Source organism: Xiphophorus maculatus, chromosome 20, assembly GCF_002775205.1.
Source record: "Xiphophorus maculatus strain JP 163 A chromosome 20, X_maculatus-5.0-male, whole genome shotgun sequence".
Lineage (NCBI taxonomy): Eukaryota > Metazoa > Chordata > Actinopteri > Cyprinodontiformes > Poeciliidae > Xiphophorus > Xiphophorus maculatus.
Genome location: NC_036462.1, coordinates 28,549,195 through 28,621,283, shown reverse-complemented (window position 1 = coordinate 28,621,283; position 72,089 = coordinate 28,549,195). Strand labels below are relative to the sequence as shown.

The 72,089-nt window shown below is 42.0% G+C and overlaps 2 protein-coding genes across 2 annotated transcripts; both read left to right on the top strand.

Annotated features, from left to right (window-relative positions):
* Positions 1–32,989: 32,989 nt before the first annotated feature.
* kbtbd8 (kelch repeat and BTB domain containing 8) lies at positions 32,990–41,513 on the top strand. The gene is made up of 5 exons (XM_005814421.2): positions 32,990–33,005; positions 35,329–35,536; positions 35,638–35,944; positions 36,678–37,497; positions 37,572–41,513. Exons 1-5 carry the CDS (start codon positions 32,990–32,992, stop codon positions 38,033–38,035), a joined length of 1,815 nt encoding a protein of 604 aa, XP_005814478.2. The 3' UTR covers positions 38,036–41,513.
* Positions 41,514–41,608: 95 nt separating this feature from the next.
* On the top strand, positions 41,609–59,470 carry LOC102225318 (monocarboxylate transporter 2-like). The gene is made up of 5 exons (XM_023353474.1): positions 41,609–41,737; positions 43,299–43,519; positions 53,239–53,382; positions 55,824–56,615; positions 59,036–59,470. The coding sequence occupies exons 1-5, from the start codon at positions 41,658–41,660 to the stop codon at positions 59,305–59,307; spliced, it is 1,509 nt and encodes a 502-aa protein (XP_023209242.1). The 5' UTR covers positions 41,609–41,657; the 3' UTR covers positions 59,308–59,470.
* The last annotated feature ends 12,619 nt before the right edge of the window (positions 59,471–72,089 follow it).

The following is a 72,089-nucleotide window of genomic DNA, read 5'->3' as shown; positions in this document are numbered from 1 at the left end:
TGATGACAAAGTTCTACCTATAGATGCACCGGCGCCTGCGTTCACACAAAGTTACACAAACCTCCTTAAATCGTTGCCTTTTTACTGTTTTTTTGTCCATTTTACTGCATTCTCCCACACATATCAGCATGGATCCAAATGAAAACATTGACATTCAAAATGTTACTGTTGTAGCAAGTGTTTCCGTCCATGCATTTTGGTGCATCGGTGTTCAGTCCTGCATCGGTTGATCTCACACATTCTCTGTGCCCTTCCTTCGTCGCCCTCATAATGGTGTGAAGGGGGTATCGAGGGCAGAGACCCAAGGTTAGCGAACGAGGCATATTCAGTTTCTGTTGTGTAACAGCAATACCTCCAGGTTTCCTGTGCACATGTTTTGTGTAATGGTCATGTCCCTGTGATTGGGTGGGCCATTAGAGGACATGAGACAAATGATACTCTGCCTGATTTCTGATTCCTGCTTCCTTTCGTCGCTGCTGCTTTGACTTAGAGCCGGACTTCAAAGCCATCTCAGAAGCGCGAGTGTGAAGAGGCGGCTGCTGTTCAAACACCGGCTCTGTTTGACTGAAGGATTAAAGCTGACTCTGACGTTTCTCGTGTCACCTTGCACTGTTTCACAGCAAACTTCTTCCCCAGGTTGTTCATTTGGGGCCTCGCTAGAAAACGGCGAGGCATGACGCGGCAGAATGTGACCCCGTGTCCCAACGCCTCGCTGGTCACATACACCTCTGTCCGAGTCTCGTTTTAAAGGCACACTAATCTCCCCATACCCGTTTTACCAGTGTGTCTGCCCTACCCTGACCTCACCTCGCCTCTTTGGCACTCGCCAGGAGATCCATCACACCACCTGCCACTTCGGCCTGCAGCCCGCATTCACCCAGAGCCCCTAAAAAGCATGCTAAAGGGTGAGCAACGTGTCCACAGAACCCTCTAAATGGGTGACAATACCACTGTCCTCACCCGTCTACATTAAGCACCAGTACAATCCAGTGGCTACTCCGAAAGGAGGGGAGGGCCAGGGCAGGCATTTAAAGGGTTGAAACAGGTGTGTGTTGGTTTTTCTTAGCAGCCCCCTTTGCTTTGTCCCAGTGAAGTACTAACAAACTAAGAGGCTGGCTGTATTCAAGGCAAAATGCTTGAACGTCACGGGATGACATGGATGTGCAAAAGAAAAGAATCCTTGAACGTTTCCAAAACACACCGTGCATATTTTTTTTTAAGTGAGGGGAATTTAAAAGCTATGACGTGTTCGATCGTCTCAAGTTAAGACATATTATGATAACTTTGCATTGCAAATACAGCTGAAAGTCTTTGAGGATTTTAAAGACCAAAACTTTGTGTTCTTCTTTGCAAAATGGATGTCCCATAGACAGACCCTCCCACTTGAGCCATTGATCTCTGCAGCTCCGTCACCGTTACCACGAGCCTTTTGATAGCTTTTTTTCATTAAAGCTCTCATCAGTAGGCCTACCAGTTTAGGTCTTTCTTTCCATTTCCAGATGGTAAATGGAGAGAGCTTTGTGAGGTGTTCACAGCTTAAGGTATTGTTTTGTAACACAGACTTGTCTTGAACTTCTCTACAACGTTATCTCTGATCCATCTGCTGTGTTCCTTGGTCTTCATGATGCTGTTTTGTTCTGCTAATGCTCTTCAACAAACCTTCACAGAACAGCTGGATTGACACGCAGATTAAATTACATACAGATGGAACTCTGGTTAATTAGATTACCTCTGATGACAATTAGTTGGAATTGATTCTGTTTAAGGGAATCGGAACGAAGGCGGCTGAACACCACGCTTTTCTTTTCAGATTTCGTGAAACAAACTGAAAATAGGGCTTGCACTACTTTGTGGTGCAAATCCTGGATGATGTCTGAATTCACCCAAATCATGAAGCTGAAATGTAGAATGACCTTTCCCTCACCAAATTGCGAGAGGGACTTTTGGGGCCTCCGTTGCGTCATTCGGTCACTGAACGCAACCTGAAGCAAGGGCTCAGCTCGGCAGACAGACCAGCCAACTTGAGCGGCACCTCCTGACACCTGCATCAAGGCATCTTTGTCCGTGAACCAGATATAGGTGCATGGGGAAGTGTCTTGGCATTGAGCACAACTAGGGCAGAGTGAAAGGGAGAGAAGCCGCTTTTGTCCTTGGGGGTCTGTAATGGACTGATAGCATCATGCTGACCTTCCTCCTTTTCCACCTGCTTCTTTTTCTTCTCTTTAGTCTGCTGGCTGCTAAAGGCCCCTTTTAGGGCTGCCGTTACTCTCTGGTTTTTGATAATCGACAATTGTGTCCAAAGGAGAGGAGCAGCAGCTTGTATGCAATAATAGGAAAGACATTAAAGCCTTGTTCTGACTTCCTTATTCTGTTACCTTGTAGTAGGACTTTCATTTTGTCTCTTTTGACACAAGATTGACCCAATGGAAATTAAATCCCAAAGCTCCCAGGAGCACCAATACATATTCCTTGCGTCAAACCAAATGTCCTTTTCGCATCACAGAAGATGGAAATCCAGATCAGCCTGGTGTTGGACCTCCCGTGGAGCAGATCGGGACCCTGTAGAGCCTGACAGCCACCTTCTCATCACGAGACTTTCGCTTTGTGTCAAAATCTCTGTCGCAGCAGCCCTGAATGAAAGAGACTGCGTTATCCGTGCCTCACTGGGCCATCTGACAATTCGTCCTACCAGCCCAGCGGTAACGCGATATGCCCTCCTCTGAAAGGGTCCCTCTAAAACTCTCTTCACCTCACTCACTTTTCGTCTCTGCACCTTTTCTTCTCGGGCTTTTCTCCTCATGTTTGTGGCGGGGACCTGCAAAGAGCAGCGAAGGTTGGCAGGGCAGGTGTCTGATTTTCATTAGAATTGCAAATTTGGGCGAGCAGACGCCCGATCAGATAAGAGGGAGAGCCGAGAACAAAGAGAGGGTGGAAGTAAGGAGAGGACAGCGTCGGGGTTTGAGTGTGTTTCCCCTGGGGGTAAAGCCCAGGCTTATCTAACGTCCCGACAAACCCTACAGATGGGACTTCTTTACCTCGTCCTTCTCAACTCCGAAAGTCTGAGAGCAACGGGTGAAAAACTTGACTTGGTGGGAACAATAAAGGTTTCAATGAACATCAAACGTATGTAGTAGAATCAAAAATGGTTTCTGTTGTGTGGACATAAAGAGCATAGGCATTAGGTTGCTACATTTTCACTAAAAATCAATGGTTTCTTTCCGTACAAAGAGTTAAGATTACAAACACTTTGCGAAAAGACAACCTTTTTCTGAGTGTCAAAGATCATATCAGAATAAGGATAGTGTTAGGGGTCGGGGGTCAGGGTTTCACCTGAAATTCACTCAGGGACATAGACCATAATTTTTTAAAACATGTCCTGTGGTTTGACTGAGCTAATATTAAAGAATATGGTGATAACAACCATTGTTACATTTAAGGGAGAAAGGGGAAAGCTTTTCAGCCTGGGATGACATTCCCGACTGTGAAGGATCATGTCATCTGGGGGTTCTGCAGCAGAAAAGACTGGTACACTTCAATACATTGACGCCATCATTCGGACATAACATTATGTGGAAAAATTTAAACAACACCTTAGGAGCTTAAAAATTGGGCACAACTCAGTTTTTAAAGTGGACAACGGTGACTCAAGCATTTTTTTTTTTGCCACAAAGAGACAAGCAAAGTCAGTGTTTTGGAGTGGCCATCCCATGCCCATCAAAATCTTTGATAATCCTGACAAACCTAAAATAGCAAACCTTTAATCTGATTTGATGCCAAACAGTGAGAAAATATTTGCTTCGTTAAACTGTTTGTATCGACTTTCAAATTTGTTTCTGTCGGCTGCGTATCAAGTGCTGTCATGTCTGTCACAACAAATGTCTTTCTCCAAAAGGCAACAATGAACTGCGTTAGTACTTATGTGGGACCAACACAGGACACTGAAATGTGTATCAATACTTGTTTTAATCAAGCCTCAGCACACATAACCTTAGGCCTTGATGGTCTTCGAATCTCTTTTCAGATATGTACGATTACTTCTGTTATTTATTTGCCTTTGTCCTTAGATTTTGGAGTCTTTTGATTTTTCAAATGTATTTATTCATATATACTGAATATATTTCAATATGCTTTTAGTTTGCTTCAATCTATTCACAATTGCTTGATGGGTAAGAATTTTAGGCAGTCATTTCTTCATCTGTGTTTTTGGATGTAATTTTGTGTTTGGTTGTTTTAGTCTATGTCCTTGAAGAAATAAACGGAAACCTTTCTCACGAATCATAAATCCTGCCCTGGGATGATTTCTTTCAGTGTGATAGCGCCCCCTCCATCCATAGCAGATGCTAACACCTTGGCTGTGTAGCATCCAATCAGTGCCCACTTTTTATCTTTTTACTTGAGCAAAAGCATTGAGTAACAAACATGTGAATATTTCACGACTTTGAGGTTTTTTTTTCTTGCATTCATCTGAAGTGTTGACACTCTGGAGGCTCTGCCAGTTATCTAGCAACATTTGTTTAAAACAGGCATCCATATTTGGCATGCAATGTTTACTATTTGCCCCTCACCTGACAAGAGGACGCATCTGCTATCTGAACTAACTTTTTATGTTTTTTTTAAAACTCTAAAACTTTTACAGATACACCTGACATTGAAGAAATAACTAGTTCTGACAACTCCATCCCAGCCAAAACAAAAGAGGGCCACATCCTGTCCAAGCCCCAGTCCTCCTCTGAGATTTTTTACACGTCCCCTCATCGGCACAACAAACCAGACAGGGGAGATCAAAGACCGTCTGGACTCACCAGCACTGTGTGGTGTGACGCTAAAGTGTGGAGTTGTCCACTTTATTCTGCTGAGATAAAACAGAAGCAAAAAGCTTTTGTTTTTCTCTCCCCAGAAGTGATTACCAGTGTTAACGATAGGAGATCAAAGTTAAGCTGGCAATGAGTTGAGCCCAAACTGAGGAAGATGACGCTGACGGTGAGGCTGTCGCTTTCTCCTGTCATAGGCTAATCTAATCAGCTGCTTTACATTAAAGACAGGCTGGAAGTGAGGCTGCTGAAGTGCCAGAAGCCCACGGACTGTACAGAGAGCGGCACGTTGTTTTCACTAATATTCACTGACAGTAAAAACACAGCTGTGCCGGGAACTGTGAATTTCCCCTGCAGGATGTCAGGAAATAAAAAGTATTTTCCAAAAGCGCATGAACCCCCCCCCCCCAAAAAAACAAACAAAAAAGAAAAGACGCTATTTCTGCTTGCTGAATATTTGGGTCACATCACAAACTGGCATCTGTAAAGCTTATGGTGGATGAGTGATGCACCATGACAGATCTCACCGCAGAATTCAAAGTATTGCTTGTAAGTCACAAGGAGTCCAGCTGTGCAAGTTGGAACCAGACTTCTGTAGTTGCACTTACAACCGGGCTTCTTCTCTTTGAAGGTGGTATCTGATTAGCAAAATGACAATGGTTTAGTAAGTTTAGAGAGAGTGGGGTTAATTGGTAGGACATGTTGTAAGTCTGCTAAATTTACCCCAAATCCATGCAGTTTTCCCCCAATTGACTCAAATCTTTACTGCAGCCCTTTATGATACAAGTAAACACTTGTGAGCAGGGCCGGCTCGAGCCAATTTGGTGCCCTAGGCAAGATTTTGCGTGGCATTCCCTCCAATTTGTTTCACCAAAACACAAATCATCCGTAAGAAGAAAATATATAAAACATTCTGACCTGATCAGTTGAATGATATGGCCATCTATTATTAGCTATTAGTTTTAAAAAGAATCATTTTTTTAATTAATTTTTTTCCTTGCCCCTTTTTGTGGCGCCCCAAGACCGCTGGCGCCCTTAGCGTTTGCATATACTGTCTATGCTATGGGCTGGCTCTCCCCTTAGTGGAGGAATTTGACAGAAAAAATGCAAATCAAGCGGAAAAAAACAAGGACGACTTTAAAACGTTACGTGGACATCTAAAAGAGAAGTCCAATCAGATACCCCTATGTGATGTACCAAAACGAAACTGCCTATCTTCCTTCTATTTGGGTACATTTTAAATTGATGTACAACAGTACAGCGAAAAAATATTTTAAACTGATCAATGCCAGTCGTTCCACAGGTGACAGACCACATCGAAAATAAGTTTGAGTGACTTGCAGAAAAGACTGGCTAGCAAATAAATTCACAGGAAAGCCATCCTTGTGGTAAATTAACTTCACTTTACACATTTCCTCTCTGCGTTCTTACGCACGGCGGCTGCTGCTTTTAGGCTAACTCTAAGCCTCGCTAACGGCTTCCGAGTTGCAGTCCGGATCGCTGAAAGAGTGGTCTTGTATTCCTCCCCAGGAATTTCTTCTCCTTCTCTGTTCATGTTGACGCATATCTGTTTGTGGTGAAGCAAAGGAGGGCGAGGTGAGAGGCAAGGAAACCACCATACCCCCTCCAGAGATGGACAAACCCCTATTATCCCCCCTCTTGTTAAGCTCCCCTCTTCTCCCTCCTCCCCCCTTTTCCTTCTCCAAGTGGGTGCTCATAATTGGACCTTTGTGCTGTGCGTGAATTCTTTGCCTGCACACACTTTCCCAGACTGTGTCCGGCCACCAAACAGATGGGCTCTGTATACAGAGGACGCACACACACATGCTCCCCACACGAAAAACATCCACACACACCGCACCGGTCCACGAGACATGTCACACACTCATGCCAGGCCCTCCTCACGCTCCTTTAATAGAAAGAGTAATGCAGACCGATAACAAATGAGGCATGAGGAGCCGCCGGACCTCGCAAGGATGCTTTGTGCATCTCAATCTGTGAGCAAAAATCTTCAATGTGTCTTAAATTGGGTTGTGTGTTTTTTTTTTTTTTGGTCCAACGAATGCATCATTTGTGGGAAAAGGGGGCGGAGAGGGAGAGGTATTAGGGAAAGGTTTTATTGTCCTGCTTCTCCTTAGCTTTGTTCACATTTTAGAGCATCGTGGTGGGTTGGTGGAAAGCAATATATCGCCAAGGCAACCAAAGCCCGCCGATTGTCTGTTAGTGCTTTAGAGCTTGCAGCTGCAAAGGCTCTCCTCTTGAAAGAATCTTGTTTTGACCATTGCCAGCGACGTCAAGGAGAGGCTGTTTGTGGCCAGAGTGGGAGTGTTGATGGGAACCTCCGACTTAACGCCTCAATTCCCAGCAAGCCTCATTCATCGTTTTCTGATGGAGGATTTTAACCTCGCACAACAAAACGTAGACATTCTGTACTGTTAAATAATGAGAAATGTACAAAACGTATCTGTTTGTAAATGCAGTCTTTGACAAGGTTTGAATTCTTATAACCTTATTCCTACATATCAATTCCCGGTCATGTGTTCGTGGTTCTCTCTGGGTACCCTGGGTTCTCCTCAAAGTCCAAACTTATGAGTGTTGGAGAAATTGGTCTCTGTAATTCTTGTATTGTGTCTATGTGTTGCCCTGCGATGAACTGATGACCTACCGCTCCATTAAGGAAGGAAAGAAGCAACCGAGGAAGGCAGGAAGGAGGGAACCAATGAACATTCAACAATGGGGGCCTTGAATAAAGTGTGCAAACGAAAATGTTTCCCTTTATTTTCTTTTCCATATACTGTATGTCCAGATCTGAAATAAATCAAATTCTCCACGTTCATAAAATCTCCTAGATTGTGATCCGACCCCATATAAAAAGTTAAAAATTGGCACAACACAATTTCGTTTTGGTATCAGAGCTACACGTTAAACTTAAATCCAGCTTTAGCTAGCTTAGTGACGAGAGCGAACGCTAAATTCAAACTACGGCATCAAGCTGAGCTTCTTCACCCTTGAGGAAGCCGCTAATAACGAACGGCAGGGAAAAGAAGAAATGTTAAAGTTTTAATCCAATTTCAGTTCTTTCTGAACATATAAATGAGCTTTAGAATTAGCTAAAATTGAAGCACATCTTAAAAATGAGTTCAGACTTCGCTAATGTATTTAAAATAAGGTGTTAGCATAATTTCTCCTCGGAAGCACTGGTTAAAATCTGACCTCTAATCAAATTACTTTACTTTGTTTTATCACGGCAGGATTCCGCCGAGTCCTCAAGCTATTTTTTTTTTTTTGTCTATTGTAAGAAATCTCGAACGGCTTCAGAAGTTTTAAGAGCAGCACAAACAGGAGCAGGAGGCTTTAATAACTCAAAGCAAAAAACATGATGGATTCTGGTTGGAATTTCCTCCAAATCATGCTAGACGAAACGAACGTCAGCGGAAACATCTGGCGACAGTAAATGGTCCAACAGGTGCAACGCAGCCGCATTTATCTGGTTGGGGAATCCAGTTTTTCTTTTTTTTTATTAAACTGATCAGAATGCAACACTTGACCCACGATGTAGAGTTTAAAACTCACACGAATGAAGAAATGTCAATTAGAGGGACTGTTCTCCTGCTGGATAATTCCTCTGAAAGCAACCACTTTTTAATAGACAAGACCAATTATATATCTCATTTCCAGTTTTAGAAGGAAATGTTGAACAGGAGCAAACACTTGCAGTGAGAGAGAGAGAGGAGAATAAAAAGTTCTGTCGGGCTGCACAGATTGCGTAGTGAGGGGGAAATTAACAACAGGAAAACTATTCAAGGGGAGAAATAACTGAACCGACACTTCACCCCGAAATGTTTGTTTTTCCCATTTTGGTGCTATTGACATAGCTGCTTCTTCTTCTTTCCAGCCTGTCCTGTCCTTTCACAAACACACCCAGGTGCATGTTGGGAATGCAGCAGCCAGACACCTCTGCCAATGCAAGCCTTGGTTAGGGCAACGAGCCCAGAGGAATCAAAGATTCTTCAAGCTTTACCTCCAGGTAGTCAGTAGACTGCTTCACACTGTCCATCATGTGGGGAAGCTACAGTCCTTAACCAGCTGTCCTGGTTTCAGTTCCTGCCTCGGGGCCTTATAATGCAAATCTTCCCGTTTCTGTACTAATAAATAAAGATCACAAAAAAAAAAAAAAAAATCCAGAAGTTTTACCTAAGTAAGAATAGCGATACTTAAAAAAAATTACATCATTAATAAAAATGACATAAAAAAAAAATACCACTCATGTCAGGAATTGCGGTGTGAGGTGGTGAGGCAGATGCGGTAGACCCAGGTATAAATGAGAAATAAAGATTTAATGATGAATAATGCTACAAAAACAGTCCAAATCCCTGGCAGCACTGCTGAGCAGAAGCTGAGGCTCAACACAGGTAGCAACAGAGAGCATGAATGGACTAACCCGACACACGGCAGAACAGAAGCCAAAATGAGACGAGGACCCGACAAAGACACACAGGTGACACTAAATACACAGGAGGTAATCAGGGAATGAGACACACCTGGGAACTAATCAAGGGGAGACAGGACAACACGGAGACTCAGAGACACAGAAACTTGAAATAAATACACAGAAAAACACGGATCATGACAACTCAAGCAAAAGTAAAAAGTACAGTTTAGTAAAACTACTCCTAAAACTACTTTTCCTAAAAAGTAAAGTAGTCTAGTAAATGTAACTGATTAAACGTAACTAGCTACTACCCCCCTCTGTTTATGAGCAAATTGAATCACAAAGACTTAGTTAAAGTTAAAGACAGGCTTGGGTTAGAGGACTATTCAACTAATCATTAACGTTAAATATCTTGGCCGACTTGCAAAATGCTCTGCGTTGTAGAAATCTAACAATTCTCATTACCCAGACCACATAATTTCCATTAAAACATTTTGGTGGCAGTGTCATGCTTTGGCATGTTTTCTTTTCTTTTTTTCAAAGGTTTTTCTGGCACTAGAAAACCTAGTGCCAGAAAAACCTTTCAACTGGCTACAAAAACTGCTACAAATAAAGATTTGTAGCAGATTACACAGCAAATGTAATAGAAATAGAAGCAAAGTTCCCCGAGTTGGGAATCGAAACCTGGACGGCCTCCATGCACGGGGTGGACGGAGCTGAATACTTCTACCGGTCAGAGACTCCAACAAAGCAAGGCTCTCGGGGTACGACTGCTTTTGCAGGGCTCTGCACATGTTTTTTTCATCCAAGCTTGTTTCGCATATTTGTACACTGTGTTTTCATGCCGAGTTAATCGCTGTTGTTAGCTTGTGTTTTTGTGCCAGAGTTGTGGCGTGATATCTCACTGAAAGTCGGGGGGTTGTTGAGTCCGGGTGCTGGGTTCTACAGCTTTGAAGCACAGCTGGCCCTCGGTCTTTGTGCACAGTGGTGTGTGTTGGTTGTGCATGTGAAAGCGTAGATTTCCTGCTAAATGTATGCATCGGATTTTGTGAAGCTGTCCGCCTCTGAGGTAATGAAGAACAGCATCCCTCAGTTCTGATGTCTATGAATTAGAACATGCTGAAATATCGTTCCATCAGTAGACGATCTTTATCTCCGTCTCCAAAATAGAGACCACCGTGTTTCGGTAAATCCAAGATTACATTGCAGGAAAAAAATCCTCCTGGAACAGGCTGTGGACACCATGCAGTTTATACGCCAATCAGAAATTCTTCTGTGTGCCAAAGCACTTCAGAGTCCACTGTGAGGCCATCTGCCGGACAGCTGAGGCTTGGTTGAAACTGCGTGGCACAAGAAGACAGAAATGTTACACATATGAACCTTCAGCAGTGATATATATCGCTGCGGTGCCAATAAATGGACCTGCAGTCTCTGAAGATGAATTTATCTAAAGTTAGCTCCATCCATAACCTGCATAAAAATATAAATAAATCCCTGAACGTTTTGCTCGTACCTGCCAAAAAGATCTTTACCATTGTTCAAACTGGAACGAGAAGTTTGCGGAGATTTTATTATAAGTTCAAGCCTTCACACTGAATTCAATTCAGTTCACCTGTTTAAATATTGCTGTAATATATGTAAAGACCAGTGAAACATTCAATATTTGTATGTGTTTGGTTTAAATTTTTACAAATATGTGAACATCCATTTAACTGTTTTCCAAAAAAAAAGAATCAAAAGCACTTTATCTTTTTGTTTGTGCAAGCTTAGTTTGTCCTAAAAAATTATTGTTGTTCTTCTTTTTTTTCTACTCAATATAAACCAACACATTTATTCTTTGCAGGTCAAGCGTGTTATGAGGAAGCAGTGTGACGGAGCGAGCATACATGTGCATGCGTGTAAAGAATGGAATGAACAAACATACATACAGCCTCTTGCCTACTGTGTGAATATATCTGTGTGTGAATGCTTATGTATGTGTGCGTCTGTGTGCATCTGACACTCGAGCGTCAGCAGCTGGCGAACTGCTCTCACACACCAGGTGCAACCTGTGACTCCGGGCTCTGTATCAGCACATAGCGGCGCAACACGACACTCTGGAGCGCACGAGCAGCGACACTCACACGAAGCACGCACACCGGTTGAGTGCACGCGCGCACAAACGAGGGGAAAAAATATGCGCGGCAGATATGAAATGCAAAACACATAATTCACTAATTGTGTGAGAGCATTTGGTTTTGAAGTGAGGGCCTGCGGGGCTTTGGAGATGAAGAAAGAGACCCCCCGCCCCCCATTCCCCACCCGTTCGTGTCACGCGGTCCCTGTAGTTTTCATGACTGATGTGATCGGGACACACAAGTGGTAGAGACGGGCAATAAAAGGCATTTGGTTGCCATCTGTCTCTGCGGCCTCAGTGTCAAACAGTTGGCTGTCATGCTCATACCACAGACGCACAACCAGGATAACCATTAGTCCGTAAGCAGGCGCCCTTCTATAGACAAATGGTTGGGGATATCTATGGTCGTGTCTGTGGTGAGATAATGGCTATAAGACTTTGACGTATGTGCGTGTGATACATAAGCTGAATGGAGCTGCAGCCAGGGGATCTTGGTCTTCTTTCGGGTCGGGTTTGTTAACGTGTCAGAGAATAACCGGGTGACTCCGGGGGGGATCACTCGGGGTAACCTGCTCGGCCTCTCTCTTTCCACAAGGGGGTGAGTCATGGTGAATCTTTTTCCTTCAACGTGTTTCATGCACTTGTTATCCAATACTAGAAACAATACTGAAGATAGTTAACAATGGCATCAAGAAGGTCCTCTCTTGATGGAGTTTGCATATTCTCCCCATGCATGCATGGGCTCTCTCCAGGTACCCCGACTTACCAGGTACCACAGTCCAAAAACATGACTGCTATGACTTGTTCAGGATGTACCTCACCTCTCGCCCAATGACTTCTGGAGACAGGCACCGGCTTCAGTTCTATGCTGTGTATGTGTTCTGTTTTTATCTTTTTTATGTTTTTATTTTCTGTGTTTTGTGCTTATTTTTATTGTAAATCATTTGTGGGGTTTAGACATATGAAAGGTGTGATGTAAATAGAGTTAGCTTACTCCCCAGTGACCCAATGTGGACAAAGCGGTGTAGACAATGGATGGACAGATGGATAGTTAGTGGCCTTTTCCACATTTTGTGACATTACCACTATAAACCTAAATGAATTTGTTTGGGATTTTTAGTGGTAGATCAACACAAACAAGTGCATAGTTTTGAAGGTGAAGGGAAACTACACAGGGTTTTGAAAACTGTGCTATGCATTTGTTGTTTGACCCCCTAAAGCTGATGCTTGTAAATACAATCCAATGCAACTAATTGTCTTCAGAAGTCCACTACTTAGTAAACAGGTTCAGTCGCTATGCACCTAAACTGACAGTCTGGACAAGGAGCACGTTGCTTGGGGAAAGTAGCCAAGGAGCCAATGGCAATTGGTTGTAGTGTCTTGGCTCAACTCTCTCTGATCTCAACTCAACAAACTGAGTTCTTCCACTTTTACGGAAAAGTAGAAGAACCATTATTTAAAATGCACCACAAAATTAGTCCCAATCCAATCCACAGCTAAGAGATGGCCTCAATCAAACTCAACTATCTGATTTTAGAAAATTCTGTCTGGCCACACATTACCCTGAACACGTAATACCCAAGGTAAAGCAGGCTAAGGCTTTGCTCTTCTTCAGCAGGGAGGTGGGAAGTTGTTCAGATTTGATAGGAAGATGGTTGGAGGTAAATACAGAGCAATCCTGGAAGACAATCTATTAGAGACTGCAAAAGACTTGATGTTGGGACTGAGAGACATTTTCCAGCGGGACACCAACCTTACTCATACCACTGCAGCCATGATGGAATCGTTTACATCAAACCGTTTTACAATTGAGAATCATCGACAGGACTTGAAAATTGATAATGCTCTCCATGCGAACTGATTTGGCTTGAAAAACAATGGGCAAAAATGTATAAAACTTGCAACAAGAGGCAGTTCTACAAGCCAAGTTATTGACTCATGTAAGATGAATATGAATGTCTGCTACATTTCTGAGGTCTTCATTTGCAAAACATCTTGAAAACTACGGATTACCTTTCTTGCACTTCACAATTGTGTGCTACTTTGTGTTGGTCTTTCACATAAAATCCCCCAAAACTGGAATAAATCTGTGTGAAAACATCAAGGGACGCGTATGCTTTTGCAAACCAGTGTACCTTCCTTTTTGAATCACTTTTCCGTCATCCTGTGACTTTCTCTCTTCAGACCTGCCTCCATGTTTACAATCTTCCGATTTACCCCCGCACACGGTACATTCTGGTGCGTCCTTAACCTTTGACCGCCCATTAATCACTTCTGGACAAGGCATCAACTTATCCCAGTTGCTAGTTAACAGTAAGTACTTTATTGAAGCCCGATAATCTGCAGAATTAATCTTTTTCTTATGAGGAAAACAGAGCGGGCGATAGTAGCGGCGCTGACAGACACACCGAGGACAGAGTCACCGCCGGCTCCCGACTTCCCAATCGTCTCGGGCTTCACATAAGCCATCCGCAGGGATTTGGAGGTTATTACTTTGTGTTCTCTGCTCCTTTGACTAGGGGTTCGTCTTTCCGAGCCGAGGTGAGGCAGGGGTGAGCGTGACGAGGAACGCCGTGTTTTACACACAGCCCTCATTGGTCCTGATGAGAACAATCTTTGCTGACAAACACCGGAGTGTGTGAGTCATCTCACATTTGGTAGGGAGAAGGAAAATGATGAGGAGGAGGAGGGGGATGGGGGGGGGGGGGTAAAATGAAATGCTAAAAAGGCAGCTACACCCCTTCCTGTCACCACCCCCCACAGAGAACACCTCACTGTGGGGCCTGTAGTGTTTGAACAGTGAAGGTCATGGGTGACACCTGTTTCCCGTCTCATCTCCCAACATCAAGTCGAGTCGTTGGGAAGGGTGGGGAGTCCCGACCCTCGCCACAGAGAAGCACAAAACCTCCTGTGTTCATTTCCTGCCTGGAGCAAGAAAAGGGGGGAAAAAAACGGGGGGAGGATGAAACGGCCAAGGTTGTGTGTCCGAGTGGGAAAAGAATTTCCGACGTGAAAGCAATGGCATGCATGCCTTTAAGAAAAAAAACAAAACAAATGATAATAACAAAGGAGTTTGCACACCTTTAAAGCCGTGATTGAGCAGTGCTGTGGTCAAAACAACTGATTCATGTTCGTCACTCTTGGAAGACGAGCATGAGAATCTCCCAGCACTCTGGAGTCTTCCCCTCAGCAGGTTTTGGTGCAAATACTGCAGAGACAGTTTGCCCTCTGGTGGACACAACCAAATCACACTTTAATATAATTTGAACCATCCGTTTAAAATATATATATTTTAAAAAGGCTGGCAATCAATGTCCATGACAAAGAACAACTGAAGAAAAAAAGAGGTGTATTTTTTATGTTTCTTTCCGGTTCGACAACCTGAATGTTTTCTGTAATCACATGCTTTTACTTTTATCAGTCGTAGCTCCAGCTGCAGGAATAAAATTCAGTCGATTAATTTCTAAAAAGACCCGCGTACGGGGACGGCTTTTCAAAAGCTCAAAATCATCTGCCTCCAGTCTCTTTATTAGCCCGCAGTTGCCCAGTTGACTTCCCCGCAGCTGAGGCGTGAAACTCCTCCATGTTTGGGCCCGGCCTTCCATAAGCCTTCCTTCACGCAACTGTGCTTGCAGCTGTGTCCAGAGCATGAACAAACCCAGCTGGTTCTCCTCTTTTAACCCCCTACCTCCTCGCCCTTCTCCTCCTCCTTCAGCTCGCTTGCTTTTTCTCCCTCTTCTCTCCGTGGCTCCTCCCTTTTTCACCGCATGCCAAGCTACTCAAGTCTCTGAAGTTCTTGCCACTAAAGTTTGATAAGTCATTTCATTCTCTCAGTAGGTTTTCCACATGTGTGAACATGTAAGATTGTCCTCAAAGACAAATGGTACGATTTTTTTTTTTTTAGATAACAAAACAATTAGTGCTTAACTGGGAAGTGGGAGGAGAAGATTACATGGTTCTCACTTTTTGTTTTCCAAATAAAACGGAGAATTAAGGCATGCGTTTGCAATTTGCCCCTTGAGTACAAGCCTTGTCAAACCACATGTTGCTGCTCTTAAAGTGACTTCTAACACACATTCAAGAAACGTAATTTTGTTTTTTTTTTTCTCCATTCTTACTGGCGAAACAGCTCAAGCTCAGTGAGATTGGGTTGGAGATCATCTGTGTACAGCAGTTATCACAGATTTTCACTTGGATTTAGCACTTTTACAACATGAATGTGGTTTAATGTGAGCCATTCAGTTGTAGCTCAGACTGCGTGTTTAGAGTCGTTGTCCTCCTGGAATGGGAAACTCCACTCTGGTAGTCTGCAGACTTTAAACAAGGTTGTTTTTTTTTTCCAGGTTCAAATTCTGTTTAGCTCAATTTGTCTTTTCCATCAACTCTGATCGGTTTCCCAGTTCTTGGTCATGAACAACATGCCACCACCATATTTCACTGAGACAATAACATCCTACATGACTACTGAGTAAACAAGTATTTTTTTTTTACAACAGATATCTTCATGTCGACGTTTGTTTACTGATTAGGTAACTTGAACTTTTTACGTTGGATTTCATTTAGGAAGACAAGAGTAAAGTGTACCGCATGCAAAACTGACTGAGACGTGAAAGAACAGCTGAACAACATTGCAGTTTTTCTTGAAAACTGGACATATTCCAGCAACATGATGCTGCCGCCACCATAAAGTCGGCATGATATGGCATTTATGGTTCTGTTAATGGCTCAAACAAGACTGCTTGTGGCTTTTTTTCCTACAACAATGACTCTTATCTTACCACTCTTCTTTTCGGAGTACTAATGTTTTCTAATTACCGTAATCTCCTAAAACAGGACTTATACTGAGGTTAAATGAGTAATTAAGTTAGATGTGATTATTTATTTACTGATTTATTTAGAGGTGTTAGTTGAAGGGTGGTAAAAACAATAAATGTACATAAAGCCTTTCAGATTTTTAACAATCAATCAAGTCGATTTGTGTAGCACCTTCCACCCTAGAGGCAGTTCAAGGTGCGCTACATCATAAAAACCCCAAAATACAAAGTCATAGCACACAAAAAAATGCTAATTTTGTTTTGATTTTCAAATTTTAATTAGAAAATACAAAAATAATAAAACCACGCATCCCTTCACTTCCATTTCACAGTTGTGCACCAGTTGATGTTGGTCTATTACACGACCCCGCAATGTAAAACATTGAAGTTTGATGTTCAAATGTGACAAAATGCGTAAGAGCTTTATGTGTGTGGATACTGTTGCAAGACACTGTGTCTATTGGATGTGCACAGAGCTTTTGTTGCTCAAGTTCTCTCAAAATCAGTTCTGGAGAAACGGACACCAGGTGGCATCAGTGAGCTCAGATCAGCTGCTCACACCTACAGTCTCTGCCAGAGTTGTGTTGTGCTTAGCTGGTGGTTCGGACCTAAAAACCTGTTTAAGGGAATAAGATCATTTCCATAAAAGCTGAATTTGCTCAAATAAAACATATTCTGGGACTGAAGCTGCTCTTTCCCCCCCTCAGAGTTCTGAGTTTCATAAAGTATATTCTGGAGTCAGAGTCACGCACAGTAAACGTAATCAAAGGGATCTCTGCATAAACACTGTAATCTAAATTTTTATTTTTATTTTTTCAAAATTTCTCCTCCCAGCAAATCCAGCTGTAGTTCAGGGAGGGGGGGGGGAGCGTGATGCAGCAGGAGCCAACAGCTGTCTGAGTCTGAGGAAATTATTCAGCCAGTCTGGCAACCCTACTTTCAGAGCAGATGGGGAGGTTGGAGAAGAAGTGATCACATTTAGCAACGTCACGCACAACTCCGGATTAAGTTTCAGCCAAATTCATGTTGTGGCATCTCTTAAGAAACACCATTACCTGCACTCACTCACTGTTCTCTACCTCTCTTCGTTCATTCCTCATCCACCCTGCAGTCAGACGTGCTGCTCGGGAAATTCTCGGGGAAAGCCTGAAGCGGGGCCTTCTCTCTAGATTTGGCTCACAGGAGGACCAATGTGGATTTTTGCCAACAAAGGCCTCGTTTGACTTCCACTTTGTGGAGTCCTGGGTGACGGAGCGCCCGCATTTTACTCCCCGCCGAGTGGCGGCCAACTTAAGACGGAGAGACAGAGTATTAATCAGGCGTCTCTCTCTCTCCTCCTCCTCCTTCGCCGCCACTCAGTCAGCGTCCCCTCCCTCTGGACGGTACCACCGGCGGGGCATCTGCGGCCAAGTCCTGGAAATGAGCCTTGAAAGTGTAATTAATGAGCGCAATGATGAGATAATTACACAGTGCAAAATTATTGATCAAGCCCGGCAAACTCCTGCGTCGTAAGAACTGTCTGACCTGAGCAGTCCCCCTTACCTCATATCGGTGAGTTTCTGCAGCGGACTGCGTGTGGGGAATCTTTACCAGTTTACAGAAATGTACGTTGAAAACATCCTCAGCAAATATTCATTTGTCGCTTATGGATTTACAGCATTTTGATGTTTGTCCTGTGTTGCCTCCACAAGCTTCATTATTTAGAATGTGTTTGGTTTTTTGTGTCATGCATTGACAGCCAAACCATGGAGAACGTGATTGGGACGTGGAAGGAAAAGGATTTAAAATTCTCTACAATTAGATATTTGGAAAAATGTATGTTGTATTCAGCCCCTGTTTACGTTGATACCTCTAAAGAAACTATAATGTATTCTATCCGTGTGTAATTAAATCATAGTCGCTTATCAGTCTCATGAAATATACCACCATTTATCTCATTAGTCTCATATCAGTCAGTGTTTAATGCGAAGTCATCTGATTCCATATTTTACAGAAAGGAAAGAGATTCCTATATTACAAAAAAAAAATTATGGTTTTTAAAAATCACAGTTTTGACACAAAAATGAATGGCTATGTTGTCACAGAATTAATGATTAATCCATTAGGAGTAACAACTTTAGTACGTTTTGATGATTAAGTTGGTAAATAAACAACGTGTACCATGAAATCAAAGGGGATCTACTGGAGGGAATTGAGAATGAATGTTCAGAATAGCATTGAAGAACCAAAGACCTTAACGTCACCAAATCTGTCACTAGCATCTCTAAAACTCAAACATAAGATTTCAGCCACTTCTTGTCATAGTTCAAAATACTTGAGATAGTAATAAAGGACAGGTCTGGGGAATAAAAGGAGAAATGAACTTGAACTGCGACACGTTTTGTCTATTTCTGGCCACCTTTGAACTGTCAACGTAAAACCAATAACAGGTTACCTTACTGTGGTTCGAAACCAAACTAATGTCTTCTCTCTCCATCGCACATGCTTTAAATGTCTCTGTGGTTTTCTCATTTGGACTTTGAACCCAAATTCTAAACATTACTAAGAATATTCTTCTGGGATAAAACCAGAGGGTTTTAATTCATTTCTTTTCGTTTACTTTACTTTTCTTTACTTTACTTTCAAAGGGGCAGTATTGTGTAAAAGTTACGTTTCGTTTTTAGCTTCCCATCATGTTATAATCTCATCACCTCATCAGAAACATACCTGTGGTGTTGCTTTGATTCTTTTGTGCACGTTTGAGAAATTCTTTATCTCCCATGGCAACCATTCAGCTGTGGAAAAACGCCTGGGTGGGCCTAGCCCCGCCTAAGAGGTGCAGCTCCTCCTCCAGCCTCACCCTGGCTGGCTAGTCATTCAGACCAGACTGGTGGAACTGTGCATCCGCTGAGCTCATCATACCAACTGCTTCTCATTGCTGACGGGTTAATAGCAGAGAGATGTTGTGATGACTTCCTGAAGGCAGAGTGTCAGGAAAAGAAGCAGTTTTTGAAGAGACAGCGCCCCAATTTCAAGGCGATAAAGTAGGAAGTAAAATGTATTTTTAAGTCATATTTGACATACACAGCATTTTCATTGATTATGCCATAAAATGGCACTGCATGTCCGGAAAACACATAACACTGGCCCTTTTAAAGCTAACGAGGGCTGCGGGGCGACGGGGCAGCTGTAGCATGGGCGGCGGGGCTGACGGGTTTATTTGTGGAAAAGAACGGAACGTGAAAAATGACGTGCCAGCCTGAATAGATAAACAGCTTCACAGCGTCAGCGATCCAGCTGCCTGCAGATCAATAGGCGGCGTTCGGATCCAGCCATATGTGACTGTCTACATCATCATCTCTTCGCAGGAAGCCGCTCAGACGTTAGGAAATGCTGCCACAGATCGCTTGAGAAAATGGACGTGTCAAATGGACGACTGTCCTTTCTTTCATCTTTCTTTCCTTTGCAGGACTAGCAGCAGGGTGTAATCTTGTTTGACCTGCCGAAGTTATGAGTTTTTTTTCTTTTTTGATCCAAACACAGAATCACATCTGATAATAATTCCATAACGCTCTCTTGCCTCTCCTGTTCGCTCGTCGGCTAACACCTAATGAATACTTGCACAGTCGCAAGACTTCTCGGGGCTCAATTTTCTATTCCATCTCCGAGTATTGAACATCAAATGCTGTGCTGAGGTCCTTGTGTGGGATTAAAGGGCTTGTTCGTTCCTAATGGGCCCTTGACCTTCGCGCCTGCCTGACAGGGGTGGGGGGGGGGGGGGGGGGGGGGGGGGTGCTGCACCGTTCTACCCTTTCTTTTTTCTTTCCATCTTTTTTCGCCGTGACGTCCGTCGCCCGGGCTCCCGTGATGCAAATTTCATGTCACAACATCAAACGGCGAGCTGATCAAAGGTCAGCCCTCCTTTCTGTAGGTGTTTGATATCAAATTTTCTATTTCATCTTCAGCTGTCAAGGGCTGTTAGGGCTGAAGAGCAAAGGATGGAGGAAGAGAGGAGAGAAGAGGTAGTCAAAGCTGGGGGAGGGGACACACACACACACACATACAAAGAAATGTGTGTGTGTGTGGGGGGGGGGGGGGGGGGTAAGTGTTGAAAGAGCTTGTGTGATTTTTACATGCAGATATTTGCATCTCTTCCAAATCGATTTAGCCCTTCCGATTTCTATTCTCTAGATGTAATCTGAGTGGAGGCAGCATGAAGAAATTCCTCATTTTGATATTGCCAAATACATTCCAGGTTAGTTTATCTTCTTCATGCAAATTCATGCAGTGCTTTGGTGCCCGCTATATTTTTTTGCGAACATTCTTAGGTTTGCGCACTGATGTTGTCGCTTTCATCCCAGAAAAAGGAGGAGCCACCAGCTAGGTTGTCCAAATCACAGCCAACTTATCGTCTATTATCTCTCTCACAGACGGGCGAGCCACTAGACTGATCTGTGCTCTTGTCTAAATGAACCCGGAAGAGCTGCGTTAGATGAGCACGACTCACCAACAGCAACCTGGATCATCATTCACGCCGCAGCAGCACAGTTGCATCATCAGCTAACCATCCCCATTAAAAGACAAAAGAAACCCAAAGGCAAAGCTGATGATTATATTAGCGGCTGGAAGGTGGAGAGGATCGTAAACCTGTAGATCAGAGGATCAGAGAATATCAGTGGACCAAAAACACAGTGCCATGGAAAAGTGGCACAAAGTGAACGACTCCAAATTTCTCACGGTGAAGCATGGTGTTGGCACCATCATCCTGTGGGTATAGAGTCTGCAGTAGGGACTGGAACGCTAGTGAGTTGAGCTAAATATAGAGGAATCCTAGGAGAAAACCTAAAGAGGGTCTGAAAGTGACCAGAAGCTGGGGGCGCAGCGTCACCTTCCAGCAGGTGACCCTAAACACACAGTCCGGGGTTGACTTGCTTCTTCCTCACATTAATTCTTACAGTCACTCACAAAATCTGGACTGATAAAATTGTGTTTTGTCTTTCTTTCCAGTCAGAAATGACAAACAGTGTGTTGTACAGACTGACACGCTGTCAAATTGCCCAGGTTTTTCTTTAAAAACCAATATCTGCTCTCTTTTTTTTTTTTTTCTTTTGCAAGCATCAGGAGAACACCTTTTTTGGTGTGTGCTGCAGGTCCATTCCTCGCCGACAGATGGCAATGTTGCACTTTCATGAAAAGCAACGTCCAATTAGCACTTTGGATGGATTCAGGCATTTCCAAACGTCTGCTTGTTGCAAGCGTTTTCTCCCAGTAATTGTTCAATTTAAGCCAATCAGAAAGGCATTTTTAGCTCATTTACTGGTATGTGAGAGCACAAATGAGGGAAATTCCGGAAGTTATGAAGGCTGGAGATTGGAGTTGGTGGGAAGCGACGGTTTGTGATCAGGGAGTTGAAAACGAGAGAGCCGCAACGGAGCTGCCACAGTAAATGAAGCTGTTGTTTGTGGTCGCATGTCTGACTATTGTGGATCACAAAATCACAATCAAATTTCGGAGCTATAGGTTTAGTCATGTCGGCTGCTGTTTTAAAACAGATGTAAACAAATAATAGCCGATTTATTGCCTGTGAAAACAACCAATTAATCTTGGATCCTCCTTTCCACACCTGCCTAAACTGATGGATAACCTGAGCGGTGTTGGTTCAGAGGGTCTTCATAACTTTGGCAAAAAGCCATAAAGAAGGGCAGTGTTTTTAAATAAAAGGTTTGTAAAATCGCAAGTGTTCTTGACTTTTTCCTGTTTTTGTGTTAAATTTGCCTACGGCTCCTTTTGTAAAATGGCATAAATGGTACTTTTTTAAAATATTTTTTTTTTTAACTTCTTTTTGGGATTAATCTGAGAACGAACTCTTCTTCTCCTTCTCATTCTTCCTCTTCGTCGTCTTTGTTTTCCACAAATTTTGAACCTACCACTGCGATTTGGACCATTTTTTCATTGTCTGGTTGTGAAATGTTTTAATTTCACCATAAAACATTTGCAGTATGTCATCATCATCACGATCGGCTTTAACACCAGCCACCGCTGAAACAGTGCTGCACATCAGAGGCAAATAAGATAAAAGAAAGCATAAAAATGAAGCGACAACGCTATAGTTATTTATTTATTTTTTCAAAATCACATCAAAACATAATAAAGCAACACAGTTCTACAGATAAACAAAGAAAATCAATACCAAGTCTCGGTTGGGTTAAAGTTTTCAGACGGTTTTTCAAAATGGACAGTGAAGGGGTCCGTCAAATGTGCAAAGTATGCATAATTGGTGACCATAGAATTTCAAAGCACATATATAGTTTTACAGGGTTATTTGGGTTTTGCAACTCTAGACAATTTTTTATTTAGTAGGGCAAAACGGCACATTAGGTCCTAAAGGTCACTGTCCCCTGGCTTGGCCATCAGCGAGAAGCCAAATGAAGTTCTACTTAAGGCGTCATCAAAACCGTTGGGTCGATTCTGTTCAAGGGGAACAGGAAATAATAGGAAAAATCTTCTTGAAGTGATTGTCATGAAGAAGTTGAACCATTGGCTGCAGAGAGAGATTGGCGTCATCGGGGTGGGGGCAACTGCTCTCCGCATGACAGAAATGAAAGCACGGCCATTATCCGCCGCCTCATGAATGGTCTTTGCTTATAATAGAGGATTTTAGTCGCCAAGAGAAAGTACGTTAATTGCCCGCAAAGCCAACCCTAAACTTTTTCGTTTAAAGCTGTGAGGAGAAGGAAAAAAAAAAGCGAGTGCTGGCTGATTTCCTTTGGCTCCTTCTGTCTGGCCCCCCACTCCTTCCTGAAGTCTTCCACCTGTAGCGAGGTTGTGAAAGAGCACAAGAGTGGAGCGAACGAGGTGGAACAGAATGAGAATGAAGCTGCAAAAAAAAAAAATGGCTTGGGGGGGAAATGCAGAAAGAACATGGAAATCTGGACTTAGTTCCAAAATGACTCCAAACGGGATGAGGGAGGAGGACAACCAAAGAACGAAATGAGTCACACTACCAGAGGACAGAGCGAACGGAGAGGTTTCCCCCACAGGATGCTTAAATCCTCCTCCTCCCCCGGACTGAACAACAACTGACTTTAGAGACTACATGTCTGCTGTGGATTTAAACAAAAAAGAAATCTTATTTAAAGAGATGCGACGTAAAAAGTTGCGGCTCTTTTGTATCGACCTTAGCGTAAAAACTAAACCCTGACCCTTCTCTTCCTCATCTTACCCCCCCCCCCAAAAACTACAAAAATATTAACAAACTCCTATCAGCCACACCCATAAATCCTTGGTCAAGGCCAGTGCTCATAAACAGACATGCTCAGTCTTACTGTTTCAAACTGCACTCGACCCAGTGACTCCTCGGCCTGAGCAGAATCTTTGCACCTCGGGTCAGTAACTTTGACCCACTGAGCAGCCTCATTAGTATTCTAGAAGGCAGACATCCAGCTTCTGTGTGGGGAAACGGAGGCCGGTGGTTTACTCGTAGAGTTAGATCCCACTTACTCCAAAGTACTCTGACACGGCTGCTGCAGAGCTCAGGGCGGAAAAGGTGAGAACTGTCGACTCCTGGAAGTAAAGAAAAGAAAACGAACTGCTTTGTAAAAGTCTTTGTACTGCGTGTTACAACCTAAAACTTCAACGTACTTAACTGAGATTTGCTCTGAGAGACCGCGGTAATATTGTGCATAATTTTGAGGTGAAACAGGAAAACGAAGCAAGACTTGGTTCATTTTGTTGAACCAACGTTTGCTGCACTTACAGCTGGAAGCAGTTTGGAGTTTTGTCTGTACTGACTTTGCACAGGTAGAGACTGAATATTCTTCTTTTGGAAACAGCTTGAGCTCGGTCAGAATGGATGGGGAGCATTCTGAGCATCAATGTTCATGTCTTCCCAAATGTTCTCGATTGAATTATGTCTAAACTTTGACTAGGCAATTCTAAAACATGAACTAAACTGTTAATTCTCAAGTTTTTTGCAACAGGTTGTTTCAGGACTATCCTGCAGCTCCATTTTTATCTTTGGATCACCTCTGACCAGCTGAATAAAAGTGTGTATGAGCATGATGCTGCCACCACCATGTTTCCCTAACTGTAGGCCTAAACATACCGGTAAGTGCCAAATTACAAAATAAATCAGTTTTTTTCTGGATATTCCAGCTTCTTCCCTGAGTCTAAAACGATGCATGGTATGTTGATTGGTCAGCTGGAACTGCTTTTAGGTGTGAGTGTGAGTGTGTGTGTGTGTGTGTGTGTGTGTGTGTGTGTGTGTGTGTGTGTGTGTGTGTGTGTGTGTGTGTGTGTGTGTGTGTGTGTGTGTGTGTGTGTGTGTGTGTGTGTGTGTGTGTCTGTGTGTGTGTCTGTCCTCTGTGTCTCTGTGATGGACAGATGACCTCTCCAGGCTTCATCCAACAGTAGAAAGTTTTTGTTTGGGGTGATTAAAAAGGGCTGTATTCCATTTAGATTAAGCTTCAGTTTTACATACATTCTTTCCTAAAAGCAGTGTAATATTTTTGTTATGTGAATGCTACTTTATGATTTTTAGACTGCCTTATTCTGACAAGAATCTCTTTATATGTACTGTAGTCAGTCACACAGGAATCATTGGTGGCGCACTGCCTCCTACTGTCATTTCCACTGTAAATTATAAGCAGGGGTCCATGGTGGTTTAAAGCAGGCGTGTTCAAAGTATCAAAGTACAGTATGTCCTGGAGGCCTTTGCAGCCACCTGAGTAATGTAGTGTGGTTCCAGGTTTAAGGAATGGGGCAAATTTCAGCTCGGCAGATAAACACTTTTGTTAATTTCTCTCTTTTTAACTGGTAAATGTTAGCTAGAACACAAAGTAGATATAGGTTTTGTCATTTGGGCCACGAATAATACTCGCTGATTTATTTATTAAAGATAAAGTGTGCTCGAAATGTCATCCCAGCTCAGATGCAAGCACCAGAAATGAAGAAACAAACTTTATCTTTGTTAACATAACCGTGGGTCTTTTCCTCAGTACGTGGGTTAGCGGTGCGTTTGTCGACCTGGGTGAATCCCAGCTCTGTTGAACAGCTGCAAAATCCACGTATACCTCAGGTCGGCCCTGAAGTGACAACAAACATTTTAAACAGAACCTCACTTAGAAAATCCTAAAAATTGACTGATGAATGATTTAAAAATGTGACAGGAATCCAGCTTGGAAAAATTAACGATGAACAGTATCCAAACATGACAGTTTTATGTTCTACATTAAAACGTAGGCATATGTCAAGAGAAAGTCTCTTAATATCACCAATATACAGTATATATATAAATATACATATTTAAAACAAACAGCTTTGGGATAATTGTCTCAGTTAAGCAAACTTGCCCCCTGCGGTTTGCACCTTGTTCGCTTAATTCGCCAACTCGGCCCAGAGGTTACGGGATTAAATGAGATAAACTCTGATAAATATTCCAAGAGCGGCGACGGAGCTCCTCTATTCATCAGCCAGTAAAATCAGTGAATAATACATGGGCTCGCCCAGTCTATTCACAGTAAAGCAAGGGCACTTGTGTTAAAAATAAAAATAAATAAATAAAATAAAACTAAAAAGTATTGCCCTTGTCTAACCGGTTAGGCCTCCCTCAGGCTGATTCCGACAGGTCTATTTGGAACAGTCTTGTTTGACCTCTCTCTGTGTCTTCCCTTGAAGCCATGTGTTCAGACGATCAATCACTTGATAATACACACACGCACACACACACACATCCCGGTTCATTTTAAATGCATGCACACACACACGCACACACACACAAATTCCTCTTTTTCTTCCCTGTATCTGCGTGTCCTCGGGGCGGCCCATTCATCCTCTATTGTATTTGTGTCCCATCAAACGTGAACTCTGCAGCCTTAAAAACATGCACCAGTAAAGTGTGGTATAAGTATGTAAGCGAGTACCAATAAAAAAAAAAGAAAGCCTCTTCATCACTTTCTGCCTTGGCTCGTGTGGTCTTCCTCTCCTCAGCGGTGCGGCATTGATCACACTAGAATGACTCTGATTGCAGAGCAGCTCTCGGGGAGGAGATGAGATTCATGAATCCAAATGTTTCAGCGAGCGTCAGGTGGGGTAACACTGCAACCAGCCGGGGTCTGTTTCTTTTCTTTTTTTCTAGCTGAAAGGGTTGGATTGACACACAAGCAGAGTTTCGCTCACAGATCTTTACGTGGGAAGAGGGAGAACTGGGCAGAAAAACGCCTAACCGTGGGGGGATACACAGAAACCTGGCCACCATCAGGGGGAATGGGGTCGGGGAGCGGGGGGGAAGGATCTGGTCTCATATTGTGCTGAATACCCTTCCCATAGACCGGTGCAGCAGGTATCGGTGGGATGATTAAGTGCTAAAGTTGCATTTTCTCCACTGAGCAGGCAGCCCCGAGGCCAGAAAAGGCTGCATGATTGCCTCTGTGTGCTACATCACATTGACATGATGGAGAATACTCTCCTGGGGCTTGAAATAATGTACGAGGAAAGTGGGTGAGAGGTGGGGAGGAAAAAGGGGGACAAAAAAAAAGAAGCCCATCCCATACCCCCTTTTAATCCCGCCAGGTCCAAAAGAATTTTCTCCATGCGATGGGATTTGCTGATAGATCTCCCCATGTCACCGCTTCGATGCTGATGACAGGCAGCTTTTTTTTTTTTTTTTTTCGCACGCCAGCACCCAACCGGAAGGGGAGCGGGGGAGTGCCTTAATCCGATCCTGCCGTTGGAGCCCCAGAGCTTCCTGCTGGGTGCACACACAGAACTACAGGACTGTGACCACAAGAGGACGATTTAGAGAGATAAAACAACAAAAAAAGAATAAGTAGGTTGGTCAAAGTGGACTAAAAGCAGGAGAGTGCGTAATTTTCTCCCCTAACTAATTAGCAGGAGGCTATAAAAAGCCAAATTTTATAAAACTAAATCTATCAGGCAGACAAGTGGAACGAACAAGTCAGGCTCGCAGTGGGAGGCAGTACGGCGTTGTTTGTTTGTTTTTTTTGCCATATGAAGGGCAGATGGGGGTACAGTCACCCAGTGGCAGCCGACTCAAACTGCCCCCATTATTTATTCTGCATCAAAAGTAAATGGTGCTTGGCTTGTTGTGCAACGGATCAGCCCAGAAACAAATCTACACCCTGTCTATGCAGGACAAAAGCTAGAATGTTTTACTGACATATAGACACTTTTTATTCCCCATCGTCATTCGGCGTTGAGTAAAGGAGGACAATGGCTCAAAACACAATGGACACAGTATCAGGTACTATGACCCATAGCTGAGAGGAACAAATCCAGCGGAGCTCACAGAATCAGGGGCAACAACTCAATCTGGTTCTCAAACTGGTTCACCCATTTCAAAATCCCCAACAACTTCCTTTCATACCTTAAAAAAAACAAGCATCTGTAGCTTAACTTCTGGGTTTCAGGAATAAGAAATACAAGGAGAAAATAAACGTTAGCTTTAGCTTTAGCTCACTGTATTTCACCAGACAGTGACATGCTAACAGTTGCCAGTTTGCGCTTCAGGAGACAGACTCAACTTGCCGTACTGTTGCGGTTCAACTGAATTACTACGGTTTGATGTGTAAAAGTGTTTTTTATTTCAGAATGCTGGCTTTCTGCTTTGAGTTTTCACTTTCTCCCCGTGCTTGTGTGGGTTCTCTCCAGCTACTCCAGCTTCCTCCCGCAACCCCCCCAAAAAAAACAACCCCCCACACCCCTCCAAAAAAACCCTGATTGTTAGCTAGTAAATTGTCTTTAGGTATAAGTGCATGGTTCTCTGTCTTGTGTCTTTGTGTTGCCCTGTAGTTTAGTACTTAATCTGAATCTTTAGCACCATTAGCAGCATTTACAGCCCAACAACAGAGAGAGCCAAATGCTCATGACCAATCCAAAATTGGAGTTCAGATGACAAAATAACTTATTTTTGCCCTGAATGCTGCGCCATAAAGCTGTAAGTAAAAACTTGTTGCCAATACTATTATCTGTTCACTGAACGAAACCAGAAGACACTCTGCAGCTGGAGTCACATAAACCAGCATCCATCAGCTTGTGCCATAATTTGAGATGTTGCAGCTGGTTTGTTTTGAAATTAAGGTGCTTTTTTGGGGGGGAACCGCAGACCATCCGCTCATCGGCTCTTCAGCGGGTGTGTGAGACAAAGAAAGCTGCGAGAGAAGACCAGAAAACTGACTTTTTTTTTTTTTTTTCTCAAAAGGAAAAAGAGTCACTGGCTCTGTATTTACCGCAGCCTCCTATAGTGAGCTTGTTAGTCTCCTTTAGAGCGGTGGGGTGGAGGAGTCCATTGCTTGCAAACATCTGCAGGCATCCTTCCACAACCCCCCAGAGCCATATAATAACCCATTACCTCCATCTCTGACAGAAATACACATTTGAACAACAAATACACCCACCCACCCTCTCATATTCCTCTTTCCGACTTGCTTCCACGTCTTTTATCGTGTTGCAATTTAACAGATGCAAAATTGCTGACAACACCAAGTATTTACATGCAATCAGCTACAGACAAACAAATGTAATTATTTCATGGAAAATTGACCGTTTTAACACTGAACTGTGAACACTCGTCGTCTTTTCCAAAGATATAACATCAGGAGAAATATACAGGATAAAAGCAAAGAGCAGCTCTAGTGTCTCTAGGGTAAGCAGCCATGGAGTATGTCATCTGTTCCTATACGTTCTCCGGATGATGCACAGGGCTAAATGGGAAAAAAAAAATCCTTCTCTAATTTATTTGTTCGTGGGCTTTCAGTTCTACGGGATGAAATATTGTAAATGCGGCCAATGATAATAGAAACAAATCTCTCGCTCAACGTTCCATGGCAAGAAAATTCTGTGCTAAGACGAGAAGGGAAAAGTAGAAAGTGGAGATATCAGGTGATGGGTTTCATTGTTTCAAAAAGGGACATCGGGGGGGAATGGATAATCAGAAACCAGAGCTATCATCAAATAACAGCAGCCCCAGGAAGGCTTTTTTTTTTCTCTCCCTTCTTTGATTCGGCTGCAGCGTAGGCCCAATTTCACAGGCCACAGTGTGGCTGAATGGGGAGAAATTGGCAAAAAAATGTGAAATCGATCGCTAAGATTGCAGCTGTACTTTTATTTGTCTCTTCTTCTGTCATTTTACAGCGCTACGCAGTGTTAGAGCACATTTCAAGCCCACACAGTACTGATGATGGAACTCCAGAAAAAAAAAGGGGTAGTACTTTCAGGTTCGAAGCAAGCTTTTTGCTGCATGTTGAAATGGTAGATAGATAATCTGAATCTAAACCGAAAGTCGACTGTGGATGGGTTTTGACTTTATGCTTTTATATGCATTTGGATATGCATTTTGTTCAGAATTTTAGCAAAACAAAAACTTTAAAAACATTGTTACACTGCCAGAGAAAAGTTTACTGATTAGCATAAACAGCAAACCTTTAAATCAAATATTAGTTCTGTTCTTTTTCTGGGGTTCAATAGTTATATGTCACACAATTTTCCAATTGGGCATCTGCAGATAAAAGGAAGATCCCAAATTGCTAAGGAACAATTCAGGAAGCCATCATTATTATCCTGAATAAGAAACTTCAGGAAGGCCAGAATGAACTAATAATGAACAACTCCAAAACCAGCATCTTCCACATTGACTTAAAACTGTAGCTTCTAATATAGACAAGCCATTTGCCTCTAGAGGAAAGAAACTAGGCCTATTGGTTCCATTTTCAGTGAACTGCTATTACAAACAAATGGCTCAAATCATCCTAAAAAGTCCAAAATCAATATTGCCACCTTCCTAAAATAAAAGCCTATGTAATTTTTTTTGCCAATTTAAAAAGTACAAATTTTTTATTTTTATTTTCCATTACATTCGAAGTTGACAATATACCTCCAATTTAATGGAAATATATTGACAACTTCCATTATTTTACGAAGTTGGCAATGTATTACTCGTACCAATGATGAGTATATGTACATTTTCTCATTTACTAATTAGACATAAATCCTATACCTGCATATCCTGGCAGGTGTATAAGAATTATGTGCAAACAAAAACAGTACTGTAAAATATAGGTGTTTATTTGATAGTTACTCGAGGTGATGATGAAATTAGTTTGAAACGTTTCATCATTTAAAATTCACATTATTTATTCATTCCTTGATTTGTACTTTTCTGACATGTCACACACGTTTAATTGTCATTTTGTATTTATTTTAAATAATGAAAAGAAACCATATTTCTTTTGTCTCCATTTGGGAGGGCATCAACACCGGTCCTGTCTTCACCACCCACCAGCATGGGGACTTTCCCAAGCAGTCTGCAGAACTTTTTTCATCAGCAATGTCTTCACATCAACCTGCGTCGAGTCTCTATGGTAACCGGCCACTTCAGTCGCCGCTTGGGGTTTCATTTCAAATATTTGACCCGGCATCTCAGGACTTTCGCTAAAACGTAAAAGGCCAGCGCGGTGAAACTATGACTAGAGTTTGAGTGTTCCTTGTTACATAGAGCTTTAAAAACTTAATATTCAGTGGACGCAGTTGGCGATGTGTTTGAACAATGCCATTGTCAGACAGGTCTTTGTAATTCTCCTACAAACCTATTAATGAATGAATTCTAATTACAAGCAAAAAGTGATTAAATAACAGTGCCTCAGCACCCGGGGATTACAGCGCAATCAAAGTGTTCAATAAACAGCAATTAGTCCATTTCTCTTGACAGCCTGTGGTTTGCAGGTGTTGCTGCATGAATGTGAAATGACCCACTGCAGCAAAGTCCCAACTCAGACAGACAATTCAAATAGTGATGAATTATCATCTCCCTCTGCCACAAGGAGCGTAGGATTGTTCCTGCCGGCTGCGTGGGAAGGAGAGCCCGAAGTGTGCAACCTAGATAATAGCATTAATTTTTAATGCAACAATCCAGTCTAACTTTGTTTGAAGATGGAGAAACTCTGACTAAAGTTCAGGAACCATAATTATTATCCTGAATAAGAAACTTATTTCTTAAGTTCTGTCAGAATTGACAGAACTTATCTTATGTTTTGTTTTTTAGAACAAATGCTGAATTGCTGGACTGGTGACCTGCGCAGGGTGCACACCACCTCTTGTCCGGCTGTGGATAGACGACAGTCCGTTTTTGACCCCTGTGTAGAAAAGGTAGACAATGTGGATGAATGAATGAATGAATGAATGAATGAATGTGTCTGTAATCAGGATTTAAACAGGTTTGGGTTCCACCAAAAACATGTTAAACAAAAGGTTTGATATTTACCGACAAACAGTTGTGGGAATTTGCTAGGCAGACAAATTTAGGAGGACATTGTCATGAAGCGTCACATTAAATGAGCATCTAAGTGAATATACACTGCTCAAAAAAATAAAGGGAACACTTAAACAGGTGTTTAACACTTAAAGTGTTCCCTTTATTTTTTTGAGCAGTATATTATTATATTTTAGAGCAAGAAAAACTGAAAATCTTAGGGGAAAAAAACCAACAAAGTCTCTCCACTAAACACTTTTTAAAGAAACACTTTTTCCAGTTGAATTGTGAAACAACTGGAAACTTAGATTAAAGGTAAGGGGTGATTAAAGATGACTCAGCTTCCTGGTATGGTCAAGCATTGAGTAAACAGTCAGACCTCCAAGGCAAACATAGCTGTTGTTTGTGAGCAGGTTAGGACATAAAAATCCTCTTTTTTTTCTTTACGACAGTATTTCGTTTTTGTGTCCACTGTCGGTATAGAACATAACGGACATCCCCGGATCTCACCAAATGATCACTGCAATTTGTTCACGCCACAGCCATATTGGTTGAGTTTGTTATGTAAAATCCAACTTTTTAAGTCCGAAATTCAAACCGAGTGAAAGTCCAAAGGGATTTTTCTGAGCAAGTGAACAAGAACAACAAATCTTCAGACTGCCGATGCTAAAATCTGAGCCTTTGCTCCCCCTACCATGCATCAACTAGCCTTAGGCACCCTGTGACCACTTCATTTTTGATACACTGACCACTGCAGAAGAGATACACCCCCAAAGTTCTACGGTTTTGAAGATCAAGCCATCATAGCTTGGCTTTTGTAAAACACCCTGTAAAATCTTTGGCCTGTCTAATCTTCCTGCTCCGGACGATGTCAGGGACAAAATGTTTAGTTAATATTTCCCACTCCTACTCACAGATTTCAAGAGGAAGATGTATTGCATTATTCCATTTGGTGCTCATAACGTTTTATCTGACAGGTACGACACACAAACGTAAAAGTAAATAAAACGATATATTGTTTGCATGTTTGCATCAAATCACCCTGTGAATTCCCCAAAAACCCATCATGCGATGTTGCAATTGATCATTTTTTTCTTTTTAAAAGACTTAATTAATTTTTTATATCAGTCATGATAGCTTATTAAGTGCAGAACTCTCAAAATGGAGCAAACACATTTCCTCTTTTCCTGGCCCTATTTCTTTACATTTGCTCCTTTCTGGTTTTAAAGGAACACATGTGAAAAATCTATTGATTTGTGGCTATTTAATTTTAAAACTATTCCACACCAGATTATCGATCAACTAGCAGCAATTTAAGGTACAAAGTTTGCTCTCTTACTTAGCTCGCACCTGTTAATGAGCATCAGCTCTGATTTGTAGCCTCGTGTGTAATTCCATCCCATTGAAAAACGTAGCCACCCACCATTAACTTTTCTCCCCCTTTGTAGCAGACAAACAGAATCTGATTGGCTGTCGCACGGAGAGCCCGTCTCGTGATTGGCCGCTTCTTGTTTCCGTTGGTACTATGTAAACTCCCTGACGTTCCTCGGTTTGCTCTGAGACAGACTGGGGAGAATGGCCGCCAGTGGAGGTTAGCAAAGTCTTCATTGTTTTCTCCTCTGACCACATTGAAATAACGCTTTTTAAAGTCACAGCGTGTGTGTTTAGCAACTGACCGAGCACGGCCTGTTGGACGAGTTAAAAGTCGTGACACGTTGCGTGCTCGTCGGAGGAAGTCATGCCTCTTTATCACTACTCCAAACAGTTGTTTGTCGTTTGCTCGGCTAAGTTGCTAGCGTTAGCTGTGTGGCTAACTTTCGGCCGGTTAGCTCGCTACCCACAGCTGATTGTGTAAACACTTGTTTGTGGCAAGAGACTGACGGCAGACAAATGCCATTCATTAATGATATTATCGCAGTCATTTGGGTGACGTCGTGTTATGTAGCTTTATGGTTTTAAACGATGTGTATGCAGCTACTAAAAACACTTTTTGCCCCTTGTAGCTCGCAATTTTGTGTCAAAGAATGCTTGCTAACATTAGCTCTCTGCCTATGTGCTGCTAAAAGTTAAGCTTGCACGTCTTCCAACCTAAATGGCAGTATAGCTAATTATTTGTAATGAACATATTGCGCTACTCCGTCCCAATTTTAAGTACTTCGGTACTCTTAGGGTTTGTTCTTACTCTTTTTTTTTTCGCTACTAAAACAGACGTCGGGCATTCGACATGTTAGCAAATTAGCTACCACCTGGCGAGACAGTAGTTTCTATTCATCCATTGCCAGCCTTTGTCCTGTCAAGAAGGAGTTGGTGTTGCTTAACACGAGGTATGTGTTGAAAAGTACTTCAAGTCTCTCCAAGACGGCAAAGCTGCGGTTTAGACGTCGTGAGGCCAGTCATGCAGCTCTGACACATGTAATAATAGTTCATGTTGTAATTTAAGGTTCCTATTTTAGGGGAAACACCACAGAATTAACTTGGTTATAAACTTGTATATTAAGCACATGTCCCGATTTGAACCTCGACTCGGGAGTTGGAAACAAAACCTAAAATGAGTTTTACCACCCACATTAGCCTTTAAAACGACTCAGAATAACTTCCAGTCCACTGACACTACAGCCATCGAACTTCATTGTCTCTATTTATTAGCATCTGACTGTAACGTTGAAACAAACTCTGAGCCCTCATGCTTTTCAGATGATATGAAAAACGATTAACTTTATGTATTCCTTTGTGTCTTAGCCAGAAATTGGAAAACATTTAGGTGTATAAATTTGAGAAGTTCTTAAGGTCAACTAGTAGGAAGGCTCCCCCAAAAAAATTATTGGAAAGAAATTGTGCTGAGAGTTGCAACGTGGTGTTTTAATTATTTCCACCCAGTCATTAAGCAATTACTTATATAGTTTGTATTTTTGTTGCAGTGAGATTTTAATCAGGGGTGATGAATGGTGCTTCCAATACCTTATCTGACTAAATTGTTTTTGTGAACAGAATCATCTCAAAATAGCTGATTTTGTCTCACTTATAAGCAAAATAATCTTCTGTAGGCCAGATGATTAGCAGGGTTTAGTACAGTGTTCCTCAATTCCAGTCTTCATGCCCTCCTGCTTGTTTCAGGTGTTCCCCTTCTACCACACACCTGGATTGAATCTATGGGTGATTAACAGGCTTCTGCAGTACTTGATGATTGCAGAAGAGGTCATGCAATCATTTGGATCAGCTGTTCTGAAATACAGACATCTAAAACATGCAGAGCAGGGGGGCCTGAGGACTAGAATTGAGAAGTGCTGGTTTAGTAAGATGTGGAGGTGGTATGATGTGTTGCTCTTTTTAACTTTCAGTGACATTTTAATAGACTCTTGGAACAGTGTTTTGGTTTCAAAACTACATAGATTTTTTTTGGTATCTTTTTAATTCAAACCTGTGGTATATCTTGACACCTACACCCGACCCTTGCTGAAACACGAGTGTACAGACTTTTGCAGCGCTTTTAAGTGGTTTTTTTTTTTTTTTTTTTTTTTATGCATTCACATTCTTAAATGGAGATTTTCTATTCTCAGACTTGGGCATTTTAATAAAAAAAAACCCAAACATTTCTCATCTCACAGTTAAATTATTCAGTTTTCTGTTTTAGGTGTAAAAGTATAAATTCGGCTGAGTTATCTCAAAGATTTTCTAAGACATAGTGGAGTGAGGGGAAGAAAGGAGATGCTGTTGAAACGTTGTTATAAATTTCCCATTTTTTTATGGCACTGATTTGCTGAGAGCTGGCCTTAATTTCTAATCTGAAAACCTAATCTGAGCAGGATTGGTTTCTAGCCTAACTTGTCACAGTTCCAAGTTAATTCCCCAGGTATTTTGTTTTTTAGTTGTCATTCCAAAAGGTGAAATAACTTTCTCTTTGTATCATTCTTTAGAGGTAGGCAAGCTGTTACAAGTACAAAATGGGACACCTCCAGCCACCAACTACAACGGGGTAGATGCTGTCCACGCTTGCAACATTCTTCAGCAACTCAAAGCTTTGTACGATGAAGCACAACTCACAGATATTGTCGTAGAAGTGGACCACGGCAAGACTTTCTCGTGCCACCGGAATGTTCTTGCAGCCATCAGCCCATACTTTAGGTTGGAAATGATTTGACATGAAAAATACTTTTCAGTTTAAACAATGCTAGACATGAATTAGTACGCTTGATTTCATGTTTTTTTTTGTGTCTCATCTTTAGGTCCATGTTCACCAGCGGCCTTACAGAGAGCAGCCAGCGTGAAGTCAGAATTGTGGGCGTGGAATCTGAATCCATGCACCTTGTCCTTGACTATGCCTACACCTCCAGAGTCGTGCTCTCAGAGTCCAACGTCCAGGCTCTGTTCACGGCAGCCAGCATTTTCCAGATCCCTGCTCTGCAGGACCAGTGTGCCCAGTTTATGATCAGCCGACTTGACCCTCAAAACTGTATAGGCGTCTTCATGTTCGCAGATGCATATGGACATCAGGAGTTGAGGGAACGCTCACAGGACTACATCCGCAAGAAGGTCAGTTGAACAATTTAGGATAATTAAAGGGGACCTGTTATGCAAAGTTAACTTTTTGCATGTTTTTATACTTCCATCTGGGTCTCAACTGATAAAAATAACCCAAGTGTTGGAGGGAAAAAAAAAAAATCCCACCCAGCTATTTTTTGTTATTTTGGTGTCTGGAAAATGAGCCGCTTCAAAAAACTCATTTAATTGTTGAGTCAATTGACAGTCACTGTGCCTTCACCTAGCAACCCAAGCGGAGCTCCAGCATGTTTGATCAGCTGGTTTTACTGCTTCAAAAGACAAGTATTTTGTTGCTGTTCTGCTATCCAGATCCGTTTGCTGCATTCTTGTTGGTTGTGTCGGAGGCTCTACTACTGCTTTTCAAAGATGTGCAGTTGTATAATTGTGCATCTGTTTTGCAGCCAGTTTTACATGTGAATGTAAACATTAACTTGACATGGAAAGCAGCAGCTCATTTGGATTTAAAGTGACAAGAGGCCTTGAAGCAGCTCATTCTGAAAGTAGATCAAAACAGGCAGAGCTGGCCAGACTAAAATCTGATTATCTAAGACTGATTTTGTGCAAGAAATGCAATTAACATGTTTTGTATGTTTTATCATACAAAACGTGTATGTTTTCTTGACCTGTTCAAGGAAGCATAATGGGTCACCTTTGTCCTGTAAAAGTCCTCCTTTGCAATCAGTGTGTTTTTGTGCAGGCCTAAACTTTTCATCTTTTGTCGTAGTTCCTGTGTGTTTCAAGGGAGCAAGAATTTCTCCAGATGACCAAGGAGCAGCTGGTCAGTATTCTAAACAGCGATGACTTAAATGTGGAGAAGGAAGAGCACGTCTACGAGAGCATCGTCCGCTGGCTTGAGCATGACCGACCTGGCCGTGAAGCCAACCTTGCCGAGGTGTTTTCCCAGTGCATCCGTCTGCCCTTGCTGGATGAGGCCTTTCTCAGTCGGATACCCGCCCCTTTCGCCTGCGCTCTGTCTCTCTCTAAAGACCCCGCCGAGGCAAAAGCTCGCCTCACCGGCACAAACGGCTGTCCACAGCGTCTGGGCATGACAGCCTCCGAGATGGTGATCTGCTTCGACGCGGCCCATAAACACTCAGGTAAGAAGCAGACGGTGCCTTGCCTGGACACAGCCACAGGACGGGTGTTCAAGCTCTGCAAGCCACCCAACGATCTCAGAGAGGTCGGCATCTTGGTGTCGCCGGAGAACGACCTCTACATCGCCGGCGGCTACAGACCGAGCAACAGCGAGGTTTGCATCGACCATCGAGCGGAGAGTGACTTCTGGCAGTATGAGCACGCAGGAAACCGATGGCTTCCTCGAGCTCCTCTGCTGAGGGCGAGGATAGGATGCAGACTCGTGCACTGTTGCGGGAAACTTTACGCTCTAGGAGGCCGAGTTTACGAAGGGGATGGACGAAACGCGTTAAAGTCAGTGGAGTGTTACGATGCCAGAGACAACTGTTGGATGGCAGTCGGTCCAATGCCAGTTGCCATGGAGTTTCACAGTGCGGTGGAATATAAAGACCGGATCTATGTCCTCCAAGGTGAGTTTATACTCTTAAAGAAAAGTCTTGTGTCCATCGCTTTATAATCAAAATCTTTTAAAAATCTTTTTCAGGTGAATGTTTCTTCTGCTACGACCCCCGTAAGGACTATTGGAGCCATCTAGCCCCAATGAGCGTCCCTCGGAGTCAAGGTCTGGCTGCCTTGTATAAGAACTGCATCTACTACATTGCTGGAATTTGCAGGAACCACCAGCGCACCTTTACAGTGGAGGTCTATGACATAGAGAGCAACACATGGAGCCGAAAGAGAGATCTGCCCTTTGACCAAGCCACGAGCCCGTATATCAAGGCCATGCTGCTGCAGGGAAAGCTGCACCTGTTCGTACGTGCCACGCAGGTCATGGTGGAGGAGCATGTGTTTCGCACCAGCCGCAAGAACTCCCTTTACCAGTACGACGACGAGGCAGACACGTGGACCAAAGTCTATGAAACCCCCGACCGTCTTTGGGATTTAGGTCGCCATTTTGAATGCGCGGTGGCCAAACTTTACCCACAGTGTCTACAGAAAGTGCTTTGAGCTAAACTATGAACCGGATCTTATTGGGCGGTGCAGGGGAAGTGGTGTCGGTCCTGCCTGCCTTGTGCCTGGTGTTACCTTGAGTTTTACACCATGCAGATTGTTTTTTTGTTTTTTCCTGTTGAGTCTTAAGTTGTTCAAACTTTGATTTAACATGATCAAAATGGGGGTGGGTTTAAAGATTGCAGTATTTTTTTTTTTTTTCTAGACAGCACCAACTACACACACTGAAGCATGTTTAACAAAACCCTACAACAAATCATAAGTGCAATTATCCTATTTTCACTTGTTGTTGAGCCATGTTTGTCTGTTTTGTTTGAAATTAAAAGTTATTGATTATTATAATTTTTTTTTAATGTTTGGCATGCTAATGAGGGTGTTTGGATGACAAAATGCCGTCTGGAGATAAGGATGCTATGCGTCACCATAAAGTGAAAATCTCTCTATATAAATAACTATATAAACTCTAAATTCATACGGGTAAGGAGAGTACCATAGCTCATTACTTGGTTGCTAACTCGGAGGCTTGTTTGTGTGTGCATGTGGTTTTGTTTTTGCATTTGTCCATGCCTCTCTTCAGCTTATTTTTAAATTGGTTTTATTGTGAAGTGTGCTTGTGATTTACATTATCCTAGTGTTTTAAAATGCAGAGGCATGTTTGATAGTTTTGGGCATGGGCTGGTACAATAATTCTAAATTTAAAAGACAAATGACTAAGAACTTAACTATTTAAAATGGATAAAACTTTTCCTACTACTTCAAAAATTAAATTCACTATTAGTTATAACTGCTTATACCATATGTTGACAGTCAGGTTTAGATACATTACACAAGTGCCCATTGTATTTAGCAGTGGTTCACAACTTTGTGCAAATATTTAACATTTTTGTCATTCAACTACTCATCAAATAACACAGGTTAGTCAGGCTATCTGCTCTGGTGACAAGTTTTAAAACCCACATTTTTAATGTCAGTTTTCTATCAAACAAAGTCAACAGTCCCCCACGATATGCTTTGAATCTTTTCTAGTCAATGTTTCAGCTAAAACAATCTAAGACTGGAGTTCAATAATTCTTACCTTGGTGCATTTCGGTGCAACACACCAATGTGTGTTAAAGGCGCCAGTTGACGTGCATTTTGTGTTGAAGTGCACCAAGGTGTTCCCCTTTAGAGTGCTGGGTGGTGCTCCTTCTATTTCACACGAGCGTTCTCGCTTTTTGTAATGGGAAATCTCAAATGGATCAACTTGTCTTTTGGTTAAGCAGTAGGGAAAATCAAAATCCTTGGTCCAACCAGGATTGATGGTGCAGAGCAACAGGTGGGAGAAGAGTCTATGCTACATACATCTGTATGAAACTGGAATTTGTCAGACCTCTTGTTGAAAAGGACGTCCACCTGTATGAGAAATATCCCATAAAACGTTTCAGGTCCTTGAATCCTTAGTAGTTCAAAGCCTTGGTGTTCCAGTAACCGACCCATGCCTAGATTATTTTATGACCCCATCTTCCTTCATAAGCATCAGCATATAAAACCACATTGTATGGAACTAGATCTTTTGTTTCTTTTTTTTGGATACCAATCGAATGCGGCTCACACTTTTATTTTTTGAGTTGGCATCCGTTGTGTGTCATATGCAAATATATTTTAACTTAAGTGAAGTCTTAGAGTATTCACTCTCCACATTGGAGATATAATGACGGAGTCAAATCTTTGTGCTAACACTAAGTGGCAAGTTCCGACCAACTAACAGGTTTACCTCAGATTCATCGGACGTGGAGAAAAGGGACGTCTTCAGGACGTTTTGTCTTGACAGAACAGCCGTGTAAAAAGCTCTGCTTGGCATTCGGATGTTCGATTGGCTTTCGGCCTCGCGTTGTAATTTTCTAGAAGGTTGACAAAATGCCATTAAAAAAAAAAAAAGCATTTGAGGTCTTGTTATAGTCGTTGTGGACATTGAAACTAATTTTGTGGTAGCAATAAATCAAGGAACTGTGATTAGGCTTTATCTTGTATTACCTTAGTGCATTAATGTTTTTGTTTGCTTGTCTATGCTTGTGGGGTGGGGGAAATGGTAGTACTAGTACCGGTAATTGTTTGGCTGTTCCATGGGTGCAGACTTGGACTGATGTGTATTTTGGTGCATATTATGTGTGATGCCAATGTGCCTGTGGCTAAAAAAAAAAAAAGAGGGGGGCATCCAAATCCACATCTCCTCACGAAGAACATTTGAAATGTCAGCTCAACATTGCACTGAATTACTATTCACTTCGGTTGTCCTTAACTGCAAACTTTACGATGTACCCTCAAACAAGACCTACTACGCAAGGGTCTGGAGTTTGTTCTAACAGCCATGAATCTTTTTTTTTTTTTTTACCACGCCGTCACTCGGGCACAAACTGTTGGTGCTGCTTTTTTAGACAATCTTGTGTAAAAAGAAAAAAAAACAACCCACAATCGACTTGTCCTCCCTGTCAAAGTGATTTGATTTTATTTTTTTCCCCTAAAGTGCTCAGTTTCCCCATGCAGGTTGTCATGTCATCGAAGCACTGCACGCGTTTTTTGTTGGGTTTTTTTGACATTACCAGGAAAGAGTGCCCCTCTATTTTCTGAAAGGTTTCAGTAAATATATAGAGATATAGCAATCAACAAGAAGGTTTAAATGGAAATGAATCTTTTAACGAGTCACATTCAGCAAGAACTTTGAGGATATATTTACTTCTCTGAGAGAAGGTCCGCTGTTCGAAAGACACTGAGCTGATTTTAATCACACTGCTTGAACAATAACCTCCAAAAGACACTCCTTCACAAGTGATCTGTGTGGTCTGAGCCCCTCTAACGCGGCTCCAACATGGCCACTCGAGAACCAGGAACGGAGAACTCTCAGGATTTCTACTGATACACAGTACTGTATTTAATTTTGTTTTGTGATGTGTAATATACTGTACTATAGGTTTGCTGTACTTGCACAGTTTTCTAAACTTGCGTTCAGTTTCTTTTATAACTTGGAAAAAAAAAATAGATGTGATTTCTTTTTTCTCGTCTCAAGTGGCTGTTTTATTTTCTTTCCTTATGTGATGATCTAATTTGTTATTGTAGTGTAATCCTCTTACGAGAGAAAAAAAAAAAAAAAAGATTACCTGCACGAGTGCTAAATTAGATTTCTTTTTGTCCTGCCCTGTAGTACATTAGCTTTTGTAACATCTTGCTCCATCTTTTGATTATTTTTAACACCAGTCTTGCCATAACAACAAGCTAAAACAAACCGCTCTCTGTGTCATAAGACGCTTGTTCGGATCAGCTCTACTTATTGTTCATTGGTGCTATTCCATTGTTTTAATTTCTTGTCCTTACTTTTACTTTAAAATATCTGTTTTGTTTTTTTCTTTGGGTTTCAGGTTATAATGGTTGTTGAGCTCAACTGTGAACTTCACATTGCACATAAATGAAAATAATAATAAAAAAAATTATTACGATTGAAGTTTATTTGTTTTACATTTGACATGCATGCGTTTAGACAAGAGAGTGAGATGTGGGCCAGCTTCCCTCGGGTCCTCCACCAACAGCGGTAAGAAGAGAAAAGCCCCCGGGGGGTCAAACGGTGCAACATGTGACCAGGCGGCCAATGAATGAAGGCTGCGGCTCGAACTCGTGTCTGTCTTTCTCCGGGGCCCTCAGACGGTCTGCAGCCGCGCTCTGTGGAAGGTAAGGCAACAATTTCGCGGGGACAAAGTGCCAGGATTCACGCCACGCTTTGTTTTGAGGGTTTCGACAAACCGGCCCACGTGCGAACAATAACCCAACTCCGCGTGTTCCGAGTTTTTTTTTTTTTTTTTTTTTTTGAGCTTTTGAAACTTGCTCTTAGTGCTTTTCTGTTGTTTTTTTCCCCAGCTGAAAATACGCACCTCTTGTATTAACCGTATTGTCGCGGGTCTGTAGCGAAGTTGTTTTTAATCCGTGGCGTGAAGATGACGTAAAAAGCTGACGTTTTCTGTTGGGCTGCAAACAAAACAAAACTGTTGCGGCGAAGCTGTAACATTTTAAGGCGAAATGATCCTACAGCTTTTAAACAGAATCCACCATTAGATGTTTCAGTGCGTGAAATGTCGACGTTTTGTGACGTTACAACAATCCAGTCAACTTTGTTGGTACCTTTTTAGATTTTTTTTTTTTCTCCAAGTGCGTCTGAAAAGTGTGGTGTGCACATGTTGGCACATGTATTCAACCCGTTGCAGTTGCATTCAGAAGTCGCCTAGCTGGAGTCTTAACTTTGCTTAATTTAATGTCTGTGTACATGCAGCTGTTCTGTGAGGGCCTCGCAGTTAGAAAATGTATTTGTTTATATTGTTGCGCATCAATAAAAGAAGACGCAACAGATCGGATTAACATCCTTTTTCACTCTCGTTCTAAATGTGGGGACAGTTGACTGCAGTGTGCCGTTAGCTTTGCAACAGTCTGTCATACTGAGCATGCATGTGGTGACAGTGGAAAGGAGAACTCCCGTTAAACTTTAATAATCCTCCAGTAGAAAGCGGCTCATTTGAGCTGCCATCTGATTGACGGGGTTGAACAGACGGCCTCACAAAGACCAAGGAACAAAGTAGGCGGGTCAGGAATAAACTTTTGAAGAAGTTCAAAGCAAGGGTTCAAGCCAGCATCCTAAAATGGAGAACGCACAGCAGAACTGCAAGCAATGATATATGGTTGTTAGCTGAAGCACATTTTCAATTGTATCCTATTCTATCCTAGTGACAGATTCTTAGTTTCATTATTTTTAAATTATTTTCTTTTAAAGGAAGGCCTTGTTTTAGCTCTATATACAGTACAGACCAAAAGTTTGGACACACTTTCTAATTCAGTGGGTTTTCTTTATTTTCATGACTATTTATAAGGCAAGAAATCCCACTTATTAACCTGACAGGGCAGGTTGACCTACGAAGTGAAAACCATTTCAGGTGACGACCTGTTGAAGCTCATCAAGAAAATGCAGAGTGTGTGCAAAGCAGTAATCACAGCAAAAGGTTGCTACTTTGAAGAAACTAGAATATAAGGGGTATTTTCAGTTGTTTTACACTTTTTTGTTTAGTGCATATTTCCACATGTGTTATTCATAGTTTGATGCCTTCAGTGTGAATCTACAATGTCAATAGTCATGAAAATAAAGGAAACTCATTGAATTAAAAGGTGTGTCCAAACTTTTGGTCTGTACTGTAAATCACATGTGTTTGTTCTTTGACAACTTATTAATGTCGTCCACTCTGAACAGAAAGATGCCGCCTGCTCCGGCAGATGTGTCGAGTCCCAAGCCCGTGGACGGGGGCTGGGGCTGGATGGTGGTGCTCGGCGCCCATATTTCCATTGGGTTCGCATATTCCACCCCCAAAGCCCTGTCCATTTTCTTCAAGCCGATCAAAGAAGACTTGGGGGCCAGCTATAGTGAAATAGCATGGATTTCCTCCATCATGCTGGCTGTAATGTATGCAGGCGGTGAGTTTTCAGTATGTTGCCCTGTTCAAACTGAGAAATAATTACAGCTATCAGAATGCTCAGTGGTCAACAAACAAGTTTAAATGACTTAATCATGGAACATGAGCTATAATGAACTCCTAATCTTCTTAAACATATTTATACTGAGGTGAGGCAGAGTTAGGGGTTTTAAATACAACAGAATGGCAATTTTATGTAACATGATATAAAGCTGATGTCTGCGTAAGCACACACACACATTTCTGCAAAATGGTTTCTCAAGTTGATACACATAACACTGTTCTATGTCTCGACGGTTTCATTCAAAAATTAAACTTGTGCAAACGTTTACCATTTTCATTGTACAATAGTATGCTTTGTTATCAGCTGACGTTTACTTACAGAGCTGCAGTGAAGCCAAAATGGACATATGTGTCCTAAAAGCTGTGATCCATCACAAGGTCTGTAGTCTGCAGCTTTAAATCAGCATCTTTTACTCAATCAAATAGTGTGGAGTGGTTTAAGCAACCAGTGTGTATACTGACCAGCTGTATACAGTATACAGTTTGTATGCAGTCATGAGGAACTGATCAGTCAGTCAAAACTCCATCTGAGAGTCCAAATGTATCAGGGTCACTGTAATGGTGTCTTTTTTTTTTTTTATAAGCAAAGTGTTACAACAATAGTTAGGATTCAGAAGTTTATATATATTGGTTTTTAGAAAACAGCTTATTGATGTGGCTCTCTTATGCCAATAAGTAAACTAAGGCTTCATTTTGGCTAAACCATAGAATCCGGCTAGCTAGCTTAAGTCGGCGAAAGGGCAACATCTCTTTATGTGAAAAAGTTAACTTAGAAAGATGTGACACTGTTATGCTTTAGATAAAACTAAAATGACAGAATTGCTCTTTTTATCAGTGCAATTCCTTGTTAAGGGAGTTGCAGCTAAAATGTACAAACAGAAATGCATGAATACCTAAGAAACAGCTTAAAATATTCAACAGTCTGTGGTGTGCATTTTCTGACCTAAACTGTAGAAAATAAACCCCAACATGTCACATTAAAGCTTAAATTCTTCCTTGGAAAAAAAACCAAAACATTTTTCTTCACAAAGAGAGCCACCAGTGTGTGGTTGTACAGTCGACTCATTCCTACAGACAGATAATGGATAAATTGGCTTCACATGAGTGGCTTCGCTCATTGACGTAGCTTTAGGGGGGCTGATGGGAGGAGTGTTGCCAGTGTGATTTAGTCACCTGACCCAAATTCAAAACTCATTAGGAATATGCCCTTTTTCTCATTTGTCTTATTCTACATTCAGGGAGACATTAATATTTTTTTAGTTTTTTTTTTTTTTTAGATTTAAATGACTTCTCTGATCCCAGAAGTTCTTTTCCCTCCGTCTCATTATACTGGCACTTGGCAAAGAGGTGATTTTGCGAACCCTTTACTGATGTGAAACGGGGAAAGTTTAGTCTGATTTAATGTCAGACATTTTTTTAAAAAAGGGTTTAGTGCCTTTTTATGAAGTGCTTGTAAATGTCTGGCTTCAAGTGTTGGTGCCATGAGACCATTGTAGCCAATCCTCCTTCACATTGTTGGACCACTCTGTGGCTGCTCCCGTAAATTTACTACAGATGCCCTTTTCCCTCCACTGCTGTATATAAATACAAAACTATATTCATGAAGGCAAAAGCAGTTAGCTACAATGTTTGCTAATCAGGTAGCAGATATATTTTTGTTCTTTGCGATTTTCTGTTTTTATATGTTGTTTTAATCAATTATTATCTTTGATCACATAGGTATTGTGTAGTAATCGCTCTCATTATTTGGTTTTACTTCTTTGGCATTATGTGTGTCGTGTCCCTCCTCTTCCCCATTCTGTCCTTTTCCATTTGTGTTCTTATAACTGTTACGGGTCGTCCAGTCTACTGCCTGAGCCAAATATAGGCTGTCGTGTTGTTAATTTAATAACTTCAAATGTGCAAGAAAGGAAATAAATACTTTATTTATTTTTTTTCTCTTTTCCCCTGGCTATCAAACAAATCCACCTGACACTACAGAGCAACCAGACCCACCAAGCTGCCAGGGCAGGGCACAAAAAAAATAAATGTGCATCTCGTTTCAATCTGTGGGGATTTGGGTCATGGGTAGATGACACAAAATATGACTAAATCAAAGTCTTGTGGAGGCTTCACATGAGCTCATCGGTGGCTGCTTTCAAGGTGACAGGAAAGCGGGGCATGTAATCTACCTGCGCTCAGCTCAGGGAGGCCCAAGCGGTGAAATATACCGCTCCGCCGTGGCTCAGGCACAGGACTTTATCATATTGTCCTTGGCGAGGCTTCAGCAATGTCACCCAGTGGAGGAGAGGGACAGTGGGATATATCAGAGGAAGGTTCAGCACACTGGGGCCTAACACCGGGTCCCCATGGGAGAGACATGACAGCCTCTTCAGAAAACCTCTGACTCAAGGAGTCGGAATGATAAACCTATAATGGAAATGGAAATGGTTGCAGAAAGAGAGATGGTCTGCTGGGACGCGGCGGCTGCACTGAGAATGATGAGCTATGTTTGACCCCTGCTGGGCACCTCCTTAATGGTAAAAAAAAAAAAAAAAAAAAATACCACAGGATAGATATTTTTTATGTACAGTAAATAGAGTTTGGAAAGATTCGTTTTGAATATCACATAGAGAGAATTTTCTTTTCAGTCTTTACTCGCATACAGAAATGAACGGGGTCGTTTTAGGGAGGCATCTGGAAGTTATTTGAGCTGCAATTTAAACATTATCAATCGATCAATGAATGAAGCTCTGCTTGTGCAGCACTTTCCTTTTCATACATTTAAATCTAACACAATGTGCTTTACGTAGTTTAAAAAAAGAATTTAATGATTATGAATCAATTTATTCAGTGTGACCTTAGACCTTAAAGCAGCTGCAGACTGCAGAGATTTTGTGATGTTTTATTCTTAGCTTAAACATTGCCTTTCGCTTTACTTGTATTTAGAACTACCTCTGGTGTCAGTTATCAATAAATTCATCAGTAAAATAATTTCTGTATTATTAATTGGAGCGATTAATCGTATTTTGGACACATTGCAAAATTTCTCACCAGACTACTTCTCGTAGCCATGAATTATTAAAATTAGAGCACGGGAAAAAGCTACGGCTGCAGTTTTTTTGTTTGCTGTTCAATTCTACGTAACAATTTGACTCCCTGTTTTATCAATTAACACAAGTTTGTCATGTGTTAAATACAAACATGTTTTATATTTTTCAAAACTAATAATGTTTTGCCAACGTTGTACATTTTAGGACATCCTCGCATATTAGGAAAAAAACATCCTCAGGTGTCAGAACATTGACAAAAATCAATCAGACCTTTGACTAAATGGCATAAGAACAATAAAGTCTGAGCAAAAATGGCTTCAGACGTACAGGTCTTTAAAAAATGGCATCAGAATAAAAAATAAAAAAAACAACCACTTCAGAAGAGAGAAATCGGAAAACTTTTATTTTGATGCGTTTTTCTTTCTGAGATCTTTTCATCTGAAGCCGATTTTTTTTTTTTTTACAGAGACCTTTCTTGTGTTTGTGACAAAATATGGTCATCGTATTTTATCACAATGTTTTGTGGCGCCATTGTGATGGCAATAAAAGTGATGATAAGAAATATTTATTTGCACCTTCATTGCAAATTTTTTTTAGCCAACTATTTCTGCCAGAAAGCAAATTTCTGCTCTTGTAAGTAAACAGGCGTTTTAAACAGGCATCATCAGGCACCAGTTAGACGAAAAAGTAAGATTTCTATCACAAAACTGCACAGAATAACCAACCACATTTACCGGACTACAGAGCGCGCCTGATTAAAAGCCGCATTCTCTAATTTTAGAAAGAAAATCAATTTTGTACCGTACAAGCCACACCGGATTTAAAGCCGCAGGTGTCCCACATTGCAATGTGAGATATTTAAACAGAAAGATGTTACACGCGATGATTTTTTTAAACTTTTAATTTAATCCGTACGGCAACATAAACAAATATGTATTGCAAATGCTTTTTTTCAAGCAGTGCCTGCTACCTTTAAATATACGCAGCTGGAACCGCAACTCTTTCCAGGGCACAGGCCCCTCTCCACCGCTGCACCTGACCCACAAGAGCTCAACCACATCCCCAACGCGTCACGTCCTCCTCATTGGAGGAAATTGAAAAATGAAAAAAGCATTGAAGGATTACAAAAAAACAATAACAACAACAAAAAAAAACAACGAAATGCCCCTGTTTGGATCACACTTTCTGGCTGTATACAACATGAACATATCAAGAATTTAATACTGCTGTTGAGACATTAACCTCTCATAACGTCACAACCAAATCTCACTTCAGCAACATGATTGAAATTATTAAAACAACTGGAACATGAGACGATCAGCTCAAGTTATTTCAGAAATCATCAGAAGACTTATCCATTTCAAAGCTTGTTGTTTCCATTATTTTGTCTTCAAACATCAATTTGTCAGTTAATCATCAATCTCACTGGAGCCTCCACCCAATGCAGCCATCTCAGAGCATGGCACCACTGGAAGTCTTCAATACTTATTTTAACTAATGTATTTTATTGTTTTTGAAGAAAATTTAATTTGATATTTATTTATTTTTTTTGCCAATGACTCTTTCATAATTTTTCTTATTTTAAGAATTTTTAACTGATTTTAATTCTTTTCAATTTAATTATTTGTATAATAATTTTCATTTTAATTACTTTCTAATTACTGGTCAGTGGTTTTTATAGTATTTGCCAAATGGCTATGTGACAACAGACGAACCTCGGACATGTGAAAACAGGGGGCATTTTATAAACCTCATTATGATTTTTATCTGGATAAATCGTGTTCAGGATGCCGCAGCCTCTCCTATCTGTTTTTCCTCACAGCAATTGAACAGTTGGGTCTGCAGAAAAGTATTAAGAAGCCATTCAACCACAAGCTTAAATAGGTCAAGAATGTTGCAATGTCATTTCTAACAATAAAACATCTTGAAAAGTAAATGCTGTTAAACAGTCTAGTATAAGAATGTGCATCTCTATTTTAACTGTTTTTCATTGGAGAATTAATTAATAAGTTGTGAAGGCCCCCGCACCGCCACCTGGATGCGAAGGCATGTGTAAGGCATGTAACATAGGTATAAAAAATATTTTTTCTGAGGTAACAGCCTGCGATGTCATCGATGACATCACGTCCGTCCCTGACTGTCACTGATGACATCAGACCGACAAAACGAACGTGATGTCATCGATGACATCGTAGGCTGTTCCTTCAGAAGTGCTTGAATAAGACGACCAAGTGGTAATGTGAAGGCCTGTGAAGGCCTGGGATCCTTCAAGGACCTGGCCTGTGAAGGCCCTCGCACCGGACGTGGACACGAGGGCCTGTGAAGGCCAGGGATCCTTGAATGACCTGTGAAGGCCCTCGCACTGGACGTGGACGCGAGGGCCTGTGAAGGCCAGGGATCCTTCAAGGACCTGGCCTGTGAAGGCCCTCGCACCGGACGTGGACGCGAGGGCCTGTGAAGGCCAGGGATCCTTCAAGGACCTGGCCTGTGAAGGCCCTCGCACCGGACGTGGACACGAGGGCCTGTGAAGGCCAGGGATCCTTGAATGACCTGGCCTGTGAAGGCCCTCGCACCGGACGTGGACGCGAGGGCCTGTGAAGGCCAGGGATCCTTGAATGACCTGTGAAGGCCCTCGCACCGCCACGTGGACGCGAGGGCCTTTGAAGGCCAGGGATCCTTGAATGACCTGGCCTGTGAAGGCCCTCGCACCGCCACCTGGATGCGAAGGCATGTGAAGGCCCTGGCCTGTGAAGGCCCTCGCACCAGCACCTGTATGCGAGGGCCTGTGAAGTCGTGTAAAAGTAGTAGAAAAAGTTGAGTACCTTTCTACCGTTTATACTCTCTTCTCCTTCCATGCGTTGCTCTAGGGCAGGGGTGGGCAATCCTGGTCCTCGAGGGCCGGTGTCCTGCTACTCTTAGATGTCTCCCTTGAAACACTCTTGTATCCAACAGCTGACTCACCTCCTAAGTGCAGTCAAGTTCTCCAGAGTCCTGCTAATGACCTCATTATTTGACTCAGGTGTGTTGAAGTAGAGATACATCTAAAAGTTGCAGGAGACCGGCCCTCGAGGCCTGGATTTGCCCACCCCTGCTCTAGGGTGTCCCTACGCTCTTTCAGGTCTCATACTGATGTTTCCAGTTTTGTTAGAGCCAAATTATAGACAGCGTTTCACCAGGAGACCTAGAGTGAGGAGCCCCGCCCCTTTCCCCCTTGCGCCTCAGACAGAGTTTGGGGAAAAAGATGGCGGTCGTTCTTCGTTCGCTAAAGCTGTTCTTGTTTACATGTTAGTAGTGCGAAGCTGGTGGAAACTGTCCCCGCTAAAATGTAAATTTACAAGTTCATTCGGTGCTGATTTCGTAATTACTTGCTAGACGTGTTTAGACGTTCGAGGGAAAAAGAGTGATTTTGTTTCATAATTACGGTTTGTAGCTATAACGGTCGTAAAACAGCCGTTATAGAAGTTTGCTACATGTATCTAAACTTCGATACACTCTCCGACCCAACCTTATGAAGATTTCGGTGGTATCCTGACGGGTTGTGTTATCTTTTGATAGGAAGTGTTAAAGTTACTCTGTTACATGTACCGGAAATCAGTTCTCATCAGTTTCAAACATTTATTATAGACGTTACCACTTTTCCCCTACTACCCTGTAATTGATTCTACTGTACTAGCTTAAGCTAGATCTAGTCCTCTAAATATGCCCATATTAAATTATAGAACTAATAATATGATTAAATTTTTCAGAGTTATTACAATTCAAAGAAATTAGGAGCCTTACAATTTCACTGAACTTGAGGAATAGTTTTCTTTTTATGTAAATGTGTAAGATTTAAATCGATTGTTGAATTGTTTTGATTTGGCCCATGGATGCTGTCACAGCTGGTGGGGGCTGATGTTGTTTATTGAAGCAGATGGAATATGGTTGTTTTGGAGCAACGGAAGGACACATGGACATGAATGCACAAAGGAATGTTCAATGTATGATTGCATGATTTCATGATTTTGACAATTTGTAATAAAACAGACAGAGTTTGGGGAAGAAAACGGCGGTCGTTCTTCGTTCGCTAAAGCTGTTCTTGTTTACAGGCTTCCCACTCGGAAGAAAGGAGAAGAAGAGACAAAACAAAACAAACATCAATTGTTACAACTCTTTCAATACAGCTGAGACATGTAACATAGGTATAAAAAATATTTTTTCTGAGGTAACAGCCTGCGATGTCATCGATGACATCACGTCCGTCCCTGACTGTCACTGATGACATCAGACCGACAAAACGAACGTGATGTCATCGATGACATCGCAGGCTGTTCCTTCAGAAGTGCTTGAATAAGACGACCACGTGGTAATGTGAAGGCCTGTGAAGGCCTGGGATCCTTCAAGGACCTGGCCTGTGAAGGCCCTCGCACCGAACGTGGACGCGAGGGCCTGTGAAGGCCAGGGATCCTTCAAGGACCTGGCCTGTGAAGGCCCTCGCACCGGACGTGGACGCGAGGGCCTGTGAAGACCAGGGATCCTTGAATGACCTGGCCTGTGAAGGCCCTCGCACCGAACGTGGACGCGAGGGCCTGTGAAGGCCAGGGATCCTTGAATGACCTGGCCTGTGAAGGCCCTCGCACCGCCACGTGGACGCGAGGGCCTGTGAAGGCCAGGGATCCTTGAATGACCTGTGAAGGCCCTCGAACCGCCACCTGGATGCGAAGGCATGTGAAGACCCTGGCCTGTGAAGGCCCTCGCACCAGCACCTGTATGCGAAGGCATGTGAAGGCCCTGGCCTGTGAAGGCCCTCGCACCGAACGTGGACGCAAGGGCCTGTGAAGGCCAGGGATCCTTCAAGGACCTGGCCTGTGAAAGCCCTCGCACCAGCACCTGTATGCGAGGGCCTGTGAAGTCGTGTAAAAGTAGTAGAAAAAGTTGAGTACCTTTCTACCGTTTCTACTCTCTGCTCCTTCCATGCGTTGCTCTAGGGCAGGGGTGGGCACTCCCGGTCCTCGAGGGCCGGTGTCCTGCAACTCTTAGATGTCTCCCTGGTCCAACACACCTGAATCCAACAGCTGAATCTCCTCCTAAGTGCAGTCAAGTTCTCCAGAGTCCTGTTAACGACCTCATTATTTGACTCAGGTGTGTTGAAGTAGAGATGCATCTAAAAGTTGCAGGACACCGGCCCTCGAGGACCAGGAGTGCCCACCCCTGCTCTAGGGTGTCCCTACGCTCTTTCAGGTCTCATACTGATGTTTCCAGTTTTGTTAGAGCAGCCTTTGTCTCAGCAAACACACTCTAATTTTCTTTCCACCACTCCTTTAGTTCACGCAGGACTCCGGCTACAGTTTCATTAGCTTCGTTAGCTTTTCTTCTCTAGCCAGCTGTATTGTTAGCCTGCTGCGGGTCTTTCTTCTCTTTGGGCGCTTTTTGTTCAGTTTATTGTTTACCAACAGTGTTTCTTGTTGGCATCGTTTTCTTATTTGCTGTTTTTTTTAAGGGGATGTCCAGAAAATTATGTAATTTGTCAGTTAATCATCAATTTCTCAGTTAAGCAGACCAATCACTGCACCAACTTGCCTAATCATAAATATACTTCTCACAATATGTTTGGTTCTTGTTGGTCCTCTGAATCTGGGATCTACAGAAACACGGTAAAGAATCTGTTTGACATTCTACAACACCAGGTGCTAGAGGTCACTGCTTTTGGATGTTGAAACAAAAAAAAATAAACAATACGTGCTACGCAAACAATGGCTCTGATCAAACTGAACCTAACTTCAGTGAAGGTTTGTGAAATACCAACATTTAAATCCATGAAAAACAAAACATTTAGGGACTGATCTGGAGTTGGTCAACTGAATGAAGCAACTATAAATCTAAAACATGCATTTTGTCAGAGTGATTTGATTTAGTGGAATATTTTGCTGCATATTTTTGGCTGAATCCCTGTAAGATGAATGTGCAGCTTGCCCTTATCATAGAAGGTTGTAGAGTGACTGGCGGTGCAATATCACTCTTTCAGACAAGGTTAGAATGACGGAAAGGTTGACAGGATATGAAAGACTGTTCACTTGCTGATTGATCTCTAAACAAAGCGCTGTGCAATATCAGAGGGAAGTGGTAATGAGTCACCGGACTTTTTTTTTTTTTTTTTTAGTGCATAGTAAAGGAGGTTTTCCACCATCTTAGTCTGAAGTTCTTTCACCCATGTTTAGGTACATGAACATATTACCAACTTGTCTAGAAATAGATGAGGCAGTTTGATCCTTTTGAAGTGAACGTGGCAGGTTAATGTTCTGACAAAGACGCTTTCTACAAACTTTTAGAGATGCAACTTATGGGGAAAAATAGCATTACAAAAAATATTTTGTTTGCTTTCAGAATTATCACCAGCTTTTTGCAGATCGTATAGTTCCAAATGCAATCTATGGGACCAATGGGGAGTAAAACATGTTAGGAAAACGACAATGTGAAGGCCATATATCTATTTCACTTCATTCACAATTCCACTTCATTTCATGTTGGCCTGTCACATAAAGTGTACTTTGGAATTTTGGGTTTTGACTTGACAAAACGTGGAGACATTGCAAAGAAGTGTAATAAAAGACAAACCCAATTATTGTTTTCCCCTCCTCTTTTTCAGGTCCAGTGAGCAGCGTGTTGGTCCGTCGCTTTGGAAGTCGACCAGTGGTCATGATGGGCGGGCTGATGTGTGGGGTTTCTATGGTAACGGCCTCATTTGGGAGCTCCATCGTTTACCTCTACCTTTGCATTGGCATCATTGGAGGTATAGTTCAGTTTTTTTGTTTTTCTTTTTGGTATCATAAATGTGATTATTTTTGGCTGCTTTTTGTAACACCTTAACTGCCTCAATGTTGTTGGGCAAGATTTATTTAACTTATTTTGAGATCCAAAACGCTTTCTCTTGCCGTTTTGCTAACTGTTCCTGTTCTCAATGGACTATTTGCTTGGAGGCAGAGGAATTTGCAGAGCTTTTTTTTTTGTATTTGCTAAGAGTTTCTTGATGCAGAGCTGCCTCTACCGATTTGGCCTCTGTGCCATTTGTTCCTGGGCTTTGGGCATCTGCCTCAGCTCCTCAGGTGCAGTTAGAGCGGCAAGAGAACCAGCGCCATGACAGTAATTAAGACAGAACTATCTCTGATCCCAGAGAGCATAGGCTTTAATCGGCCTCCATCGCCTTCCTGCAGTCTCCAATCACGGGCGTCGCAATGGGGGCCCTCCGCCACCCTACGAGGCTCATTACTCCGCCGAAGGCTCCTATGAAGCATTAATAGTCCCAGCAAGTGGCTAAGCTGTGTCCTGTGCCCAGGGGCACAGCTTTGTTCCCTTGAGCCCTTGCATAGTGACAATATGACATCATTCAGCTTTATCTAGACAAGGTAGCTAAATAGACAAGCATTTACTGCAAAAAACCTAAGACTCTTTCATTCCCCCCCTCTTACTCTAGCGTTCTTTCTTCCCGTTGAGATTCAGTAGAGACAATAGTCGGTGCCTGCAAACATAATGGTGTTGGAAGTTGATTTCGAGTACCTTTGGTGGGAAACCGTCAGTGTTGGATGAGGTCCAAAATCAGATAAATGGCAACAAATGTTGTTCTTTACTTACTAATCATCCGTACCTCAAAGACCTTTTGTCCACTAGGTATAGGCTAGTATGAAATTCACAAAATATGTTGACCTTGAGTAATAATGCCTCTCACCCACAAAAATGTACATCATCATGTAATCATTTTTCAATAAAAAAGCAACTAGTTTTCCTGCTGCAGCTAAAATAATAATGTACAAAAAATAATGTGATTATTACAGTCAATAACAGCTATTTTTTTATTTTTTTAAGTGTGTAGAGCTGGAGCTTTATTTAAGCCAGGCTGAGACAGACGCCATGCGCTGCTGCAATACTCAGTGATTTACACAGCAGGAAATGGTTCAGTACTTTTTGCTGCATCTCGTTAAAAGGACTTTAAAGGGGGAGGAAGAAGGAAAATGTTAGATGTTTTGAAACCGTAACTCTTCAAAACCGTCCTATACCTTGTTACCAGGTACCAACCAATGCCTACTTGCTACATATTTAACCATATGATTCTTATTTCTTCACAAAAATTCCTCATCATATTAGTTTAACTCTAATGTCAATTATATCAACATCACCATTCTTGTTTTCCCTGTTATAGTTAATATCTTCTGCGTTGCGTTGTTTAAAGTCCACAGCCTTAAGAAATAATACAAAGAGGGATACTGTAAATAATTACATTTGGCTTACAGTTATTATTATTGAAGTTAAACATTAAGTGTATGTATGCTTAGGTTATCATCGTGAAGGCTTAGATGACGTTGTCTCAGTATACCTGCTGTATCGACGCTATAAAACAGACACTCGCCTAAATTCTGCTGATAGTCTTGTATAAAAGATTTCTTTGTGATATTGTGTGTAGTTAAAGCTGGCATCAAGGTACACAGGCAACTTGTACTGTTCTGAAAACTACTTGCAACAAGCTAAAAGCTAGCTTATTTAGCATTAGCATGTTTGTTTTCTTTCTGTATGTGAAAACAAAAACATATTTAAATGAAAAAAAGCTTTCCTGTTTGATTCTAAAGTCATTTCTGCTTTCTTTTCATTGCCTCTTTCTCAGATCTTTGTATAGCGGAAACGGACATTGCTCCTGTAAATACATTTTTAAGAAACATACTAGAAACTAAATATTATTATTACTGAATTTTACAAACTAAAACCAGACACTGTTTCCTTACTACATCAAAGTTAGTTTTACGAAGAATAATGAGTTTGAGGAACGTACCTGTGAACTCAGACCAGAGCAGCAAATTGACGTTGGAAGGAGAAAATCTAGCGCTGCTACCATGTAGCTGTAGCTCTTCATCTTCCTTAAATTAAGGCGCTATTAAATTAATGTGTTCAGAATAGAAGGTAGGAGAGTGACTGTATTACCCAGGCTACCTAATTTATTTCTACTTAAATGGAGAAATTATTTCTGAAATAATTCCAGCATTCTGTAATGAGATTTTAGCCGGCAAAACTAAAATGAGATGAAACCTAAATGAACACGGAGCACAATCAGTTCTGATTTAATTTGGAAAGGATCCTCTAGAGTTTAGCTTCAGCACAACTTTTCCTTCTTAAGCATTTTAAATGTGACTCTCTTTTATTTATTTATGTAAAAAAAAAATTCCCCACTCTCTTTCTTGCATACAGGCTGGGGACTCTGCTTTAACCTGAACGCGTCTCTCACCATCATCAGTAAATATTTCCTTGCCAAGCGACCGTTGGCCAACGGCCTTGCCATGGCCGGCAGTCCGGTGTTCCTCTGCTTCCTGGCCCCGCTCAACCAGTATCTCTTAGGACACTTTGGCTGGAGAGGAAGCCTGCTTATCCTCGGGGGTATGATGTTAAACTGCTGCGTTGCGGGGGCCGTAATGAGACCTGTCGCTCGGCACTCTGCGCCACCGAAGGAAGTGGACCAGTCAAACAACGCCAAGTCGAAAGGGAGCCGTCTGAAAAAAGTTAAGACCTTTGTGGATCTGTCGTTCTTCAAGGATCCGGGCTTTATTATTTACCTCGTTGGAAACGTGATGTTCATCTTTGGCGCCTACGCGCCCATCGTGTTTTTGTCGGCGTACGCAGTCAGCCGAGGCGTAGAGGAGTACTCTGCCGCCTATCTGCTCTCCATCATGGGCTTCGTCGACATGTTTGTTCGGCCTCTCACAGGGCTGGTAGCCAACAGCAAGTGGGTCAGGCCGAGGATCCAGGCCCTCTTCAGCTTCGCCATGGTCTTCAATGGCACGTTCCACCTCCTCTGCCCCCTGATGAGGACCTACCCGCTGCTGGTGGCCTACGCTGTGTTCTTCGGAGTGGGCTTTGGGATGGTTTTCGCACTGATATTTGAATGCCTCATGGACCTGATGGGAAACCAGCGCTTCCCCAGTGCTGTTGGACTGGTGACCATCATAGAGTGCTTCCCCATGCTCTTGGGACCGCCGGCTGCAGGTAACGTACCCTCAATGTGATTTGTCCGTGCTCCTTTGCATTCGTGCTGAAGCTCATCTCGCTATGTGTACAAATCTCACTTTTTGTCTCGGAATTGCACAACTAGATCTGCTCTCAGATCGCTGCAGCCAAATATTGCAACATGGTAGACCAAAGAGCGAGTCAATAATGTAAAGTCAGATAAATCTATGTGGGCGTGTGATCGTTTGGAAGCAAGCTATTTCCAAAAATGCAATACCTAAGTGTTTAAACCTTAGGTATTGTTTAAAATGCTGTTTTTACTCTAAGAGAGAGATGAATTATTACTACTGAGCTGGGATTGTTTAGGTTTGCATGGAAGGCCCAGTTTGGTAAGGGTCTCATCGTTCTCCGTGTCCGCAAAGGTCGGCCGCTTGGACCTCGCGTTCAGTTGAATTGCACACAGCTTTCCTTACAGCCCAGTAGAGGGCGATAATGGGCTGATTTGTCAACCATTTAATCTGAATAGAATAGAATAGAATAGAAGTACTTTATTCATCCCAGCAGGGAAATTACTTCGCAGTTACAGCATAGAGACAAGACAAGACAAGAGATGTTACAGCAAATATACACAGACAAACACACACGACAGGAGCTGCGTCTGCAGGCAGCCAGCTGCGCCGGCGCCATCTTGACAAACAGGAGGAAAGAAAGAAAAGAACTCAAAAGAAAGATGAAATTTCCTATCAGTATGCAAATCCAGTTTTTGTGTGCTTAGAGGTAAATTATCCAAACTAGAAAAATATCAGATGACCCCCCCGCGCTCCAATACTCAAGTTCTTCTTCTTCCTCCGCTCACTCAGTCCTACATATAAATGAAACTATTAACGGTGTAAACTATACCAGCAAGTTTAGCATCCTGCTTAGATATTTACTTTTTTATTTCTCCTTTGAGATTAACAAAATATTCAAAAACATTTGTAAGGTTACAGAATAAGGCAAACGTTCAGATGTTTTTGATGTAACCAAGGATAGTTCTTGACTTTGTTGCAGAATGTTCATTGTGCGCAATTTTTATTTTTGCAGCGGTTCTATTATCCTCTGCTTAGATTGCTTTCTGTTTTGTTTTAGTGTAGTTAGAAATCCACTGGTGCCCTCCTAGAACTCCACCGGTGTAGCGTTAGCAGCTAAATCTGTTGAAGAGACGCAAATACGTTCTCGGTCGTAATTATTATTTGTAAAGTATCAGTCCTCAGGAAACTAAGCGGCCATTCAGAAGATGCTCAGTTTGATGAAAATGGAAAGATGAGGGTTTTCGACAGATAAACTTTCTCTCCGCTTTTCGCTAAAGTGAAAAGTTTTGACTGGGAGCGACCCCTTTCTGAGGGGCCCCTTTTAATGGGGCCAAATAAGTGCCTCCTTGCTTGTGTAACACTCTCCTCCAGAGGGCACAATCGTTATGTATCCCGTATCTGCTTGTTACTGCTCCTCCGAACCTTCAGGTCAAGCCAATTAGGAGGAAGTGAGGTAAGTGAGGGTAATTAGCCTTTTGCGTTGGGTGTTTAATGATGCTCAGTTCAAACTCTCGTCATTAAAGTCCTGTACCTGGGCCATAATTAGGCTGCGAAGGCACTAAAAAAAGAGAAAGGGGTGACTATGCCAGATGGACATAATTACTGCTCAGCCAATCAAGGACTGTCTTAATGAGGGTGGTGGTCATCTGAGCACCGGCACCAGATGAGTGCTATCAATCAGATAATGCATTGAGAGGCAGAATGAAAAATGACCCCTCACGGTGTATACGCAAATATTATGCCCATCATCATCGGCTGCAAAGCTGGAGCGTGATGAGAGAAACCTTTTTAATGGTCCCTTCACCCTAAACTAAAACGCTCTCTTTCAATGTGATGGGTTCTGTAATGTGGTAGGTAGTTAGTTAGTTTATCTAAAAAGTTCATATAAAAGACTTGATTCTCTTTTTTAAGTAGCTCATCTATAGTGTGATATGTCAAAGCAGGATTCTTGCAAATGTCTCCATATTTAATTATTTTCCCTCAGTTTCTGCCTTCCGGTCTCTTTCAATTGAATTTCCAAAGTAGAAATGCAAAAACGGATGAACATCCATGTTTGTCCATGTTGGACAGTGTTGGATTTTCCCATCTTTTTCCGTCACCACCTTTTCCACCTTTTGACGAAGGTAGCCCAGCCTCTTTGGTTTCCGGAAATCTGGAGCTTTAAGTCTAATCTGAAGCACATTTGTCATTTTTCTGCAGACCCTTTCTGCGTATCTATGTTTCTGAGAATGGCCTTCGCTGCTGTCGTCCAAATTGTCTTCCTAGAAAAGCAGGAGAGCCAGAAAGCGTTCAGCGGCTCTCTGTCAGCTCCAAAGCAGCTCCTCTCAAATTAGCCAAACTGGCTTTCTTTTCCTGTTTTGACTTTGAATTCGCATGCTTCTGCTCCAGGGTTGCTGGTGGACATCTTTGATGACTACAAGTACCTTTTCTTCATGTGCGGAGGAGTGATCACGACTGGTGGGCTCTTCCTCTTCGTCATGAACTTCTATAACTACAACAGGTTAGAGAAAGCGAATAGAGGAAAAGAAACGGAGCAGAACCGGAACACCGTGGAGAACCAGGAGCGGGCGAGCAGAGAGGCTCAGATGGAACTGATGGACTCTGAGGTGAAAGAGACGAACACGGCCCAACCAGAATACTCACAGTTGGGTAGTAACTAGCTACATTTACTCAATTACATTTACTTGAGTAACTTTTTTTGAAGAAAAAAAAAAGAGACAATTTTAGGAGTACTTTTACTACGCTTCACTTTTTACTTTTACTTGAGTAATTTTATTGTGAAGTATCGTTACTCTTGAGTAAAATTTCTGGATCCTCTACCCACTGAATAAAAAACAAACAAACATGTTTTCACCAAAAGTTCACCAGACAGACACACACCTGCAGTTTTTTGTTAAAGTTTCATAAGTATTTTTATCCAATGAATCTGACTTGGTAAAATTTTATTTTGCCTTTTTTTTTTTTATCTATATGGATGATGGTCATTTTCATCCTTAAAATACCCCCCCAAAAATCCACATATCTTTGTATTTTGATCCGTCTGAAAATATGATTTTCAAACATTAAATGATTGATCATGTAATCTGTTACACACAACTTGAGTAGAGTTTTTACCAAATACTTTTTTACTCTTAATTAACTGGACGGATACTTTTACTTTTACTTGAGTAAGTATATTTTGCTGTAGTGCTGCTCTTTTGGGTACTCTGCCCACCTTTGGTAATACTGCATAGTTTAATTCATGCTTTATTGTCAGCAGCATTATCTCAAACTTTGGAGAAGTCAGGTCTTTACTGTTAGTAAATAGTGTTTACCCTGCTTTCATGGAGACTCTGTATCTCCATTGCACCAACATGCCAGTTCTCTAACAGCGAGCTACGGAGGATTTGCTGAAGTCAAATTTATATCACCTTTGTTAAAAAGTAAAACTAAATATGTACTCTAAACAGCAGATTTTATTAAAAAACTGCTTTTTGAGATTTTACCCACTGATTAATTGAAAGGCTGCATTTTCTTCCACATCTCCATGTTTATCTGATCTTTACCCGTCTTTGCGACAGGATCCAGTCAGTTTCACTGTTTCTGTAGAATTTGTTCACACCCACTGACTGAGCCTGTTGCTAAGATACCTCAAGACGACAGCCGTATTTGGAGGGACATGATGGATTTTTGAAGTAAATAGAGGAGGTGTGATGTCAACAGATTTTACAATATTTTATGGTTTTATTTTCCTACCTTAAGTTTAAGGTTTTTACTTCTTCTCTGTCTGGAATATTAAGCCACATTTTGTTGTCCTGTTAGGCGGTGAGAATGAATATGTTTCAAAAAAAACACTGTTAGGCTTTTAAGACAATTCCCTGAATATTGGAGAAACATTTACATAATTCATAGAACTGTAAAAAATGAATTGAATTGAATTTCTTCCTTTTCAAATTCATTTGATCACGTTAATATTTTCTTGTCTAGGTCATATACTGTAGGATAAACGTTGTTTATTTCATATAAAAAAAGTAAATGTGAACTCAATGTGTTACATGTGTTGCAATCTAAGTGGCAACACCAACTTAAAACAGATAAACGCCTTCAGCTGGTTTTTGTTTGCAGAACCTCAAAAAAAGAGAAAAAGTCTTAACTAAATCGTGCACTCATTAGAATTTATTCCCCAAATAAAATCATTTTATTTAACTTGAGTACTGTGCCATTTCAACTAATAATGTAAATTATTTAAAAAAAAACTAAGTAGTGGTGGCAGCGTCAACATGCTGTGCTAAAAGCTCAACGTCTTGCATTACCTGAGTAACATCCCAGTCCAGACAGAGTCCCTGCCCAACATGGCGGGTCACGTATCCGCAGCCTGACGCAGTGTTTCATTATTCCATGTTTATCAGTGTGTCAGATTTTTTCCCCCCTACTTTTACATTGTCTGTCGTTGCATCTCAGGTGTGGACCAAAGCAGCCTGAGCTAAGCTTTATGTGTGATTTTAAGGTTTATGTGAAATATTAGCAAATTTTAGCATTCATCTTTAAGTGTATTGCAAAATTAGTTGTGTGTGTTTTTATTATTATTTTTACAATTCCTCATAGAATTAAAAAGATTTATTAGAGCAATAAAGATTAATATTTTCAGTGTATGCATCCTTTGGAAAAGGATAAACACGAGTTAGCCAATGACATTTTGCACATATGAAGGTGTTTTATGCTATTCAACAGGAAAATGTGTATTTAAAACATTCCTAAATCTACAATGCTGTAAAAAGTAAAGAAAAAAAAAAGATTTTTAATGTTTTTGCTTTTTTTTGTCTCACCTAAATATTTTAGATCATCAAATAAGTTTGATTATCGGAGGAAAAAAAAAAACCTGTGTAAGTAATTAAAATAAAAAATAAAATTTCACTGCTTTGAAAAGTGAAAGAAAGGGGAAGAAGAACAGCCGCGCCGCTGGCCTCATGGGGGAAAAAAAGTAATTGCCCTCTAAACCCAACAACTGCTACTGAGCTTTTGTACCAGGTGGCAAAAGTCTTTTACATTGCTGCAGAGAAATTATTCTATGCAGACATGTTTTAATTTAGCAACAATAGAGGGTTTTTAAAAATCTTTTAAGATCAGAACATCTCGGCTTAATGTGAGATCATTCTCCCTACTTCATGTTGCCAGACAGCTTCTATTTATGTGACTTCTTGATTCTCTAGGTCTGACCCGTTGAAACTAGACTCAGCTTTCACACAAATGTGGTTAATTGCAGTTAATTCGTGATTGAAAAGTAGTTAGGCTACTTTCCATCGTAAATACTTCCTTTCATGTGGCTGTGATGGTTTGGTGAACTTTTTTATTTTCGAAAAATAAAAACAGCATTTTCTCTGGTTATCTTTGTCTGCTGTTGAAATAGATTTAATGATCTGAAACGAAGTTGGGCAAAAAAAGGGAAGAAAATCTGTAAGGGTGCAAATACTTTTTGCAGCACTCTAGCTCCAGTGTTTCAGTCAAGATGGCAGCTTTTCTATTGTTTTAATAATTCCTAAAGACATTTTCATACATGTCCAGTTTTTGTATGAACGGTGTCCACTGTTAACCCTAATAAATCAGTTGTTTAAAACTCTACTCTTGATGCCCTTTCTGTTTCATAAACCCCATCGTTCACGAGCGGCTTCGGGATTTTGCCCCTCCTCGCGTCTTGCGCCATCAGGGACGAACGAAAGCGTGTTGTCGCTCCGCGCGTTCGCCCGGCTCACCAAATGACACCGGGACGCGCGAGAAATGCCATCGGATCGAGACCCAGCGCCCGAGCTTCTCGGCGCTGGGCGACTCCGTCCAATTTTTCATGACAATTAGAAGGCTGGGGAACAAGTTTGGAAATGTCAGCAGCTTAAGGGTGTGAGCGCCTAATGAAGCGAGGCCCCCCCACGTTCCAGGCGAGCGCTCGGAGCTGCATGCGGCCTCATACACATCAGCAAATCATTGGGCCAATAAATTAGACCGGCAGGAGTGGCAAACATATACAACGTTTTTTTTTGTGTTTGTTTTTTTTTGTCTATTTCCTGTCCTTTTGTCGAGTACCGCACAAGGTCTTTGGACATGACAAGGTGGAAAGGTCCCCCTGAGACAAAGCTGCGGACGCCGTGGCCAGGGGTCTGTTTGTCATTATTATATTCCATCTCACCTCCTGTTTCCCCCCTCTGGCGCGCTGACCCTCCTCCTCTGCCGGCGCAGGGTTTGCTCCGTGACTGTTGTTCTCCCTGCTTAGAGATAAAAAAAAAAAACCAACTTGTGTCTCTCTAGAGGGCCGGGAAGAAGATCGGGTCAAAGAATGTAGAGCAACAGAAACATCAGCCATTGTGAATAACAAACCGTAAGGTTGCTTATTGCGGCGCGCGGCTGTGTAGAAATGTCAGAGCTGCTGCAGAGGTGTGAAGGTCGGCTCTGACGGCCACAAGTCGCAGGAAATTCCCATCCTAGATTACTTCTCAGGAGGAAAGGACAAAACCTTCCATTTGTAAGCAAGCCGTAGAATGCTGAGGTAAAGTACATCTCTGTAAAAAATTAAGAGACCACTTAAAATTATCAGTTTATCTGATTTCACACTTATGTTTGAGTAAAATGGACATTGTTCTTTTATTCTTTGTACTACTGACAAAATGTCTCTGAAATTCCCTGGAGAAATTTAGTATTTATTTGCACAAAATGAGAAATGGACAAAATAATGAAAAAGATGCAGCGCTTTCAGACCTCAAGTAATGCAAAGAAAAGCAAGTTCATATTCATTTAGAAGCAACAACAATAATGTTTTAACTCGGGAAGAGTTCAGAAATCAATATTTGGTGGAATAACCAGGAGGTTTTCAATGGGGTTCAGGGCAGTGGGCTCTATGTTGCAATGTGAAAGACCAACACAAAGTTGTATAAATAGACATTTGAAAAGTGTGGCTTGCATATGAATTCAGCCCCCATAATTCTGTGATGACATGTCATGTCTCTCTAGAATAACAGGGACTAGAAGTCTCTTAATGGGAATAGACAGTAGCCAATCAGAGGACGCTACAGTAGCCGAACGATGCCGACTTCCCTCCTTCCCTGCCGCCACCAATTTCTACACGTTTTTGTAAGAACAAGAGATTTTAAAGAGTTGCGTAAACTAGATTTGCAAGTTTTGCATTTTACAGTGCTGAACATATTGTTAGATGACAAAATAAAATGTTTCATATTTTGAAGTCCGTAATGTTCCAAAATGAATGCTTGAGGGAATTATGTTTAGTTGTTATAATGTTTTCTGAGATACATTTCATTAGGTGTTAATGTTTTAATTTCTTTCCGTTCATACAGATTTTCAATAAGTAGACACTGGACCTTACTGAGATAATTATCTAAGTTGTTCAATGAAAACAAATATATAATTTTTGATAAAACACCCAGCTCTATTAATATGTATTTGTTCTTTTTTATGTATATGTGAACCATAAGTCTGTTCAATCAATCAATCAGTCTACAATTTATAATAAAAAAAAAACCTGGTCACATGAGATCAAAATTCAAATATGTAGACTACCTGCAAACCACTGTTTGGTAGAAACATAACATCACACATGACCCTGAACACACCTTGAATTATTATGATGATGGCAGCACGATTCTGTGTGGTAGGTCTTTTTTTCTCCAATAGCTAATGAGCAAAATATTGATAAATCCTGGAAGAAACTTGTTGGAGGCAAAGACGTGAGACTGAGGTCTGTCGCATTCAATCCTAGTAAACTACGTTGAAGTTTGTGGTTGTAAAGTGACAAACTATGAACAAGCCCTTTAGCGGACGCCGTTGCAAGATTTGATTTACCTCCAAAAATGACAAAAGCACGGCCGAGTGAGATCAGTGGCTGAATCAAAGTGTGTATCTCTCGAGGAGAGAGGGAGTCTCTACCTCGCCTCTTGACGAGGACTGGAATTAAAATGTAACAACATTTACTAACCATGACCGACAGGTCTCAGTTTACTGTCGTCTCCCGTTTGAAGAAGTTCCTACACTGGGAGAAGGTGTCCGCAATTGGTTATCACTCTTCATAAAAGCATCCCGCCTGCCAACCTCTCGCAAGCTCTCACAACACACCACCTAAAGTAGCAGAGAGAGCAGAGATCAGCGTCTGGATGTTGATTATCAGACCCTTCCCCTGACCTTTAGATCTGTGTGAATCTGAGCTCTGCTGTTTACAAAAGGAGGTAGTGGTGGCGGAGGCTGGGTGGGGGGGTCTGACCTGATGAATCTGAAGCGGTCTTACACAAGCGAAGAGCTGGAGACAAGTAAAAGAGGAAAGAATGCGGTCCCAGAGGGCTCATAGAGCACCGGCATCTATCAGCAGAAGAAATTGAAGGGGACGTTTCAGAGCGGCAGAGATTAGATAGAGCTGCAGAGTTGCAACCCTTACTTTGCGTTTGGCAAAGTAAGGGTTGCCAAACGCAACGCTTTCCTTGCAGGAGTGACATCAGACAAACAGAGGACAGTAAAAGCAGGGAGACGTCTGCATGCACACAGAAAGCATTTCTGTAGTCATTGAGCAGCCAACAGTTTAGAAAGGGAGACGTGGTGGGACTCGGTCATTTGTTCAGTGAGTGTTCATCCTGAGATAATGTTGCCAATCAGCACCTTGTTTGATCTGGTGTCATAAGAAGATCTTTGCAAAGCGCCATTTATTGTCACGTGCAGTTACAGTCGTGTGAAAACAGTGTAACCCCTCGTGTGTGTCTTTCCAACGTATTTGGACATTTGGACGTTCAACGTCAAATACCACTACAGTGAAAATCAAACATTGTAAACAAACCACAAAAAATACCTTTTTAAAAATCTTCTGTAAAAAATGTTAACGAATTTTCAATCTCTGTTGAGGAAACCCCAATCTTTATTCTTACTCAAAATGGCTGAAATAACAGACATGCTTGTAACATCAGATGAGCGTAATGAGAACATCATTGTTTAGCGTGCTGCTGACTGTTAACGTGAGCACCATGGTAAGTCTGGTAAAGGAATTAAAGGAGGTCTTCACAAGAATTTGAAATCTCTATGGAAAATAATTAAGGTAAAGAGCTTTCAAAACATCTGCCAAGAGTCCCAGGCCAGGCCATGAAAGCAAGTTTACCCTAAAAGCAGAACCACAGGATGCTAAAAGAAGTCTCCACACCCCTGATGGAACCTGCAGCAGGCCGAATGTACAAGCCTGTGATAATGTTTGTACAGATGAGTCTCAAATTACATTGTGTGGACATCAGAACAGAGGACATGTTTGCCATAAACTAATTGTTAAGGAATCAAACTTTCCAAAAATGGATCCAATTCATTCCCCTCCCCCTCAAAGCCACAACTCCCTCAAAGACAAAGTAAAGAAAAAACTGAAACAGAAATAAGAAAACAGCGTGACCGCATTTATATTCAGACCACACATGGTGTCACATCTTTTACCCTCCCTTCATTGGTTATCAGTACATTTTGAAGTACAAGATGACCCCTAACCTTTGAAGACTTGCTTGGTGGAGCTCCCACTTCATGTCCAGTGTCCAGCAAAGCCTCATTTCAAGACAGCAGATGATTAATCTTTAGAAGCAGTGCTATTCAACGCTTTAACTGTTTCCATTTGTTGTCTAGACACTGTTCATGGATTACCAAGCAGCAAAAGATGTTTTTTAGAGCAGGTTTTTAGCTAAACATGGGTCTTACTGCTCTTATCTGCTTCACTCTGTGTGTAGTTCATGCATTGTACTTGTATTACGCCGTGCGCTGCCCTTAATTCCATGTTTGCCGAGGACAGATTTTTCATTCAAAGATTAGACATGACTGTCTGTCTGGTTCCAGTCTGACAAGAAAGACGAAGGAACTGATGCAAATGAAATACCAGAATGGAGAGAAAAAGGGTTAGACAAAGTAAAAAAAAAAGGAGACTTTCACTGCACAGGGAGACATAACAACCCCTTCCATCCATCATCCGTGTCTTTGTCCTGACCACTGAGTAGGGGAGGTAATGAAAGTAATTTAACGTACATCTATAATTAATATGCTCTCTTTGGGCGGCGTGCTTCGGACGAACAGGTGATGGAGTGTGTTTATTCTGAGTGTGTGAGGGAGCCGGCATGACGGGGCACCGGGCCGTCGACGGGGTAATTCAGTAAGCATCAGTCCTGCAGCGCCGAGGTCAGATTGGTGCAGCCATGTAGGGCGCCACTGCGTGCGCTCCTCTAGGGGCCGCATGGAAAGTGGGTTTCTGTTCTTTCTCAATTTTTTTTTTCTTTTCCTCCTCCTCTCTGAGTCTCCTGAAGAGGCACAGCACGTACCAGTGCCCCGGGCCAGTGTTCTGCTTCCATGTGTCCCCCGCTTTCTCACTTTCTTCCTCTCCTTTCTCTTACCTTGCGGTCCACGGCTCCCTCCCCGCTCGCACACATTCCCCCGGTCGGTTTGGTAAACCTCATCTCTGGCTGTCTGTCTGACTCCACCACCTTTCTCTTTATGTCTCCTAATATTCCCCTCCCCCCTCCAAGAAAACCCTGAGAGTGCACTTCAGGAATTTCTTTTTCGTTTTTGAAAAAGAGCAGGAGCCTTTGCGCAAACACAGTTCAAACCGGAGTGCCCTCAGTGCTGTCTCCTTTTGAAACTCCCTGCTCTTTGAATACCATCCGTTTGAAGAGAATGCCCTCTGCATTTCATTTTACACAGCCAGTCAAGTGTGCTCTCAGGCTTTTCCTGAACTTATAACCACGTGCGCACACACACACACACGCCCACCCCCACAGTCACATTAGGCTCACACAGGAACAAATCCAGACATATTTGCATTCACACCCTTAGAACGTTGACTTATAGTGGTGCAAAGTGTAGTTTTATTTCACTTTTAAGCTCCTTCATTTGGTTTCTCTGTTCTCCCTCTAAGGCTGTAAGCTGGTCGCCATCCAGCGAGAGTCTAATTCAGGTTAAACTGCCTCTGTGCAGGTTTCATCATCTTGTTTTTGCTTTTACTAAAGCAATTATCTGGCTTAATTCTTATGACTTTCTTTCAACAATGACTTTCTTCTTGCCACTCATCCATAAAAGCCAAAAGCAGTTCCCTCCTACTACTTGTCTTGTAGACAGTTTCTCTCACCTGAGCTTTGGATGTTTGCAGCTCCTTTCAAACAACATGAGCCTCTTCACTTCTTGAAGTTTAGGTGGACGGCAATGTCTTGATAGGTTTGCGTTTGTGTCCGACCATTTGTACTTACGGCAGTTTAATAGAGTACTGTGAAATGTTCAAGCTTGGGAACTACTTTTATAAGTTAGCCCTACTTTAAACTTCTCCATATTTTTACTCCTGACCTAGCCTGGCCGCTGCCTTCCAGCAAAAACGACAAGAAGTTGTGAACGATGACGTCGATTTTTTGCAATTGTAGTCTTGCTGTAGTTTGACAATAGCAGTGGAGGAAGCGAACGAAGCCGTTCAGTCCGTGTTGGTCACGCTTCCAAACATTTAACTAACATTAACAGCCATCGGCACTTCTCTCTTAGTGTAGGAGGGTGGTTATTTACAGCAAAGGCAATTTCTGGTAAGTTTCATAGTGTCGAACTGGCACATTACATATACGTCAGCGATTGGGTAAAATTTAAATCTTCAACCGAGTCCAACGCCTCCAGCAAGTAGTTGTTTCACAATTGTCGAGGGTCCAGAAACTCTGTATGAATCAAAGCAAAGAAGAAAGGACAGGTTTTTACCAGGCTGCGACATACAGTACCTGCTTCATGATGCTGTCTGTTCACTAATGTTCTCCAACAAACCTCTGAAAGGCTCCACATCTTTGTAGTTTTTTTTTGTAACATTAAATTAAATGCAGGTGGATTTAGTTGACCACTCAGGGGACTCCAGAAAGTTGTTGATTAAAGAGCAAAAGTCCACAATTTAGGTAAATTCATCCCACAGATCTGCATAAAAAATTGGAAATCCACGTACGATTGCTCTTGCACTTATGCACAACTTGTTCTATTCCTAAAACTGTGATTGTAACATGACACAGCCCTGCTGCAGCCTTTGTTTGTACAACAATGTAGTCATGTTCTTATGTAAACACAATAGAAATCACTGAGTTAATTAGCTTCAGCAATATGTCACTTGCATAAGAATAGTGGTTTGTTTTTAGCTGAAATGAGTAGCTGAATTAGAGCAGGGATTATCATTTAAGGAATAATCACAGAAACAATGTCTGTGAACACCTATTAATACTTTTTCATTGCTTAAGACTATATAGAATAAAACTGAAAGTAAACCCAACCAATTTTCACTGTGCAACTTGCGACTTCAATGCCATGCTGGACATGTCGACCAGCTCACTTTCAGCAAACAGAAACTCATTTTCAGCATGAGGCAGCGTGATCGGTAGCATCCCTTCTTCATCGCCGCTTGTGTTTAATTCTTCAACAGCAGATGTGCAAGCGGGGTCACCAAGTGTGTGGATTCACGTGTGACTTTTAATGGGCAGCATATGGAGTCCGTAAGTGATGAGCGGGACTCAGCCGGTGACAGGTGCTGAGTCATCTGCTGCACTGACCCCTGCCTCACAACGGACCAAATCGGAGGACACCTTCATTCCGGGGGCTCCGACCCGAACAGACTCCCACGTCAACACAAAGCCGCCTCGGTGACGGTTTGCCAGCGCGCTCACAGCTGGGACTGCGGCTCTCCGAACATGCTGGAAATAGGGCTTGTTGTTGCACAAGTGGTGTTTTCGTTTTTAGTTGTTCTTTTGCGGCGTTCCGGGGGGTTGCAGCGAGACGCACGGTTCTGCCGGGACTCCAACTCGTTTTATGATTTTTAGCGATAAAACCTGCTTAATGAGCTTCAGAGTTATGAACTGAATCTTGCTGAATGTGTGACAAAACTCAGAGTGAAGGTTGGCAAAAGGGGGGCCAGTTGGAGAGTCTTGTCACTTGTAAATCAAACAACAAATCAATATTTCAAACACATGAAGGTGCCACTGAAAACCTTAACGCCGTCTGTGCACGGTAATTGATGTGTAGAGACGTGTTGAACATATGGGTACTAAATCAGTAACAGTGTTATTGTGTCTTTGGTATAGACCCTCATTTACTCTGATAACCCGCAGTCTCCAGATGTGTTAAGTTGCTGGAAACGTACTCCAAGATGCACACTGAAGATGACATGAAAGCTACAAAATTAAATGTAGCTGTAATAAAACACATCCTACACTTTTCACATTTTTATCCGCAAAATGTATTTTCCTTCCACTTTACAATCATGCACTACTGCTTTGTTGGCCTATCGTGTAAAATCCGAAAATGAAAATGTTGAAATGTGTCTTGTTGTAATGTGACAAAAAATAAAATAAATAAAAAATACTGCTCCTGGATTCAGGCTGCACAGTGGCACAGTTGGTAGAGCTGTTGTCTTGCAGCAAGACGGTCCTGGGTTTGATTCCCAGCCGGGGTCTTTCTGCACGAAGTTTGCATGTTCTCCCTGTTCTCTCCGGGTACTCCGGCTTCCTCCCCACAGTCTGTTAGGTCCCTAGGTGTGTGTGCATGGCTGTCTGTCCTGTCTGCATCTGCATCTGCATCTGCATCCAGGGTGTACTCCGCCTCTTGCCTGAAATATTAGCTGGAGATAGGCACCAGCACCCCTCCCACTAGGGATAAGGGTGTCCAAAAAGAAGATGGATGCTCCTGGATTCAATAATCCAAAGTGTTTAACATAGCATCAAAACTTGTTTAAAGTTGGGATACATTCCTATAGTCCTACCACAGACCTAAACAGGTTGCTAAACTGTTCATCTATTCAATTCAAGAGGACAGAGCATAAGCACAAAATCCATCAAAATACACCGATCCAGGTCCTTGAGTGGCTTCATGTAGAAGAGAAATACAGCTAAACAGTTTAGCTCTGATTTAGTTAAATTGCTAATTGTAGCTTAGATGCTATCATTAGCATGAGGGCTATCACTAGAATGTTGACCTTCAGTAACGTACGGCTTCCAGCATGGAAACAGTGAAAGGTAGAATTAGCCAAAAAAACCAAAACAAAACAAAGGTTGGCTAAAATAAAGTCTATAGTGTGTGGGCTATCACGACTAAGTTGATACACATTGATTTACTTTTTTCTGCATGTCAAACTTACATTAACATACAAATGAGCTAAAATGCTAATGTTAGCTTAAATGACTCTGCTAAGCTGCTTCCATATCAATCAATAAAAATAGTAAAATTATCAGAATGCATGTATCTGTTATTTCAGTCAATGTCTAGTTTCTGCTCAAGATTATTTTGTAAAGTTTTTAGGTCATCACCTTCCAACACTTGCCTCCCACTGCCCCAGTGTTTCATTTTATTTAAAATAAGCGGAGGCAGTTTGGAGCCCAGAAAATGCGGTTAGACTCTATGAAAACTGGCGCCTGCAATAAGGTCGCATGGGAGGTGTTTAATTAGTGGGCCACAGCCGTCTCTGCGGTGGAACTTTTCATTACCGCAATATGTCACAGGGTCCATCAGCTACGCACACGCACATACACACATATTTATGCAGGCATGTACAGACATGAAAACACATCAGATCTGCTCAGTGGGAGCGCGTCACAGTGGGGGAAAATACAGAATTTATGAGGAGTTTTTGTGTCTGCGAAATTGAGAATGAGAAACAGAAAGTCAATATGGGCACAACGGGAACAGAAGAAATCAGCAGGAAGGAGGCGGCAAAGAAAAAGGGATGAAGGAACCGAGCGAGAGGTACGTCGAAAGGACAAAGTGAAAGCAGCAGAGCCAAAAAGATGGCCACCGGGGCGAGGCTCCACGCTGCACCGTCCGTCCGTCATCCAGCAGACCATTTCTCTCATTACCAAATTGCTGTTTTAGGTGCTTCGCCAGCTCGTTTCTGGGCTACTTTGGCTAGCCGAAATGAGTGGCATCTGTTCAGGCCTGACTGTGTGTGCACCACCATGCCAGTTGGATGTATCACTTAACTGGAGGCGTGGGGCGCCAAGGCCGGTTACTCCAGCCAACCCCGTCAATGGTCACACTGCTACACGTACATGCCAGCGCGCCATTAACAGAGGGGGAGGAGGGCTGTGTGACGTTCAAATGGTATGTAAAAGCTCCGCGTTGGATCTTTTGTGTAATTTCTGTGCAGCTGATCAAACCCATTAAACTAAGTGAGAGATTTGGGTGGATTCGTCACGATCCCTCGTTTGTCTGGGAGGTAAGCTCAAGGTTAGCTTTGGGTCGTCACATCAAACGTCCCTGCTCTATTTGGCTCTTGCTGCAATTGTTTTGATGGGCATGGCACCACAGCTAGCCACAGGTGTTACCCAGCAGGTACACATGTCCTTGCAAAGATGATCATATCCTTCACATCCTGACATTACCACCACAAACATGAGTTTAGTAATGCGTTCTAGTGGGATTTTATGTGGATGACCGACCCACGTGATTGATAGCTGTTCAATTC

Excerpts from the sequence above, each read along its gene's own strand:
- LOC102225318 (XM_023353474.1), top strand. The coding sequence starts at position 41,658 with ATGAATGAAGGCTGCGGCTCGAACTCGTGTCTGTCTTTCTCCGGGGCC. Across the intron at positions 41,738-43,298 it reads GCAGCCGCGCTCTGTGGAAG|AAAGATGCCGCCTGCTCCGG; the intron begins GTAAGGCAACAA and ends CACTCTGAACAG. Across the intron at positions 43,520-53,238 it reads GGCTGTAATGTATGCAGGCG|GTCCAGTGAGCAGCGTGTTG; the intron begins GTGAGTTTTCAG and ends CCTCTTTTTCAG.
- kbtbd8 (XM_005814421.2), top strand. Across the intron at positions 35,945-36,677 it reads AGGACTACATCCGCAAGAAG|TTCCTGTGTGTTTCAAGGGA; the intron begins GTCAGTTGAACA and ends CTTTTGTCGTAG. Across the intron at positions 37,498-37,571 it reads CCGGATCTATGTCCTCCAAG|GTGAATGTTTCTTCTGCTAC; the intron begins GTGAGTTTATAC and ends AATCTTTTTCAG.